Genomic DNA, 72089 nt, shown 5'->3' with positions numbered 1-72089 from the left:
CCAGACTAAAGCTTTTAAGCTTCGATATAAACAAGAGAGACACCCTGGGAGAGACAGGTCTATCCCTCACTGCAGTAAAGGGCCGCTCTCCAAAGAAGTTCTTTGTGGTTCTGATTCTCCACCTGTTCTTCATTGCAGAAAGCTGGTAACATACATGACCCAGTACATTAGAGGTTAAGTCATAATTCAAGACATTAGTATTGTGTTTATCTCTATTGTAATATCACTGCTGAAATACTTATTCTTGCACTGCTTCCTTTATTTAAACTCTATTTTGCAACTTGGATGGCCCAAATATTTTATTGATGAAAGGCCAGGGATTTCTTCTTGAGGGACATGTTCCTCTGATTGAACTCTTGTTGAGTATGTGGCACATGCCTTCCCTGACACGCTTTACTGAAATGCCACTAGAGACAGCATGTGAAGAATTGCAATTGATGTGCCATCTTCCGAGACGTTAGTGCTTTGAAGAACTGAATGGTGCTTCTAAATGACACAATCAACCTGGGCACTAGAAAAGACCCGTATGGCATCGGTAAAAAGCTGCAATTTGTTTTGGTCACACTCTTGATTTGATTACATAAATCCAACATTTTAAGAAACAACTCATACAGATTCAGGACAGACAAATCAGTGTTATAAACTGTTATTCAACTTTACAGAGCAGTGAAAAGTCCAGGCAGATCTTGTACTCTATAGGGCTCATTTCCAAATGGATATTGTAAAAATGGCCGTAGTCATTGCGCAAATTGACACCATTCATTTAAGGTGCTTTGCACATATTCTGCATTTGCACATATTGGAGCTAAGCGGCATTGGACCCAAAGGTGGCCATAGACGTAACAATTACGATTGTTCTTGGAAAAGATCTTTCCAAGAAACATTGTTCGTTTCAATATACACGTGTAGAGCTGAATCGTCAGATATACAGGTAGATATACAGTAAGAAACAATAGAATTCTACCTGTATCTGACGATTCAGCACTAACAATGGCCGATGTTTGGGTCCCTTCAAAGGCACCCGATCAACATTTTCCATCCAGCCCGATTGACGAGCCAACCGATATCCAAGTCTTCTGCCGATATCGGTCGGTTCTTTTTCCACCATACACACAACGAATATCGGACGAAAAATTGTTTCGTACGATATTATCTGTGCGTCTATGGCCACCTTAAGCGGCATTGGACCTACCGAATCTGCAAGGTGGAGCTTGCTCTAGGGTTCCCTCTGCAGGCTATGTCATTGCATGTAACTGAATTGCACCTAAAAATTATTTTGGTGCTGAGCATCGGAAATGACTTAATTCCTTCTCCAAACATATTCAGAACAGCTGCATCTTATTTAGCAAAGCGCCCACAATTTTGCCACATGCAACGCATTTTGCTGGAATTGTAGAAGAAATTCTACATTGTATTTAAAACAAACTGAATCACATTCGATATTGCACTATACACACCACACTTGGGGGCAGATTTAATAAGGTGCAACGTTGCTAACACTAGCGACAATTTGCCAGCGTAGGTGACCACAGGGACATCAGCAATTTACTAATGGGTGCAGGCACCAATTCACTAGCAAACAGGACTGTCGCTAGCAGTCATTTGCGACTTTTTGCTCTGGCCTAGGACCAGGTGAAGTGCTATAAAGCAGCTAGATCTTCCTCAATCTTCTGTCTCTTACATCATATCCTGTGAGCCAAAAATGTATCAAAGTTAAAAAAAACACTGGCGTCTTTTCCTTTTTTCAGCATGATTGCCGGCAAAAGTCCTAACAAACTTTTTTTGGGGAACTGTTTCTTTCCAGACATTTCCTTATATATGGAACATTAATTTTACAGTGGGCTCATGTGTAGGGCATTATATTAACTCTCTTGTCTTTATTAAGCTTCCCTGGACTTGTGTAATATAAACCGCTAACTTAAACCATTTGCAGCAACATTTATAATAAAGACGTCCATACAACTTTAAATTGACCTGAGCGCAAGATCACTAGGGAATTTTTGCCAGGCAGAAATGAACGCTAGCGCATCTTCGCTTTGAAATGCTCGCACTGCCGAAGTAACGCTAGAGAAAAGTCGCCAGTGTTCGGTGCCCAGGACGAAACTCTGCATATTAGTGAATTGGCGTAGTCTGAGCGAATTTGCGCCTGCCATAGTGTTGCGATGGGTATGAAACGTACGCTGGCGAAAATTCGCCGGTTAGTGAATCTGCCCCTTGAAGTTGTAAATGGCTGATACACTTTCACCGCAAAATTTGTGGTTTCTCAAGCAGCAAAAACTTTCGTAAATTTTGCAATGCATTCTGTTTTGTTGTGGAAAAACATGGGCTTTTGTGTTGGAAAAAATCACATAAACAAAACAAACACTTTAACAGTCATTTTGCCTTCCCATTGACTCCAATGTGATTTTCTAAAATGGTGAAACTTTGCCCCAGTGCAGTAAACCCTTAGGTGCAAATAACTACATTTACAATTTGCAATTAAAATATTTTTTATGTATCAGTTGATTCAGATCAATCAGTAAAAAATGTGGAAATTTTTTTCCTTGGAGAAAAAGTATCAAAAATCATTGGTTGATCAATAATGTCCTAAGAGCATCATGCTGTGAAATTGTCAGAATTACAAAATACTTATTTCAATTTGGGGATAGTGGATGCCTGCATGGGGAATCACACAATAAAAGAAATACATTGTCAATACAGTTTCTCTATGCTCCAATATTTATCATTTGGATTTGCAGTAAGTATTCCTTGAAGACCATATATCTGTGTTTGTCAATCTGACCCATTAATAAAGCAGTTAAATGATCTCCCTGGAAAATGGCTAAATCTCCCTGGAAAATTTTGAGAAATGTTGATCAATATCTTTTTGAATTAACAGAAAAATGCTTTGATCATTGTCCTTAACCTTCTACAGGATTCAACAACCTAAACCCTTTTAAAAATATCTTCTTGATCATTGCCCTTAGCCTTCTATAGGATTCAAAAACCTGAACTTCATTTTGAGGAGAAAACACTGGTGAAAAAATTATTAGAACAATTTTAATCAGCAGGAGAAATAATATTTTATAAAAAATATCTACAGGCTTGGACAAATTCGAATTTTGAGCTATTTTTTGTGTACTTCGACTAGAGAATAGTCCAAATTCGATTTGAATTCGAAAAAAATCCAAAAATGCGAAAATCGAAATTCATCGTGAAAAAAAAAAATTTGACTTCGACCATTCCCTATCCAAAACCTGCCGAATTGCTGTTTTAGCCTATGAGGGACCTCCTAGAACCCATTTGAAGTCAATTGGCGAACTTTGAAAAATGTAAGTCTTTTTTGGGAATGCGATAATCCTCCGATTCGTACGATTCAAATTCGGCCGAAAACAAACCTATTCGATCGAAAACTGACCTATTCGACCAAAAAAAATTTGACTTAATTTCGGTCGGTCTTTTTGAATCCAAATTTCGAAGTTGTTTTAAATCAAAATTCTACCCTTGGAAAAATATGCCCCTTAGGGGCAGATTTAGCAAAGGTTGAGGTGAATTTTCAAATGAAAAAAATTTGAATTTCGAGCTATTTTTTTGTGTACTTCGACCAGGGAATAGTCCAAATTCTATTCGAATTTGAAAAAAAATTGAAAATTCGATTATCAAACTGTTTCTTTAAAAATTGGACTTCGACCATTCACCATCTAAAACCTGACGAATTGCTGTTTTAGCCTATGGGGGGCCTCCTAGAACCTATTTGTAGTCAATTGGTGGACTTTGAAAAATCTACATTTTTTTGGGGAAAAACTTTGAATCAAATTCAATCGAATGCTCTTTTCCTTCGATTCACACAATTCGAATTCGATTGAAAACGAACCTATTCAACCAAAAAATACTTTGACTTCATTTCACTTGGTCTTTTTGAATTCGAATTTCTAAGTTTATTCAAATCGAAATTCCACCCTTGCTACATATGCCCCTTAATACTGATAAATACCTGTATTGACATTTATTAAATCAATCAAACTGGCATAGCAAATCAGTTCTCATGATCTTTTCCAATGAATATTCATTATCCCTTGTGCAGATATGGTCAAGTCCATGCAGAATGTTTGGCCTGTTGAATATCTCTTTTGATGTTCCTGAATTCCCATTTAGGGGAGAAAACACTGGTGAAAAAATGAATAGCTCAAAAAAAAAAATTGATCTGCAGGAGAAATAATATTCTTAATTAGAGACTGTCCTAAAGTTGCATTGCATTTTTCTGCTAGCAAACTGAGCCGGGAAAAAACTAATTTCTAAGTTTTATTAGGAAAGGAATTTAGGGTCATGTTTTTAAACAAAAGACCAGGTGGTTTGTTTGTACAACAAAGAAAAGATATCCGAACATAGCAGAACTGTATTAAATACAAGAGTGGACAAATGGAATGTCAAGTCAGATGAACCATCTTAATTTTTCAACAAAGTTTCTCCAAAGCAACTCCAATCATTTCTCAATATAAAAGAGCCAAAAAAACAGCTGCTTTCCCCAGTACAGATAAGTATATCCATTCCACAGGTGCACTTTAGGGTATCAGATTTTCCTTTGAGCCCTAGACAAAAAGAGTCATCAATTTTGGTAAAACAGGAGACCTGGAACTACAATTATGAGAGATCATCGAAGGGCCATCAGCCAACAAGCTTGGAGATCATCGCCTTTAAAAGGATCCAAAGAGCAAGTTGCATATTTACAAATCCAAAATCTATACACTTGTCCCCAAGCTAGAACCCCTTCTCAGAATATCTTCTTTTAAATAAAAGTCCAATTGCCTTGGCAACACAGTAATAGTAATGATAGCCACCGGGTATTATTGGTTGGAAGCTGTAGACACAGTAAAGGACAACCACTTTCAGTTGAAAGTATCAACAAAAACATTAGTTTGTAATGTAATTTCTTAGCAATAATCATCCATCTAGCATTTGTTTTGACTGTTACCGTGATTCAATTGTACTTTTCAGCACATTTGGTAATATGTAATCTGTTTCTTTCCATAATAATAGAAGTTTAGGCTTAACACTTGATACTCCCTGATGGTTTCTTGAAGATAAAATGCTTGAGGGTTTTTTTTTTGTTGTTGTTTATACCACATTCTAGCGCAATATGATGTAAAGGCTCTTTTTTCTCCTTGGTGCTTCAGCACTTCGCCCCAGGGAAACATAGATGACCCCTATGGGGTTATTTATCAAAATCTGAAAATATCTCATTATTTTCTGAAATATACTCCAACCAAATCCACATGGCTTATTCCCTTATTTAACAATACATTTTCCCGAAAATGTCCTGGGCGGGAAAAACACGGAAAAAAACTGAAAATTTCGAATCATACAAATTTTTTTGATTTTTTTGCAGTGGTGGAACTACCGAGGGAGCAGGGGTTGCAATTGGACCAGGGCCCCCTGGCAGATCGCGCACCGCTGTAGACGGCCGCAGTCGGCTGTTGCCGGTAAGAAAATCTCTACAGAGTGGGGTTGGGGAGTCCCGGCTGTACAACCCGGACTTTGGGCCCGCCCCCACCTAGTTATGTTACTGGATTTTTGCTCGATTTAAGGTGGCCATACACGGGCAGATTAAAGCTGCCAATATCTGCCCAATAGACCAATTCGGCAGTTTATCTCAACGGGTCCTCCCAATCGATATTATGCCAAAAATCGCCCAGATATCGATCGGTCAAGTTTGATTTTTTTTTCTAGTTGATGCAGTCCTGCGACCCGTCGGCGCCCACAACATTGTAATTCGATTGTTTGGCCCCAGGCCCTAACGTTTGGCTTCAACCGATATCGCCCAGCCGTTAGTGGCAACCTTGCCAAACGAGCGGATCTAATAGTGTATGGCCACCTCTATATACAGCCTCGGCAGATCTGAGATGGCGGATTTTCGGATTTTTCCATCCTTGGTGTATAATAAATCACAAAAAATTTGAGGTTTTTTTTTCACTAAAAAAATGCTACTTTGTTTCGAGAGACATATCCAAGTTTTTAATCAATGTACATTGGCAAGTTGCTTAGAATAACATTGGGCACATTTTTATTTTAAGGGTTTACGCCCTCTTTAAAGGAGAACTAAACCTTAAAAATAAATATGGGTAGAAATGCTATACTTTATATACTGGATTTACTGCACAAATTTAAAGGAATTGTTCAGTGTAAAAAAAAAAACTGGGTAAATAGGCTGTGCAAAATAAAAAATGTTTCTAATATAGTTAGTTAGCCAAAAATGTAATGTATAAAGGCTAGAGTGATTTCATGTATAACATGTCAGTCAGATCACTACTTCCTGCTTTTCAACTCTCTTGGTTTACACTGACTGGTTACCCTGGTTACCAGGCAGTAACCAATCAGAGACTTGAGGGGGGGCCACATGGGTCATATCTGTTGCTTTTGAATCTGAGCTGAATGCTGAGGATCAATTGCAAACTCACTGAACAGAAATGTACCATGTGGCCCCCCTTCAAGTCGCTGACTAGCTCAGAGTTTTAGAGCTGAAAAGCAGGAAGTTGGATTCTGGCTGTTTTATTAGACATCTGTTCACTCCAGCCTTTATACATTACATTTTTGGCTAACTAACTATATTAGAAACATTTTTTATTTTGCACAGCCTATCTATTTACACAGTTTTTATTTTCACACTGAACTATTCCTTTAAGGATTAGCACCTCTATAAGAGTAATGATCAAGGCCTTCAAAATTGTGCACAGGAGTTTCCCATCTTGGATTTTGTTAGGAGTGTCATGGGCACTGCACATGCTCAGCAGCTGTTACAAAAACTAAGCTTAAGGGTTGTCTCAAATGATCAAGCATAAAATGTGGTTTACCTGTCATATAAGCTGATGCTACAGGGATAATTATTAATTCAGATGCTGGTTACCAAACTGCTGTGAGGAATCACCCTAGTGGTCTAGCGGGCCGGCAGGGACGCCTACCGTTCCTATGGCGGAGACGCCCCCATCAGCGATCCTTCCTCTTCAGCTGACGATTTCTCTATGGCGTACGCGGCACACACTTTTATTTGTCACGAGCATCATGACGTCATTGCGTTTTGGAGTGAATTTTTAATATTTAAAGGGGCTTTATATCCAAACTCGTTGTTAGGTCTACTTGTTAGTATCCTGGGTGGGATTCTATGTGTATTGGTTCCTCGTTTTGATCCCTGCCTGCCTGACTATCCTGAACTTCGCTAATCCTGACCCCTGCCTGCCTGATGATTCTACCGGTATTGACACTTGCCTGTCCTTGAACTCTGCCCGCACTGACCCTGGCCTCCCTGACTCGGCTTTTTGGCCATGCCCTGAACTGGTGCCTTCTGTCCTAAACTTCAGTAACAGTAGCCAGTCCAGAACTCCTGCTTTGCTCCTCTTTTATTAAGACCTGGCGGCATCTAAGTAGCTGAAGGCTCCTCCCGAGGCCAAAGGCGGCTGCTACAGGCGGAAACAGAGCTGAGACCAGGGAGCCTAGCACCTGTTCTGGATTTTGGGAGCCGATTGTGACAGCTGTCGTGTACCAATATTTATTAATCATCCTCAGCCTTATATTGTGACATTTATATTATATATAGTCAGTATATTTTGCATCGGTCCCTAAGCTCAGGTAAGTGACAGCAGCCTAGAAGCATATGCTGGAAATCAATAGAAAAGAAAATGAGGAGTCCAGAACATAATGTGCAGTATTTCAACCCTACTTCTTTATTAAGCTTATGTAAAGTTGTTTTCTTGCCCCATCAGAACTATGGAACAGTTAGTGAGTGTGCCACGCTTCTGAATTATAACTTGGCCTTGTGATAAAAGCATTCATTACGATTACTCATTAATTGTGGTGTTGATAAATCATATGGAAGAATGCATGAGACAGCTGTGGGAGTAATGTGAAACACTGCCTGTTATGTGTCACTTACAAACATTAGTGTATCTTTTAAAAGTAAACCACCCCAGACATATTTAATACATGGTAAATATGCAGATTTAAATGAAAGTTAATGCAATTTTCTACCTAAATTGAAATATTTTGTTTGCAAAGTAACCCCTCTCCCAATCTAACTCAGGGGGAGAAGCAGAGAAATCCTTTTTGCTGTCTCAGCAAAAAGTTGGCCATGCACAAATAGATCCTCTCATTTCAGCAAATGAAGCTGATTTGGTTATTTAACCCCACAAGACAACGATTAGATCCTTAGACTGTGGCCAGGGCCGGATTTATAAACTGGGAACCCCTAGGCTGGCTCCGGGTCATCTGCCCCTCCCCGGTTCCCTCCCTGTCTCCTTCCCCGTCTGGATCTACCTCCATGTTGCTGAATGCGTCCCCTCCTTGTTGCCATTGAGATCCACCTCCCCTTCCTGCTGTGAATGGTTACGTGCATGTGCATATATGTGCACAGTCACGGGCCAAATTCTGCCGCCCTAGGCCCGGTCCTTTGTGGCCTTGCCACAAATCCGGGCCTGGCTATGGCCACACTGTGCTGATTCCCAGCCTGTGGATAAAAGCAGGACGAGAATCAGCCCCTATTCTCAAATCAGCAATATTCTGTGCCTGCACCTGAAACCCTTGAATTAACCCAGGTACAGGCACAAAGAACAAATTTTGCTTTGTGTGCCTGCATCCAGGTCCAGGTGCAGGTAAATAAGAATACTGATTTGAGCATATCTGCAGCCTGAAAATCAGCCCAGTGTGGACTTAGCCTCACGGGTCCCTTTACAGTATCCTGATGTGGCTCTTACCTGCCAAGAGTTTTACACCTGCCTATCACATTGATATTTGGCTAGATAGTGATGCAGGAGCATCCATACATAGAACAATAAGCTACCAGGTATGGGATCTGTTATTCGGAAACACGTTATCCAGAGAACTTCAAATTATGGGAAGGCTACCTCCCATAGACTACATTTTATCCAAATAATCGAAATTTTAAAAATGATTTCCTTTTCCTCTGTACTAATAAAACAGTAGCTTGTACTTGATCCCAAATAAGATATAATTAATCCTTATTGGAGGCAAAACCAGCCTATTGGGTTTATTTAATGTTTAAATGCTTTTCTAGTAGACTTAAGGTATAAAAATTCCAATTACGGAAAGATCTGTTATCTGGAAAACCCCAGGTCGCATGCATTCTGGATAACAGGTCCCATACCCGTAATTTACTTGTTACTAATATGGGCATTTACTAGGGATAACTTCAGAAGCGTTTGACTGTTACTGCCTTTGGCATCGTTGCTTTTGGTTCCAAACTGTAATAGATTCATGATCAATGACTGTCAACGGCAAAACTTCCGCTCGTGCTAATTCCATAATAAAACCACTTTGTTTTATTTTCGGTTCTTCCCGTGGGAGGCGAATGAATGGAGAACACAAATATCCCCGAGCCTCTCTTAGTTACTTACCCTAGAATTGAAGCCCCGGTGTCAATGTGAACTCTGTAATGGAGGCTGCATAGTCATTTAAGCATTTAGAATGAAGTGGTAATCAAACGGAATTGCTTATACAATAAGAACTTGCATAATTAAGGGAAAGATGTGGAACCACACTGCCCCCCAGTGACTCCAAGAAAACATTTTGTTTTGGATCTTATGAGGGCACTTTACAATAATAAAGTGTAGACTTCATTAGATTATAAGTGCAAAAGAGGGGCATGCTTGTAGACATTACAGTGGAAACTGACCTTGGTAAGGGTTTTGATTTCTCATTAAATGAGCATGTAGAAATTGATCCATTATGGAAATAATAAGCTTGATAAATTATGAAATACAGAACAGTTTGCCTGATTAAAGGCAAGGTTGATGATAAGGAAGAGGGTGTATCAACCTGATTGCATAGTGTTTGGTTTTATTATTCTGCTGAAGAGTGTTGTATGTAGACACACAATGACTGTAACATCCCAATCCTTTATTTCTATAATTGTGGGCAGGACCCATGATGGTATAATCTCCAAAACTTGCTCCATGCTTGCTCTCAGCAACATAGGATACAAAAAGGAAACAAGCCTGTTTACCAATAGCTTAGAGAGCTGAAAAGCCTTTAACCTAAACGTCTGCCCATATAAATATTTACTACGGCTTTGGAATTGCAGGCTTTGCCCCCCCCCCATACTGGGACTAAAGATTACTAGACTGCAAGAAGTCCAGCATTAAAGACACTTATAGAATCTTATTTATAGCCTGCTACTTGGACATTCCTAAGGTATATACAGTAATGAATATACAGCATAAATCAATACTTTAACAGTTAAATATGTTCCTTGCCAATTTATCTATGGTTTTCTGCCGTCCCCCCCCCACCAAGATGGTCCATTGATGATGGGGAGCCAGAGAAGATGCACTCGTTGCCCTAACCCAGGGGTCTCCAAACATTTTTACATGTGAGAGCTGAAAATCCTTTAACTTAAACGTCTGCCCATATAAATATTTACTACAGGCGGTTTTGGAATTGCAGGCTTCCCCCCCCCCCATACTGGGACTAAGGATTACTAGACTGCAAGAAGTCCAGCATTAAAGACACTTAATTTATCTATGGTTTTCTGCCGCCCCCCCCCCCCAAGATGGTCCATTGATGGTGGAGAGCCAGAGAAGATGCACTTGTTGCTCTAACCCAGGGGTCCCCAAACATTTTTACATGTGAGCCAGATTCAAATGTAAAAAAAGTTGGGGAGCAATACAAGCATGAATAAAGTCCCTGGCTAGAACCTATGTGGACTGACAGCCTACAGGAGGCTCTACTAAAGGAGAACTAAAACCTTGATTAAAAAAAAACCTACCCCCCCACCCTACATAGACCCCCATCCCTGCCCCTAGCTGTTACCCCTGGTAAATACCCCTAACTCTTTACTTACCCCTCGGTGCAGATTCAGGACATCGGAGTTCACGGGCGCCATCTTCTTCTCTTCGGTAATCTTCGGGTCTTCTTCCAGCGTTCGGCATTTTCCATCAATTTCGGCGCATGCGCAGTTTTCAAAGCCCTGAAAAACGCGCATGCGCCGATATGGCACTTACTTACCGAAGACGACCGAAGAGAATTAGATGGCACCCGTGAACTCTGATTCCCTGAATCTGCACTGAGGGGAAAGTTAAGAGTTAGGAGCATTTACCAGGGGTAACAGCTAGGCTGGGGGGGAGCAGCCTGGTTTTATGGAATCAAAACTTGCCTCCAAGCCTGGAATTCAAAAATAAGTACCTGCTTTGAGGCCACTGGGAACAACATACAAGGTGGTTAGTGAGCCACTGGTTGCCCTAACCTAAAACAGCCCTAGTTAAAGGTTCATTTTATTTTCTTCCTGTTTCTGTGTGCCATAGGGATATTAAAGACAAGGTTCACAAACTGGAAGCTCAAACAAGGAGCTCAAAATAATGAGTAAAGAAGCTCAGCCTGTGGCCCAGTTTGGTATGTCTTCTTGGTTCCTGTCCTAGATACTCCCTAAAACTACAATTAAAGTGACGGTTACAATAATATTGTCTACACTATCATAGGCTAAGGTGTCAAATGAGGATGAGCCTACACCAGAGTTATCCAACCTTCAGCTCAGCATATCCAGAATTGTTTTCTGCCCCTAATTAGGGATGGGCGAATTCGACCGGTTTCGCCTCGCCAAAAATTCGCCACCGGCGAAATGTCGCCGACGCCCATTAAAGTCTATGGGCGTCGAAAAATTTTTGTCGCGCGTCTTTTTATTTTGATGCACAACGCCATACAAATCTACGGGCGTCATTTTTTCAGCGAAACAAGGCGAAAAAATTCGCCCATCCCTACCCCTGATAACTACAGTACAGGTAACTTGAAATATTAATTAAAAACTCAAAGGTATATAAATACAGCATGTTATCAGGTCAAATATATTGTTCCAAGGCTGAGTTGGGCTCAGTATATACCTCCACCCATTGCATTGATATTTATTTATAAAGAAAACACAAAACTACAGAGAAAACATAGGATTTCCAAAAATCACTGATCCAGCCCAGTCTTCAGGACTGTCTAATTGTGCTGCATTATTGTGTTTTCTTATACTTACCCTTATAACGAATGACATAATATTTTGACAGAGCTGCTCCTGATTTCTAAGCACATAATCAAGCTGTTCATCATTTAGCTTATCAAGATGATACATTTGGTTGCATGTGTATCAGATATATCTGCCATGTATACTTAGTATTTTTATCTCTATTGAAGCTTAGGTTTGGGTTGTGTTGCATAGAGCCTTATGTTTCTAAGCGTCTAAGTTTAAAGCAGAGATTCCCAAGCTGTGAGACTGCTCTAACAAAGCAGAGGGGTAAGGGTAAAGACACACGTGAAGATTCGGGGAGATTTAGTCGTACGGTGACAAATCACCTCTTCTTCGACTAACCCCCCCAAACTGCCTTACCGCTGGCTAAAATCAAAATCACCGGCGGTATTCGTTTTCTGAAGTTGACTCACGAGGAAACTTCCGGTGACTTCGGAAATTAATTGCTCCGAGTTCCATCTCGTCGGCGATTTATATTCTAGCCGGCGGGAAGGCATTGCAGGGTGATTAGTCGCCCGAAGAAGAAGCGATTTGTTGCTGGGCGACTAATCTCCCCGAACCACCACATGTGTCTCTGTCCTAAGAGCAAATGCCAGAAGGGTGATATTTGGAGTTAAATGCTTAGTGGGGGGCTGATAAAACAGTGCAGAGTAAAGGGGGGATAAAATCCAAAGGTGTAAAAGGTTTTGGTATAAAGGCTATAATAAATAACATCCCCACACCTGCAGTCTAAGTGGAAATGGGTGTCCACAGAAAATTTTCCAGGGGGGAGGGCAAGTAAGCGTTTTATCACATAGATGAAACTATTCAAGACAATGCAGAAGATAACCTAGTTAAGGCTTACCTTGGGGTTGGATGTTTATGTTGTTGGGAATTAAATTTACAAACAATTTCTTGGAACTAGCTGGAGAAGTCAGGGTGGGGCAACTGCCCCCTCTTGACCCCTTCTGTGGACACCCATGTAAGTAACCATCCTGTGGGAGCACATCATTCCATGTCAATTTGTAAATCATTTCTATAGGACTAGAACTCTTCACACTTTACTGGCTCTGTCAATGTTTAATTGTGTTACTTACCAACTGTATTGCATGTCTTCAAATAGCTATTTCATTAATAGGTTGCATATTAACCCACCAAGAGGTTCATCTCACATCACCTCCATCTCAGAAGAAACTCCTATTGAAGTCAACAAAGCGCAACACAGGAACTTGTCCTGAGGGTGAAGGTACAGGAATGGGATCTGTTATCTGCAAACGTGTTATCTAGAACTCTCCGAATTACAGGAAGGCTGTCTCCCATAGACTCCATTTTAATCAAATAATAAAAGTTTTTAAAAAGGATTTCCTTTTTCTCTGTAATAATAAAACAGTAGCTTGTACTTGATCATAACTAAGATATAATTAATCCTTATTGGAGGCAATACAATCAGATTTTAGGCATATTTAAGGTACTGAGATCCAAATTATGGAAAGACCCCTTAAAGTAGACCTGTCACCCAGACATAAAAAGCAGTATAATAAAAGTCCTTTTCATATTAAACATGAAATCCAATTTTTTTTTAATTAAAACATTCGAAGCATGTTGTAAACTCATTTAAAAATATCAGCTGTCAATCAAATGTTGCCTGCCCCTCCTCTATGCCTTAGGGCAGGCAATTACTTTCACTTTCCATTCAGCACTTACTAGATGTCACTGCTTTCCCCACATTCCCCCTCTCTCTTTACCATTTAATTATGTAGCCAGGGCATGGGGATGGAAATTAGGTTCCCCATTCTGGTGCACAAACAAGATTCTGAGATGATACAAGGTTTGCCTTAATAACAGTGTCCACAAAATGGCTCCTGCCTGCTTGCTATAATTTTGAATTCCCAGACTGAAGGAAACAAGATTCAAATAATTTATATAGTGTAAGTAAAGTTTATTTTGCTTGACTAATGTAATAAAATAGGATTTAGTCCCCTTTAACAAAATAATAAAAGTTTTTAAAAATCATTTCCTTTTTCTCTGTAATAATAAAACAGTACCTTGTATTTGATCATAACTAAGATATACTTAATCCTCATTAGAGGCAAAACAATCGGATTGGGTTTAAAAGATTTTTAATTAGACTTTGGGGCACATTTACTTAGCTCGAGTGAAGGAATAGAATAAAATATACTTTGAATTTCAAATGTTTTTATTGGCTACTTCGACCATCGAATTGGCTACTTCAACCTTCGACTACAACTTCAACTTTTCGAACTAAAAATCGTTCGACTATTCGACCATTCGAAAGTCGAAGTACTGTCTCTTTAAAAAAAACACTACTACTACTTCGCCACCTAAAACCTACCGAGCATCAATGTTAGCCTATGGGGAAGGTCCCCATAGGCTTTGTAACAAATTTCTGATCGAAGGAAAATCGTTTGATCGATGGTTAATCGTTCGATCTAAAGTTTTTTCTACGATCGTTCAAACAAACAAATAGCGGTAAATCCTTTGACTTCGATATTCGAAGTCGAAGGATTTTACTTAGATGGTCGAATATTGAGGGTTAATTAACCCTCGATATTCGACCCATAGTAAATGTGCCCCTTAAGGTACTGAGATCCAGATTATCCCTTATCCGGAAAACCCCAAGCCCCGAGCATTCTAGATAACAAGTCCCATACCTGTATATGTATCCTAGAGAAATGATTGGCTCTGAAGGATCTCTGAGACAAAGACCTTGGCACAGAGACTGAAAATGATACAGTCCTAAAAGCAGCAGCTAGAAGCAAAATGCATGCAGACATTCGGGGCTATTTAGGGGTGATATGCTTCCACTTTAATACACCTTTAAGTTGAAATCTTTCAACAATAGAAGAATAGACACCTAATTAAGGCTAAGATGAGTTAGATCTCCAGAGAAAAAGGTTTAGAATCTCTCCTCTAAATCAGGTCAGATTTTGCAAAAAAAAACAAAAAACAATCAGGCATTTCTTTAGAGCCAGCAGCATATTTTTAATTCACATCAAAATGGTTCAATTTATTTGTCCTTAAGGAACAATGTTTAATGGCTTTAACTGCTCAAATGGCTTTAACTGGTCAAACGTGCAGATACCGCTCAGCAGTTTTGGCTTTACTGCTTGACCAACACAACATTATAAGTAGATTCATCAGATCACCTGATTGGCCAGAAAATCCTACCTAAAAATGTATCTCATAAGCCTGTCAGTTGACAGGACATAATAGGTGTCCCTTTCATTCAAATCTACTGAATGGATCATGCTACAAATTGATCTATAGGTGTCCATATACAGTAGATGGTCAGATTGGACAATGCATTATTGCTCAATGGCAAATTAGTCAGATAATCATATATACGACTGCCTTTTCTCTGCTACCCCTTTGTATAACCAACCAATTCCTTTATTAGTAGGACATTCATCAAAGATCTTATACCTGTTTGAGTTTTCAATTGAATATATAACATACAGGATGGACAGCTTCTTCAACAGCCAGACTCCCTAAAGACTTTGTAGTCATCTAAAAAAGAAGTCCTCTACTTAGAGGAACCACCCCAGCTGGATTCCGTGAACACTGTTCTGCCTCCAGATTTCAACTTGATAAATGTATGGTTTTTAAAGAAGACCCTTTTCAAGAGTAAACCAGACATCTAAGCATCTTTTTTGGGCAGTTCATGTTTGATACTGCTAACCAACTTGTAAATGTTCTTGGATAGACTCAGAGAGCAATTTAATTTAGAAATATTATAAAATGAGGGAAAGAATCAAGTATACAAAGGTTTATTCGAGAAAAGGCAGACATACATTGGTTTGTCTGACTAATTTGGCAATGATCAGTAACATATTGTCCAATTTGACCCTCTACATCTATATGGACAAATAGCTTGGGTCCATTCATTTGGGTCATAGCACAACAAAGCACATTTGAATGGAAGAGTGAGAAGTAATAGTTTATCGTGTGTCCAGAATATTAATCGTTTACATATTTGCTACCAAATATATTATTATTATGCATTATTGTTCTTCCAATGGTCATACAATACATAAAAGAAAGTTCTGAATTGTTCTGTTGATGGCAATGGATTATGCATCATACAAGGCAAGCAATTTGATGGCTCCCACTTAGGTGTAAATAAAAATATACATTGCATGGTTCACACAATAAAGCAGCCCACAAACTGTCTACACAGATAAAATATAAGCGGTAAATGTTATGAAGAGGCGACGAGCTATAAACAACATATTCCTTCCCTCCAACTCGGTTGAAAGGGAGGCCGATGTTACTTCTTGCGGATGATTCACACGCAGTGAACGTTCTAGAACTCTTCACAAACAACTCAAATTTAACAGAGGAAACTTGAAGAAATTGTTACTTAGCTCTGAAGTGGCTTCCCATAGATAGAATCCGCTCTAAATAAATCACAATGGGATCAGCGCCCGGTGAATGATTAATTAAAGGTCAGGCCGATCATTTGCCAAGTATTCTTAGTCTGTTTATTTCTGGGGGAGAAAAAGAGAAGAGTAAAGGCAATATTTCCCATCATGCTGCGGCTCTTCGCAACTGCCAAGAAAGCCACATTTAAACTGACATTTAAAAATGAAAATTAGTGAATTTACGGAGGACTAACTAAAAGTTAGTGAATGGATAACCTTTTTGTAATTCAATTACAGAAGAATTATGTAAGAGTTTCTGCTTCCCTCCCCTTATCATTTGCTGTAATCTGGCTGCAGCTAAAAACAACAATGGGTTCAAGTTGAAGCGAAAATGTAATTTTATGGTTTATCACAAATTGTAGACTTGATTTCATTTTGCTAGAGAAAAAACGTTTCTCCTAATTTCTCCTAATTCAGATCCATCTTTTTCCCCCCCAAAGACTTCAATAGTTTTCATGTGATAAACAGTGAGCACAGAGGTGTTTTTCTCGTTCAATTGCATTGGGCTCTATGGGAAAATCTGGAATTCAATTAGCAGGTAAGCTTTTCTTATCAAATTGAATCAGTTACAATGCAGAGACCTGCAGTAATTTATTTAACTGGAAGGCAGGGTGCAGTACATTACATAGTAACATAGCAAGTAAGGTTGAAAAAAGACACACGTCCATCAAGTTCAACCTTTTAACTCTATTTTAACCTGCCTAACTGCTATTTGATCCAGAGGAAGGCAAAAAACCCATCTGAAGCCTCTCCAATTTGCCTCAGAGGGGGAATAATTCCTTCCTGACTCCAAAATGGCAATCAGACCAGTCCATGTAAACTTGTACTATGAGCTATCTTCCATAACCCTGTATTCCCTCACTTGCTAAACACCATCCAACCCTTCTTAAAGCTATCTAATGTATCAGCCTGTACCACTGATTCAGGGAGAGAATTCCACATCTTCACAGCTCTCACTGTAACAAACCCCTTCCCAATATTTAAGTGGAACCTCTTTTCTTCTAATCGGAATGGGTGACCTCGTGTCAGCTGGAAAGACCTACTGATAAATAAAGCATTAGAGAGATTATTATATGATCCCCTTATATATTTATACACAGTTATAATATCTCCCCTTACAGGAGAAGGAAACACCCTGGGCGCATGCGCTGAATGTCACAAAGTGAAATCGGAAAACTTCGTGACATTCGGCACATGCGCAGTAGATCCGTACCTGTAAATGTTCCTACTGCGCATGCGCCAGAAGACGCCGGTCAAAGCAGGAAGAAGAACGCGTGGGAGAAGATGGCGCCTGTGAACTCCGTGGACAGGACCTGCGCAGAGTGGTGAGTAACAAGTTAGGGGAATTTGCCCAGGGGGACAGGTAGGCCAGGGGGGAGGAGGGAGGGGGGGCAACACAGGGGAGGGGTTTTGAGCCCAGGGGGTTTCCTTCTCCTTTAATCGCCTCTTCTTTAGTGTGAACATTCCAAATTTGGCCAGTCTTTCCTCATAGCTAAGATTTTCCATCCTTTTTACCAGCTTAGTTGCCCTTCTCTGTACCCTCTCTAATACAATAATGTCCTGTTTGAGTGATGGAGACCAAAACTGTACGGCATATTCTAGATGGGCCTTACAAGTGCTCTATACAGTGGAAGAATGACCCCCTCCTCCCGTGACTCTATGCCCCTTTTAATACAGCTCAAGACCTTATTTGCCCTTGATGCTGCTGACTGGCATTGCTTGCTACAGCCAAGTTTATCATCTACAAGGACTCCAAGGCCCTTTTCCATAATGGATTTCCCTAGTGCAGTCCCATTAAGGGTATAAGTGGCTTGGGTATTTTTACATCCCAGATGCGTGACTTTATATTTATCAACATTGAATCTCATTTGCCACTTAGCTGCCCAGATTGCCAGTTTGTCAAGATCGTGTTGCAAGGATGCCACATCTTGGATGGAATTAATTGGAAGATTTTGCCTTTTTTCTGCATACTGTGTCGGACAAGGAAAAAACCTGGTGGTTACGCTGGTGCAAACCTGCTCCCTGCCGGAAACTGCAGTCGTTCCTTCCAAACCCCACGTGATTGCAGTGATAAGTAAAAGGTACGACTGAGGGGAAGGGAGGCCCCAAGTCCGAGTGTTAGTTAGGATTTGCACTGCAATAGATGGGAAGTGTTTTGGAGTGATTTCCAGTATTTTATTACAGGCAGGGTCGGACTGGACCGGCGAGACACCAGGAAAAAAAACGGTGAGCCCCGGCACTCATGGGCTCCCACCGGCCCAGACCTGATCCCCCAATTTGCAAGTCAGGAGGGGGTCCCAGGACTACTAGGAGGGTCCTTGGTTTTGCAGCCCCGGTGGGCCCCAATGCTCCAGTCCAACCCTGATTACAGGAGATCTCTCAGAACGGTTCTTGATAAGCAGGAATCATTTTTCCATAGTTCTCAAACTTTCAAACAGCGACCAATAAACACAATGTAAAAAGATAAAGGACCTTCATTTAATCCTGTTGAATTCACAGTGACAAGAAGTTCTTGGCAAACCTGTGATTCTCATTTGTGTGATAATTATGGGGCCCAGAAGTGTTTGCTGCCATCGTTTGAGCCATGCATGCCCGAACACGTATCTCATTTGTTTGTCTTCTTTTACTGGAGGCCTTTGTTAGAAAAAAAAACTGTAAACCATTTATTTTCTAACAGGAACAAATGGACTTAAAAGTTGATACTTTAACCCTTTTAAGGAATATTGATGTGCCGGACTCATTAATGGGTTAATGGCAAACTGAACATAACTACTTTGTTGGGACAGGCAGGTATCATATTAAGGCATAAGGTTAAATATCAATTCAACATTTACGGATGTGATTAAGACTTTGTGACATGCTGAGGGTGCAGAACTGGAGACATGGGACCATAGTAGGAAGTTAATAAATAATAAGGAGGCACCAAATCCACTATTTGTGATTCGCCAAATTCCTGAATCCTTCATGAAAGATTCGGTCTAATATTGAACCAAATCCAAATTTGCATATCACAAATTAGGGATGGGAAGGGTAAAAAAAAACATTTTTGACAAAAAGTTATGTGATTTTCCTTCGCATTCCTAATTTGTGTATGCAAATTAGGATTTGGATTGGCCAGGCACAAGAATTCGGCCAAATCTAAATCCTGCTGAAAAAGGTTGAACCCTGGCCGAATCCTGAACTCAGCGCATCCCAACAACTATAGGGAAAATCAGAAGCATTGAAAATTAAGGCTTGCTAGATAGACCAGGGGCTAGATAATGGGCATATAGTTGCCACCTTTTAAACGTATGAAATCTGGGCAGGGGGTGGCTGTGATGTCACAGGGGTGTGGGCAGTGATGTCACAGGATGGAACATGACATCAGGGGCAGAGTTGTGACACAGCTGATCGTCACATCAATCTGAGAAAGTCATGTCTGAATTTCTTTATTTGGAAAACCGGGCAGAAAGTTTTGATCTGAACAATCCTTCCAAAAAGCAGGCAAAAACCAGAATTTGTGGCAGATTTACAGTATAGTTAATGGAAAATAAATAGAACAATATACAGGTTACTAGAAGCCTCTTTACTCATGTCTCCTAATAACTTGTATAGTGTGCCATTTATTAAGGGCCCTATCAATAGCAGAGAAGGCCCATGGGCCTTAGGGCAATGAACCCCATCCAGAGGCTTATGAGAAACATGTTGCTCACCAACCCCTTGGATGTTGCTTCCAGTGGCCTAAATTAGGTGCTTATTTTTGAACTCCAGATTTGGTTGCATAAAAACCAGACATATTGCCAAACAGAGCCTCCTGTAGGCTATAGACAATCCACATAGGGGCTACCAAATAGCCAATCACAGCCTGTATATGGCACATCCAGGGCTGCTCCCCAATTCTTTTTACATTTGAACATGAGTAAAAAAAGATTGGGGACCCCCACTTTAGGGTCTTATTAGCTTATTATTAGTAAATACATCAGTGACTGCAGAAGAAGATACTTTAACATAAGGTGATTCAGAATATACACAGAGAGATACTGCATAAAATTTGAGTACTTGCTGGCAGTTATAACAGATAGAAAAGTTAGCGCTAAGCGCTTCTTGGCCCTATTGTACTTGCAATCCTACAGGATTATCTTACTTTTTCTGGCTTTATCAAATATTCTTATTTATGAATAGGTTGTTGCAAACGAGCCCGATGTTTGGATGTACCTATAAGTGCATATTTATTGCAAATCTTTATCCTGAATACTGTGTTTATAAGGAGTTTAGTTAGCAAGCAGCTATACAAATAATGCTGCCAGTTCCCTTTTATTTTCTACTATAACGTGGGCATCAGGACAGGACACAAAAGGGTCTGGACTGCTTGGTTGGTTTGGTTTTGGATTATACTAGAGCAGTGTTTTGTGAGCAACATGTTGCCAATCCCTTTTATGTTGTTCTCAGTGGTCTTAAAGCAGGTGCTTATTTTTGAATTCCTGTCTCGGAGGCAAGTTTTGGTTGAATAAAAAAAAGATGTACTGCCAAACAGAATCTCATGTAGGCTGCCAGTCCACATAGGGGCCACCAAATAGCCAATCCCAATACATATTTTGTACCTCCCCTTGAACTTTTTTCATGCTTGTGTTGCTCCCCAACTCAATTCTACATTTGTGGCTGTGAAAGGTTGGGGACCTTAGCACTAGAGTGTTCAGCCTCATCAATAGACGCCAATGAGGATTTCCCACTAGTTGTCTTACAAAATCACTTCAGCCACAATGTACCAATGTAAATTGGTATCAGATTTTTTTTATTCCTTAAAGCAGAAGGAAAGGCATGTTATACTTGGGGGTGCCAAAATGTAGGCACCCCCAAATGATTGAATCGACTTACCTGTTATCCCAGGCTGGTGCTCCTATCAGCAGAAAACTGCACCGGCCCGGGGTTATTCCAGCGAGCACCACAAAGCTATCCTCTTCCGGCTTCTTCTTTCATCTTGCACATGTGCAGTAGAGCGATAGGAGTGTAGGGACCCATAAGGGTTAAATCACCCCTATGCCTTTAAATCCCTACCCTTCGTCCTTTCCCTCTAGTCACTAGGCAAAAGCCTAAGTATATAGTTAGTAATTTGCATAACCAGTGACCAAGAGGTTTAATTACCACTTCCTGCCACACTTCAATATAGTGTGTGGAAAGGGGTGGATCTTCGTCTTTGGTTGCTGGTGTCCTGATCGATTGGTTGTTCCCATTGAGGCCAAGTTAAGCCACCGCCCTAAAGGAACAGCACCTTTAGTTGGGAACCAGGGAACCCCATGAATGAGGTTTAGCTAGAACAGGATAGTTTTGTTATAGACTCTCTAGGAGAGTAAGATAGAGAGCTTAACTAGCAAGAGCAGCTTTGTGCTCCATCAAGGATCTGTAGCAGGGAGTAGCTTCCCAAGGCTCCTAGTTTGCCTTTAGTGCAGGGACCACAGTGGATAGGAATCTGTAATAACTTACCCCGGTAGGGGTGGTGGGGGACCGCGGGGACGCCCCCTGCACTCCAAGCAGGGACGCCCGCAAGGATCTTCTGCGCCTAGGGCGCGCGCGCCGCGTTTTAAAGGCGCATGCGCGCTGACGTAAGACATCAGCGTGCAATGGCACGAATTTTAAATGTATTTAAAGGGACAGTTTTACTTTGATCATTGCCCGTGATAGGACTTGTTTTCCTGGTGCCTTTGAGACTTTTGTGCATCTGTTCCTGTTTGATATTGATCTCCTGTTGTGACCTTGCCTGTTTTGACCATCCTGTTATCCGTACTCCGACCCAGCCTGTATCTTGACTACTCCTTCTGCCTGATCCTATTCTGATTGATTACCCGGTTTGACTCTTTGCCTTCCTGATGATCCTAGTTATCTGCCTGCCTAGACCCAGCCTGCCTGACTACAATTCTGCCTTATCCTGTTGTACCGAGACCTTCGGCCTAACTGACTTTAACTACTGTTGTGCGCCTTTGCTTGCCAGAACTCCTCGCCTTGCTCCTCTCGACAAGTCCAGGTGGCATCTGAGTACTTGTCGAGTACTACACATTTATGGGAATCTTCCACATAGCGAACGCCCTGATCCTGAAGTGTGAGTCGCAGTGTAACCCATGCTCATATCACTAGCTGGACACTTAACTACTTGTGGTCTGGATAGCCCAAGTTAGCGTTACAGGAGCACCAGCCCTGGGCGTCAGGTAAGTATATATAATCACTAACTTTTGGCACCCAAGTAAAAACACCTTTCCTTCTCCTTTAATACACAAAAAACATAAATAACCTGTAAAATATATTCATATCAGGGACTCAACCTATGGATCACCAGGTTTTCTTTTTTAGTGTGCGACTTCATGAGTTCTTTAAAACAGGGAAATGTCTACTCAAAATATACCTTATTCATTCTGAACCAATTCTTGAGTCATGTAGCGGACTCCCATAATGAAGCTAAATCCCCTAAGATAAATGGTACAGAAAGGTACACACTGAGCTATATAAATGGTGCTTAATGATACCATCAATTATAATCTGTGCTTTAGTGATGCCACATGATTCGTGCATTATAATAATGTATTCCTTACAAAGTCACCTCTAAATTCCATGTGATCCATAAGATGTTATCTGTGCGTGTATGGCCAACTTTACATTTGAAATTCTGTACAGAGAAAGCAAAACTGTAAAGGCCAGTGGTGAAATCAAGTCGTGTTCATGGGACCCACAGCAAAAACATTTTTATTCCATAAACCTTGGTAGAAAGACATTGGATATGTCTCCTTGGCTGTAATGCGAGTGTAGTACAAAAATATTCAGCATTTATTGTCAGCATTAGGGATAGAATGTAAGTAAAAATATGCATACATACCTATTGACATTCTACTATGTGTTACATACAGATCAATAGTGTATGTAGATATCACCATCAATGTAAGAATATATGAATATACAGCAGGATCAATATATGATGCAAACTGGCTAAGCATTTGAAAATATCACTTTTTGTTTAATCAGTTCCTCCGGGAGTCCATACACTGATACAATTGGGCAGTTTAGGCCAATTTCCCATTAAAGGAGTGGTTCACCTTAAAGTTAACTTTTAGTATGTTATAGAATGACCAATTCTAATCAACTTTTCCATTGGTTTAATTATTTATTTTTTATAATAATTTGCCTTTTTCTTCTGACTCTTTCAAATGGGGGTCATTGACCCCATCTAAAAACAAATGTTCTCTGAAGCAACATTTTTTTTGTTATTGGTACTTTTTAATTACTCATCTTTCTATTCAGGCTTCTCCTATTCATATTCCAGTCCCTTGTTCAAATGAATGCATGGTTGCTAAGGTAATTTGGACCCTAGCAACCAGATTGATGTAATTGCAAACTAGAGAGCTGCTGAATAAAAAGCTAAATAACTCAAAAAATACAAATAATAAGAAATGAAAACCAATTGCAAATTGTCTCAGAATATCACTCTCTACATCATACTAAAAGTTAACTCAAAGGTGAACAACCAGTTTAAAGGGATTGTTCACTTTTAAGTTAACTTTTAGTATGATGTAGAGAGTGATATTCTGAGACAATTTGCAATTGGTTTTCATGTTTTATTATTTGTGGTTTATGAGCTATTTATCTTTTTATTCAGCATCTCTCCAGTTTGAGCAATCTGGTTACTAGGGTCCAAATGACCATAGCAACCATGCATTAATATGAATAAGAGACTGGAATATGAATAGGAGAGGCCTGAATAGAAAACATTAATTAAAAAGTAGCAATAACAATACATTTGTAACCTTACAGAGCATTAATTTTTTAGTTGGGGTCAGTGACCCCCAGTTCCAAGCTGGAAAGAGTCACAAGACAAATGATTAAAAAACTTTAAAAATAAATAAGGTATGCCAACTTAAAGAGGTTGTTCACGTTTAAATGATCTTTTAGTATGATGTAGAGAGTGATATTCTGAGACAATTTGCAATTGGTTTTCATTTTTTATTATTAGTGTTCTTTTTAAATTGTTTAGCTTTTTATTCAGCAGCGCTTCAGTTGGCAGTTTCAGCAATCTGGTTGCTCAGGTCCAAATGACCCTAGCAACCATGGATTGATTTGAATAAGAGACTGTAATATGAATAGGAGAGGCCTGAATAGCAAGATGAGTAATAAAAAGTAAAAAAATATATATGTTTTGTAGTTTTACGATGCATTTGTTTTTTTAGATGGGGTCAGTGACCCCCATTTGAGTCAAAAGAAAAAGGCAAATAGTTCAACAACTATAAAAGAGAAAAAATGAAGACCAATTGACAAGTTGTTTAGAATCAGCCATTCTAGAACATAATAAACGTTAACTTATAGATGAACCACCCATTTAAGACCTTCAGTGCTGTAATAAATAATAAGGTATAAAACTAAAATATGTTCTGAAGTCGCTGGATCCTGCTGTCTCTCAACCCTCGCAATAACATTCTTCCAGTACAGAAAGAGTTAATTTTCAACATTTAGGCGGTACACTGATACACGCTCAGCCAATAAGAGACGAGATCGAGTGCCCCGCGGCGACATACAAGCGGTCTGACCAATGAAATGCAACATTTGAAACTACGGCAAGTCGGCAGCTACAGGGAATACGCTCGCGTTCCGTAGTCGCCGCAAGAACCCGGTACGATGTCAGGGAAGTGTTACGGGCTGTTCCTTCTCGGTTGCTCGCTGCTGCTGCTTGTGCGGGCTCAGGCGGGGGATGGAGCCGGGAAATACTCCAGGGACGTGAATGAAAACCGCTCAGAGCGGGACTCCGCAGTGGAATTCAGGATAATGAGGCTGAACCAGATTTGGGAGAAAGCTCAGAGGGTGAGTGTGCGGGTCACGTGTCTGGCGTTGCGCAATCGGACCCAGTGGGTTTAGAACTGCAAACCCCAGAATCCCGCTAGCAGTTTATTAAGCAGAAGCATCATGGGAATTGTAGTTTTAAATCACTTGCAGCGCTATGGCCTTTTCACAATGGGATACGAGTGGCTAGCGGGGCCAATAGCTAAATAGCAATACTTGTTTCACTTCTCTGCTTTATGTACATTCAACTCTCCCCAGTCTTTCTGCACTGCCAGCCACGACTCTAGTTATAGCTCCTGTGCATCCAGGTGACATGGACCCCAATCTTTTGTCTCCCCTGCCCAGTGAATATAACGCAACTTCTCATTTTCATTGTCTGCTACAAGCTGATTGGTTGCTAAGTGCCAGCGACATAGTGATGTTTATGAGCCCAGACAGGAGGGACTGGGCAGAGTTTCCAGCCAAATTGGGCTACTAATTTAAAGCCCAGGCTGGATTTGAAAGTACCAACTAGCAATGGTGCGGATTTGGCCAAAGATTTTTCTTGCCCTAATGTGCCAATCCTGCGTCTCCCGGTGCATGTTGGGTAATGGCAGTCGGCAAATTGTTAAACAAAAACTCCAAGTTTAATGTAAGACTACAATACCCAGCATGCAATGGGACTGACTTGTGTAGCAGTCAGGAGTTACCAGATTTGGGGCTCTGAACCCCAGTCTCCCGTCACTCTTAAACAGTCTCGCGTTTTCTAGTGACTTTCCTCAATTTCAGCAAATTTTGGGGCAAAAATCTGCTGGCCATCAAAATGTCTAGAGGTTGAGCTGTTTTGCCAATATTTATTGAAACTGTATATGTATTAGGCCTTATAGGGTCCCTATACCTCCTGGGCCCCCCTCTGTAGTTACGCCTCTGGTGACTGGCAAATCCGTCTCATTTTGCTTCATGGAAACATTTGCAAAACAGTGAAAATGTGAAAAATTTGCTCAGAATATCCCTCATGTCCCGACAGTAAAGCTCCCCATAGACGCGACGATTCTTCTTGCCAAACGACCGATTTTAGGGAAGTCCGACCAATCCTTCGAAATTATTGTGCGGTTAGTGGGATTCGAACGATCGTACATTTTACGATTTTTCGGCCGACATCTGTCAGGAAATTGATCGGCCAGGTCAAAAAATCTTTGTTGTCCCAGTGCAATGTATCTATGTTTGCAGGGCCAAGCAGCTCCCCTTTGTTTTCCTGGCAAATTGGTCTTTTTAGTTGATAACAACTAAAAACGACAATTCGTACGATCGTTCTGAGAAGATCGTGGTCTCACAATGAGGATCTGATCTTTTAAAAATCTCAACATCTATGGCCAGTTTATGTGCGGCCCACAGATAATCTCTAGCTGCCGGTGGAGAGTTGTCGGTGGCCATTTGGGAGGTGGGAAAATGCCGATTTAAGGTGTCCTGGCAAAAAAATTGGTGCTGCATGATGTTACTTTCTGGTTATTACACTTGGGGGGGGGGGGTAGTGCCAAGATAAAGAAAAGAGTCTGGTGTGGGGCAGGTTGATGAGCCTGAGTAAGTGCCCCAATAGGCATGAAACGCGTTAGGCCTCCATCCATTATGTCCTAATAAACATTTTTGTATTTTTTTTATTACTTTTGGTTAGGAAAGCCCTCGAATCCACTATTTTGGATTCGGACAAATACCGAACCAAATTAGGGGTGGGAAGGTGAAAACATTTTTTACTTCCTTGGTTTGTGACAAAAAGTCACAAGATTTTCCTCCCGCCGCTAATTTGCATATGCAAATTAGGGTTCGGCCGGGCAGAAGGATTCGGCCGAATCCTGCTGAAAAAGACAGAATCCCTAACCAAATCCTGGATTCGATGCATCCCTACTTTTGATTGACTTTTTTTGAAGGGACTCGCATTTATTGGTTTCCCCAGGTGGAGAGTAATCAGGTTTTGATTGGGTGCAGGTCTCCAAAAACATACCCATGCAGGTCTCTTCTATCTGGGTCTGGTCATCACTTTGCAATTTTTAACCCCTTGCAATCCAAGAGCTTCCTGAAGGCCAAATCTTTGGACCAGACTGATTTGGTCCAGCTCTTGAGTGGTTACTCATATATCAGTCCAAAGATTTGGCCTTCAAGCAGCTCTTGGATTAAACGGAGAGCCATGAAAATTTGCCATCCAACTTGGCAGATATCTGAAAGATAAATAATATCTGAAAGAAAATTGAAATGTTTTTGGCCCATCCAGGAGCCGGCAGATTCCCGAATCTGTCAGCTTGTTTAAAACAAAAAAATGTTTATATTAATTCCCTTTGTGTTTTCTTTGTTCCCCAGTTACGAGACAACTTGTCAAGTTGTATCTCTCGCTACCTGGGAAATGGGATTGCCGTATAAACTCACCTGTATCCATTATTCAGGGATCCCCCCCCCTCGTTTAACTCATCACGGAGAGGTTTAAGGGGCAGTACAGGGACTTTTATGTCTGAAACAAAAGCTGCTTTGTGTTGCCTTCCTTGTTGAGGAAATTCCTCTGAGTCTGAATGATGCTTTGTTCTAAAATCTAAAGTATTTGCTTTCAAGTAGCCACACAGCGATTCTAACTTTTTTTTAATGATAATTTGATGATAATTTGATGATAATTTGATGATAATTTGACCTTTCAGGATACTGTTTTTAATTTAAGATTCCACACTTGCATTGGTTCATTTTAATAACAACAACACAGGCATTATTGCCCTGATCTGCTCACTTATCATTATCAGTTGCTATGGGTGCTCAGTGGAAAGGATATATTTTCAATATGAAATTTGGCTAAGTACTTTTTTTGCACAGGGATTAAGGTACCTGTACTGGATAGGACTACAAGCTTCATTCTATGTCAGGCCAAAATCCTATTAAAGGCGAAGTTGTATGGAATTAACTGATGTATGATGTAGGCAATGATACTGTATTCTAAGTCTTGTCTTTTCCCCACCAATATCCAACACTGATAATTTAAGTCTGGTTGCAGGGGTCAGGGTACTGAACTCTGAAGCTTCATTTTTTCCATCTTTTTTCAGCCACCACATTTCTTAATGTGACTTGTTATTTAGTGGCTAAAATGATTGGGTAATGTGGCAGTGATTTAATATTGCTCTGCATCGCTTTTCCTGCTTGCACAGAGAACTGTATTTCTTTTCATCATCCTTGAAAAAGGTCCCAATGGGCACCGAAACATTGGGCATTGATACTATGCAACAATAAAAAGATAACGCTTTTTCACAAAAGGGAGTGCTGGTCTGGAAACTATTGGTGTATACATAATTACTACTAAAATTGGCTTTGGGGGACACACACACACACACACACACACACACACACACACACACACACACACACACACACCCCCCCCCCCCCCCCCGCTCTATATGATTTCAGTTGCTTCCAGTCTGCTACAGGTATAGGTCTAGTAGACTTAAGATATGAAGATCCAATTTACGGAAAGATGCGTTATCCGGAATGCACCAGGTCCCGAGCATTTTAGATAACAGGTCTCATACCTGTATGACTTTCTCAATTCTGATGTGATCTACAAACATGAAGTGGTCCGGAAATACAACCTGACCCATTACTATTTTGCTGAAAATTATAGTGCACCATTTCATATTGTGTAAAATGTTTCATCTTGCAGTTATCTTGTAGAGTGGTATATTCAATAGCATTATAGTATTATAGAATAAATGCATCAATAAAACTCCATTTTTGCTTTTGCAGTTTTCAAGTTTGGAATTGAAATATCTATCTGATTGGTGGATTCATTGTCCTTAATAACTATGCTTTGTTTGAATGAGTGAAAAATCAGATTTCTAAATGGAAGGATATGAAATGATAATAACCGTGTAATAATTCTTATTGTCATTTCCGATAAGTCATAGCGACCAAACACATACCAGTAAATGCTGCCTTCTGTGTGGCCTTTTCTTATATTGGTGAGGTTGGTCACTGATGATGAGGATCAAGCCTGACTCATTCAGTTCAGTTGGGTTTAAAGGAGAAGGAAAGCTACGGAGGCATTTTATTACTGCAACAGTGCAAGCTAGAATGCTATATTCTGTAAAATGTTTACCATACTTGAGTAAACTGCTCTAGAAACTCTCGGTTTGTTTAGGATAGCAGGTGCCATATTAGCTTGGTGTGACATCACTTCCTGCCTGAGTCTCTCCCTGCTCACTTATAACTCTGGGCTCAGATTACAGCAGAGAAGGGAGGGAGGGGCGAAGAGGAGCAAACTGAGCATGCTCACGCCTGGGGCAAGGAGGTCTAAGCTGAAGGCAGGAAGTCTGATACAGAAGCCCATGAGTACACAATAGAAGAAAAAGAAATGCTGTGTTTCTGAGGACTCAGAGCAGCATTAGTTTAAGGGTTAACTGGTATATTTAGGTGGACCTTTCTGATAACGCTTACTTAGTTTTAACCTTTCCTTCTCCTTTAAGTCAAGGCTTTGTGCAGTCCAGTCATGTTCTTTAACTCCCAACTTCACAAACCTATTCTGTGTGGACCTTGTTTTGTATATGGGGTTATTATTCTACAGGACCTTCCCTAAATTGTTGCCACAAAGTAGGAAACACTGAATTGTCAAGAATGCTCCGTACACTGTTTGCGTTCAGTGGAACTAGGGGTCGTAACCTTAAGAATGTCAAATGGGCTCAGATTATTATATCTCCTCCACCAAACATTTCCGTTGGTATTATACATTCTGGCTGGTGGTGTTCTCCTAACATCTGCTAAACCCAGGCTTTGTCACCCGACGACCAGATACTGAAATGCAATTTATCTGTCCAGAATCCATCGGCAGTGACCTTCACAGCACTTCAGCTGACACTTGGCATTGCAAGTGATGGAATTGGGTTTGTTTGATCACCCAAAAGAATCCAGCACTCCATGCAAATAGTTTTTGCACTTACATATCTATCTTATCTTACTATCTAAGACAATTTGGTGAGTGTTCTAACATAGGGTTTTTTCATTTAGACAACAGCTGGATACTTTTGGCCATTTATCTGTAGTATATTCTGAAGGAAAAGGTGCTCTAGCTGGGATCTGCTGGGATGTCATGGCCTGGATCAAGAGATGATCTCAGAATTGTCTAATTATTAATTAACTAGCAGTTATTCTGTAATCATAATGTGTAATTAATGGAACTGCACTCTGTTATGTATTGGTTCACTGGTGAATAAAAGTTTAGTCTTCTGCTGAAAAAAGACCCAAAACTAAGCTTAACTGGACATTTTATACCCAGAAAATAGTATTGGGGAAATAATTGTGTAGCTTTTGTGTACCCTTACAATCTTCAGCTTCCTTTTCATCCTGCCCCTTTACAAAGGCTAGATTGCTGGATTTATGTGACGGCATGACATTACAATGGACACTTTTTGGGATCTGTTTATGCCCTATGTTATGTGCTGGGGGTGTTAGTTCTCCTCTGCTGATTGGTTCCTGTGTGTTGTTAAGAGTGAGATATACTCGCGTATAAGCCGAGTTTTTCAGCACCCAAAATGTGCTGAAAAACTCTACCTCGGCTTATACGCGGGTCAGCTAAGAGGAAAAATAGACACCCCCTTCCTCAGCGGAACCCCAGTTCTCATATGTGCCCTAAATCCCTGCGTAACCAGCCAGTCCCTCACCGGCCGCAGATACGAGGCTCCTTCCGCGGCCCCAACACTCCTCCCTCTCCCATAGCGCATCAGGAGAAGACTGAGTATGACGTAGCGTAGCGCAGCTCCTCCTGTCTGGTGACGGTGAGGTTGTCGCTAGAGGTGTCATGGCTGCTCAAAAGATCAATGAGGCGCTGGAGCACCTAGCAAAAGCAGAAAAAAGGTACCGGTAATATTAAGGCACCGCGAAGGAAATTAAGAGATCAGTTGCCTTAAGAGATGCGTTGCCTTTTATCGTCGTTGGGGTTCAGTGTGACTTTTCCCGACGAGAAATGTCCATACGATTGCCATGGGTTATAGTCTACTGTTGTTCCGCAGACATTACCCTAATGGCGTCAACATTGAGCTAATACTTATTTCCCTCAAATGAGAGCCCTAGTCTTCCTGCAATCACTGGCTTCCCTTGATCTCATCATACTCTGGCCTAGATCAATAAAAGAAGTACACTAAGAGCAGACACACTAAGAGCAGGCCTACCTTTCATTTTTATTCAGTGGGTGCAGGTACAGATTGATTTTCAAAATGAGTCAGTTAATAGTGCTGCACTGAAATCCATGTCTCAAAAGAGCAAACAGATTTTTTTACCAGTATATTCAATTTTGAAATCTGACATGGGGCCCCTAGGCTTATACACGAGTCAATAAATTTTTCCAGTTTTCTTAGGTAAATTAGGTAACTCGGCTTATACACGGGTCGGCTTATACACGAGTATATACGGCAGGCTACCAATAAACCTGTGAAGTAATGAATTAGTGGAAGAAATGCCCTGCTGATTGATATCAAACCATGTCCAGTTACTAGGGATGCACGGAATCCTAATTTGTATATGCAAATGAGGGGCAGGAAGGGAAATCGCATGACTTTATGTCACAAAACAAGGAAGTAAAAAATGTTTTCCCCTTCCAACCCCTAATTTGCATATGCAAATTAGGATTCCAATTTGATTCAGCATTCGGCTGGGTTCGGGTGAATCCATATTAGTGAATTTGATGCATCCCTACCCGTTACAGAGAAGGTGGTTCCGGTAGACACGAAACGCGTCAGGCCTTGGTTTTTTATTTTAAACTTTTACAATCTGACTCCGGCTTTACTACTTTGTGGGTCCAGGCTTGTGCCATCCTTTTTTGATGTTTCCTGAGGTTCTATGTAGCAGTGTTTGCTTTTAATATGGCTAGTCCTAAAGGCTTTTATCTTCATGGCTGCTGGAGCAGGTTTTGTTAAGATTTTAAATCTGAACCATTTCAAACAGGCCATTACTGCAGGAACTTTATTTCAGACTTTGCTTTTAGTAAGACACACACAATTACAAGGACTAAGCTCTCTTTCTACCCTCACTCACCCTCCCAGTGGCCCTTCAGAGGTGTTGGGTATTTTTTATGCTTAAGCACCTGAATGAAGCAAGTGGGCAAGCAAGATCATCAAAGAAACTGAAGATAACTAGGAGATTGCGTGGGAATTAAATATTAGTTGATTTCATGTTACTTTGACATGGGCTGTTGACTGTGCTAAGCATTTTAAATCTACTTTACATATAGTCTTGATGCCTCACACCATTGTAATGCATAGAATACCGCATCTGTATTTATTTTCGGTTGCTTGCACCAAAGAAAAGGGTTTTTTGTCCCTGGTGACTAATGTATTCTTTAAAAGCAATCAAGATAAAGACAAAAGCTGTTGAAAGTGTAATTGTTTGTGCCTGTAACTGCTCGAGTCTCGGATTCACAGCTTAACCCAAAGTAACCTTCGCCCACTGCAGCATCGTCTTCGTTGTTCCTGTAAAAGTTGTAAATGTCTTTTTCATACTTATTCCTTGTTACCTAAAGGAAAATCCCAAAAAGTATTTGAAGGGCAAGAACTTTGATTGGATATAGTACAGTACCAAAGTATTCACCATAATGGTTTTTAGGTATGGCTGATGCACACCGAGCCATGACAAGTGGACCTTCATGCAAAGGGGCCTTTGTGTTTAGAGGTCCATCTATACTTGCTCCATGTGTGCCAAACGCAATGTTTTCCATTGAATAAATGTAGGAGCAGTGACAGCCAGACAGGGGTGTTTAGACCATTGCTGTTTTACATCAGCAGTGGTCAAAATTCCCTATGTGCCAACATTACCCATCATTTTTTAACATGTGCCACTTTTTTGGAAAAAAAATATCAGGCTTCTTGTCGTTATCTCTAAGTAACATTGGTAGCAAGTAGAATGTATACTGGCTATGACTGTAAACTGCCAGCTGGCAATCCTAGATATTCTCAATTAATTATGTTTAATAACTAAGGGTACAGTGAAGTCATATTTTTGTATTATTTGGATATCAAAGAACGTTTGTGCAAATCTTGAACTGAATTGTAATTTGCAGTGTGACATTGAGCTTGGTTATTGCAAATATGAAAATCAGATGCAACTGTTTTTCAAATTATTTTCTTTTAACAATTGAGGTTATGTTGTGCTAATGGCAGTTGGTTAGTCATGGTCATAACAGGATCTGAGACGCTTTCATACCAAACGCAAGGTTCTTTTTAACCTTGAATTGTCACGTGACTTCAAAACCGGTGGGTCTGACAGCTCTCAAACACATGATAAAGCATCAGGACGCATTAAAGGAAATTTGTGCCCTTTTATAATTTATTGCTATGTATTGATATGTTGTCTAGAAATATATTAACATGCTTTGAAAACCAGTAATGTCATTCCTCTGCGTTCTTCCTAACTGAATGGTTCATTACTAGGATGCAAATTTCAAGAGCTTTGATTGAATTTTATATACATATTTTATTTATCCGCTTGGTATCCAGCTTCAGCTTTCGTCAGTCCAACTAACTGAACTGCACAGTGATCTAAAAATCCAGGAAAAAGATGAACTGAACTGGAAGAAACTCAAGGTAGACGGACTGGATGATGATGGTGAAAAAGAGGCCAAGCTCAGACGGTCTCTGAATGGTCAGTGTTTATTGGTTTTACTCTTATGTAAGGTTTAGGCTTCACTTGAACCCAACGTATTGTAAAGACTGGTGGCAGTTCTCTTTATGACATTCAGAAATGTTGTTTTCCCCCAAAAATAGTCATTTTAACAAAGTATGGACTTGATGGCAAAAAGAAAACTCAGACTGAAGACAGCAACTTCATTAAAGACAGCAAAGAAAATGATATCTTAAATGATCCACGTCTGGAAAAGTTATGGAACAAGGTGAGTTTTACAGCATTGATGTACCGACCTCAACTTATCAGCCATGTCTGGTGTTGGAAACATTAAAACATGATTTGATTTACGCAAATTTCTTGCCTGAGAAATTTTTCAGATTGTTAACTTGTTAACTCTTCATGGTATAGTGCCTTCCAAAGTGACTTGGGAGAACGTTCTGGGCATCACCAAGTTATTAAGGGGTGCAAAAGTATTACTCCATATGGAATGCTAACTCACTGCTTTTGTTACGGACACCTAGTTATGTAGTATGGAACCCACTGACCTGCAACCCAACCCAGACCAGCCTACCAACTTTGTGCCTTCTTTAGACCTGCTTGATACCTGACCCTTCTTGCGAGGGATTTATTTTCTTCCAAACAAGGAACTGTGTAAACCTGAAATGACGTTACTCTTTGAGGCAGCTGAATCAAGTCAGGGGAAAATCTTTTTCCTCAGATATATTTTACCCAGGAACTCCGGCAGGACTTTCTTCCCAAAACCCAAACACTTTGCAGTTATTCTGCAAGTGCCCAACCTGATGCAGGTGTCTACTGTATACTCGCCTCATTTAGTTTAAATTTGGTTCTGGCATGGAAGACCATAAAACTAGCAATGGTATGTATAGGCAACTTCAATGATCTTTTGCATCAGTGATCATTATAAGGGCACTTATCTGGCCAGTATAAGTACATTTACTTCAGAATTTAGCAAATGATTATTTTTTTTTGCAGGCCAAGACATCGGCAACGTTTTCTGAAGAGGAACTGGAAAGCTTATGGCGTGAGTTTGTCCATCATAAGGAGAAAATCAGTGAATACAATATACTTTTAGACACTGTAAGCAGGACAGAAGGTAGGTACTCCAATCCATTTGTTTTAATAACTATTTATCTTATTTGTAGTGCATGAGAAATGAAATTCAGCAGATTTATAACAAACTTGGAAATGGGAATTTAGACATAATTGAAGAGGGACTGTGGAAGTAGAATAGTGGCCTGCCTGTGACACGGGCAAAAAGTAAATAAAAATGGTGTCTGTATTTGAAATTATTACCAAGTGGGGTGCTTTCTTGGTCATGTGTAGCTGAATGCTTGCCATCTTTAAATTATTTTTCAGTGTAACTTTTAAAACAAACACTTTTATGTTTGAGACATTTGTATAGTTGGAACAATAACACTTTTTTTCTGAAGAACAGTAACTGATTGTTGTGGAAGCATAAATTTCTGGGTTATTGGCATAGTGCTCTACCATTTTGAGTAGTCCATCCGGTGTCCATAGCTTTTCACTGACTTTTGAGAATCAATTGTTTGTTTATTTTCCATGTTTGCAACTTTAAAGTAGGCAGTGCACCCCCTTGTTCAATATGAGTGCAATGAATAGGGCTTGTGCTGGACATTCCCTTTTGTTATAGTTCTGAAAAATCTGTGGTCTTTATTTCTTGAGCTAAACCAAGAACATTACATTACACCATGTTTGGCCCTTGCAAAGTAGACCATTAGGGGGGTTATTTATCAAAATCTGAGTTTTTCTCATGTTTTAAATTATAAAAAGTCAGACCAAATTAGAATCCATAATTTACCCTTATCTATCAATAAAAAACCGCAAAGAAATCGAATCAGGAAAAAATGAACCTTTTTGATTCTGAGACCCAAAAAGTCAGAATTTTTAGTGCAATCGCCAGAAAAGCCTGAAATGTTCGGATTGTCGCTCGAAACCCAGCGCAGAACATATCTTCAAATAGGTCAACTGCCATTGACTTCTACAGGACCTAGACAGATTGAAGATGGAGTATTTTCGGATTCAGACATTTTTGCATCCTCTGTAATAAATCGTGAAAAATTTTGAGGATTTTTTTTTCTAAAAATTCAGATTTTATAGTAAAAAAAACCTTGAGTTTTTACCATTCAGAGTTTAATAAATAACCCTCTTAGACAATAAGTGTACTCCCCCTACCTTCACCCTTTGTTGTGACTATTTTATTAGCAGGTCCATTGTGCCATCACCCTTTGTGGTGAAGGTTTTGTTAGCAGCAGTCCATTCTGGTGGAGGCTTATCTGTGCACATGAAATTTAAATATCTACCTCGCAAAGATCAAACAAGGAGTCGGTTTATTTCCACTGTTAAGCTCAAGAAACAGCAGAAACCATAGTTTTTAGATAATGAAAACAATAGGCAAAAAGTGAGTTCATCGCAAGCCCTATGCATTTAATCCATGTTGAACAAGGGGTATTGTGCCCCTTTGTGGTGGGCAAGTTTAGAACGAAACTGTTGCCAATCAGCATATTCAAAAATCGTTTGCCAGCTCCAATACGGTCAACAACAAAGTGCTTCAGTAACTTTAGTGTGTTTATTTCTAAACAGCGTCACTGTAATTAAAACCGATTTTAACCAAAAGTTTTCTTTTAATGTTCTGCCTCAAGGATTTGTTTTTTTATCTTTGTACTATCGTCTTGTTGTAAACAAGCTGAAATTCATCCAATAAGGAAATCGAATTGTAAAACTCCTGCTGTGTTTTGCAGATTAAAAGCCTACTCGCTCAAAATTCCACTGAAATGAAATGCTTACCGTACTATCTTCTTTAAGCTTGCCTTAGAGAAACTATATGGCATATTCCATCTTGTTGTCTTGCTCATTAGCTGCCTTATGTTTTTAATGTACTGTTGTTCCCACTGTTTCTGGGGGGCTGTTCTTGTGGGGGACAGCACAGCTTTTAAGGAACCATAGAAGTGCAGCCTAAGTGCATATAAGGGGGATTGCGTGTGTGGTTATAGACTGCACAAGTAGCGTCTCGTATTTTCAGCCTTCAAAAAAGCACCAAATTCCTTTCTCTCAGCATATTTCTTGCGGTTAAATTCAGCAAAATTGTAAAAAGGAAGCCTAAAATATAATTTGTAACCTGTAGTATTGCTCAGTACTTGCTATAGACATGGTATGTATCCCACGATTCCCACCTAAGACTCTGGCAGTGGATCAACAGGATCAGTGAAGGAGGCACCAGTGAAAGGTTGATTTAAGCTATAAGTAAAATGTATTGTCTCCAGATCCAGAATGTTCTGGCCGGTGCAAGGATCTGAATCGGTGAGAAGATTTTGCTAGCGAGGGAAGGTGCGGAATTACTGAAATTTAAATAAATACAGTGAATGACATTGACACTGAAAATTGAAACGTTTATCGGGGTGAAACTTCAAACTTGGAAAGAGTATGGAAAGGAATGCCACTCCCACTTTATTTCTCTTGCAAAATTGTCTGGGGGGCCTATTGGCTCCCAGCAGGAGGAGGAAGCTTAGGGTTAGGGTTAAAGTCCAAGTTCGCAGTACAAAAGGGATCAATAAAGACAGTCAGGATTCAGGAAATAGTTCAATAGGCTGGCGGCAATAACCAAAGTCCAGAGTTCAGACAAGGGTCAAAAGTCCAAGAATCTGCAATTTCAGGAAATTAGGAACACCCAGGAATGAAAAAAACTAATCCTACAATTGGGCATCAAACCCGTGTCCTTTTATTTTCAAAGCCGGTCGCGTGAAGTCATCACGCCGGCGTCGGCCTATATGGATCATGGGTGCCGCCATTTTGGAAAGGACGCAGCGGAGATGGGAGCGCCAACGGGTGCTCCTGACAAAAATATAATAAAGCCGAACAAGATTGAAAAAGCTGGGCACACATTTGTGGCCGCACCCATGGCATGCCTAGATTACATTCTTGGGTATAGATAAATGTCAATGAATATAGCTCAATTCAATCTCTATATCTATAATATCTGAACACTATTAATAATCAAATCTCATTTCTAAATGCTCAATTCAAAATGATAAATTTTAGATTTTTTTTAAGTAGCGATAATCTCCTTAATCCCATGATTTGCTCACCCTTTATTCATTTTGACCTGGGTGTAAATAGCCCAGGTCCCACACTTACGGGTTCGCAAACAGCATGAATCTTAAAAGAGAAAACAGACTCACCAACTGCCAGGGTTGGCATCCTAAATCCAGAACCGATGCCAAGCACCCTGGTCTCGGCTTGTGCTTCTGCCTTTAGCAGCCGCCTTTGGCCTCGGGAGGAGCCCAAGATGCCTTATAACGAGAGGTGCAAGGCGAGGGGTTCTGGACAAGCAGAGGGGCACAACGGTAAAGCAGAGTCTTTGGGCAGAAGGTCGTGGTACAAGGCGTAGTCAGATCGGGTCGGGGCAGGCAGAGTACAGACGAAGTCAGACAGGCAAGGGTCAAACCAGGAAGTCAATCAGAAGGGTTAAAGCAGAATCGAAGTCGGTTTTTCAGGCAAGGGTCAGGATTCAGAAGTCAGGATCGTCAAATAGCCAGGGGGGGGGGGGTCAACACAGGAATCAGAATAAAAGGTTGGCACAATGCTCAAAAGCTCCTATAACGGGCAGTGAGGGTAGTGTGCTGTGGCTTTAAATATGTTTGAATTTCGCTGCAATGCGCGCTGGCGTCAAGCGCCTGCGACCATAAATAACGTGGAGGTGCGCCGCGTGGGCCCTAAGGAGCCGCAGACTTGGAAGAAGAGGCGCCTCGTGGCGGGCTTCCCCTCTGAGGGGGAGACAGGCGTCCCTGTCGCCCCCCTCCCGCTAGACCACCAGGGTGAGTTGTCACACCAAGTAAGACGAGTAGAGGTGAAGAGCAGTCGAAGAAGAAAATTGGCAAGCACTCCGTATGTCACTCAAATAAAAAGGTCAGCATTATTTCAGCAGTTTAAAAACAACTTCCTGGCGCGTTTTGTATCCAAAGATACGTAGTCATAGGCGTAATACACCAATGGATTTTTAAATGTCAATTCAGGAAATGACATCATTAATTAACATCGGTCAAATTATTAACCCTTAGACACAATATAATTTTTTTTTCTCTCTATTCATTTCAGTTCATTCTACAACAAAAACTTTCATATAGTATCCGCGTTTCACAACAATGCATCTCAAAATTAAAAAATCATTCATATACTCCCTAACTTGTTACATATCATTTAATAACATTGATAATCCCTATAATGAGAGTTTACACTGCAGGCAATGTTGAAGCCTAAGCTGTATTTTATGAGTTAATTTGTCACAAATGAAGCTGTGCTGCTTTTTATAAAATGTTAATTAATGATGTAATTTCCTGAATTGAGTTTTAAAAAGCCATTTGACATGATGGTATATTATGCCTATGACTACGTATGTTTTGATACAAAGCGCGTCAGGACGTTGATATTTGTAAACTGCTGAAATAAAGTTGACCTTTTATATTCAACACATAACATACTGAGTGCTTGCCAATTTATCAATTTTATCGTATAGATAAAGTCCAGGCGCATTAACAGGTCTCTCTTAAAGGACCAGTAACATCAAAAAATGAAATTGTTTTTAAGTAATAACAATATAATGCAGTGTTGCCCTGCACTAGTAAAACTGCTGTAAAACTGCTTCACCTTTAAGTAAATTTTTACCATGTTATCGAATGTCCTATCCTAAACAACTGGTCTTCAATTTTTATAGTTTTTCAATTATTTTCTTTTGCCTCTTTCCAGCATTCAGACGGGGGTCCCTGACCTGGGCAGCCAAAAAACTGTTGCTCTGTGAGGATACAATTTTATGGTTATTGTTCGCTTTTTATCACTTATAACAAAAATATAAATAATAAAAAACCCACAAAAAATGAAGAAAACCAGATGAGTATAGTCTTAAAATATATAGTGAATAAAGTACCCCCTCTTGTAAAATATAAGGATATTATAAGTTACCGAGGCATTACATGACCATATACAGGTCATGGAACTCCGAGGTGACTTCTAATATCCTCATATTTTGCAACTGGGGGTACTTTATTATAATACACAAGTTTCAGTGAGTCATGTGACAGAAATGACATCAGGACTCACCGTTTATAAGGATATAATTTACAAGATATTCATAGCTTTTGTGTATTATAAATGTATACAGCATATCTATCAAAAGTAAAATTAAGGATGAACCACCCCTTCAATAGAATGTATCTATGTTCGGGTTAGTATAAATACTTAAAATCCCCTCTGCTTTTGTGGGGCTATGTGGGTCTCACTGTGCTCCTTTTAGAACTGTTTATACATCTTTATTGGTTAAATGTGTAGGTGCTAACACTGCAGTAAAATGTGCCCAAATTAGAAAATGTTACTGTTTTAATGGGGATCATCGTGACCCACTCTAACCAACAGGGAGAGCCATTTTTGGGTACTGACCCGTAGGTTAAGAATCATTGGTTTTAGCGTAAGGCTGCAATAACAAACGCCTATGCGCAGTTGTTTTTAAATTTAGCCCAAGTAATCCTGTTTTTTCAGGCATATCCTAAATCCGTAACCGGCATACACATTTAAAAAAGAAATTCATAAGCTTTATAGCAGGTGCCACGCAATCGTATGTCAGCCGTCCTGTTTATTTTAAGAGGTGCGACTGTGGCAGACAGGACGAGGTGGTGTGAAAAGGACAACTGTCAACCCGCTGATGGAAATTCAAGAGCAAATCTATTATACACATCACATTCTCGCATCTCACAGCTTTATGGTTTTAAAGCCGTCACATATTCTACAAACTGCATTCTCTCAACAGCCTGATTTGCACACTGAATTTTATGTTTCTCCAGTAAAATTAGGAAGACTCGGAAGCCGGAGTAGCTAAACCGCAGTTATGTCTTCAAGGAGAAAATCTGCGTTTTTGCTCTCCACATTTTTGCTCTCCACAATTACCTTCAGTCTTTAAGGGAAAGTGTTGAAAATGTTTTGTTAAACAATGAGTCATTTTAACACCCTCTTAATATGGGCTTCAAATATGATTGTGTTGGTTAGAAAGATCTTAATATAAATCAAGTCTCATTCAAGATATGAGGTCAATGGGTTTTAAAATAAAGTGTGCAAAAATGCTCAAAATGTAAGTTTCTGTTAATATGTTGCTGTTTACAGTGAATCCGAATTTTTGTAATCCATGAAAATGGAATTCTAATTAGTAATCATATGGTAGAGTTGGTGGAAGGGAGGTATAAGGGCAGAGACACCGTCAGATTTGGGGGGATTAGTTGCCCTGCAACAAATCTCCTCTTGTTCGGGGCGACTAATCTCTCCAATCTGTCTTTCTGCCGGCTAGAATGTAAATCGCTGGCGGGGTGGCACACTGAACACTTAGTTTTCCAAAGTTGCCTCATGAGTATACTTCGGTCGACTTTGGAAAATGAAGCGCTCCAACTTCCATCCCGCGGGCGATTTATATTCTAGCTGGTGTGAAGGCAGTTCGGGGAGATTAGTTGCCCCGAAGAAGAGATTTGTCACAGGCGACTAATCACCCCGAATTTGGTTGTGTGTCTATGCCCTAAAACAGCCAGTTAACCAGTTCTCACTAGGTGGGACATGGTGTGGCTGTAGCTTCTTCCTAAAATCGTTATCTTTGTTAATCAGTGGACACTGTGCAAACAGTGGAATTACTTGGTTTAGGATGGGCAGACGTACCTTTACCATCTGTTTTATGATAGCATTGAGGGACATTAACTTCTGGTCTCCGCCAAAGGGCAGTGGTGTATTCTCCAGGTACCAGCTAGACACCCAACATCCGTATGCTTGGGGTCAGCACCGTAGGGTCTTCACCCTACCCAGATGTGCTCTTGAATGGATTGTTGGACATGAACCCTCTCCATTTTTATGTAAGGTTATTCTTTACTATAAACGAAAATGTATACGATCTAAGTAAGAAAGGTATTTCATTTGCTTGGGGCGGTTCGTTGAATGATTGATTAGAGGGCTAGGTTTGCCTTCTGTCCTGTCTTTCTAAGTTCTGAAAACCAAGCTTGAAAATCTGTCACTTGGATATGGGCATCACCCCACCTATTGCCATCTCCACAACCCCTTGACATCACCACCCAGTTGTATAAACCTGGATAAGTTGAAGCTCAATTTAGGGCTGTTATCTCTGATGTCTGGAACCTTTGCAACAGTGCCATTTTCCAAGGAATTGTTGGTTGTTGTTATTGCTCAAAATCAAGTTCATGGATTTTCACAAATTAATACTTTTTTATGTTTCCAAGAAATTCACAAAAATGTTATCAGCCCTGATGAACATGAGATTAAGGAGGACATTTTACATGCCAAGCACACTGACCTCAAAGAGAGGCTTAGAAGCATCAACCAAGGATACGAACGCCTGCGCAAACTTAGTCACGAGGGTTACATAACTGCAAGAGGTATGTGTGCTTCGATACCTCAAGGATATTGCCCTAGTTAACCCCTTAAAGGGGAAGGAAACCTCATCGGCGCTAACCCCCCTCCCGTGTATTGCCCCCCCTCCCTCCTCCCCCCTGGCCTACCCCTCCCGCTGGGCAAATGCCCCTAACTTGTTACTTACCCTTCTGCGCAGGTCCAGTCCAGGGAGTTCACAGGCGACATCTTCTTCCACGCGATCTTCTTCCTCCTTTGACCGGCGTTTTGGCGCATGCGCAGTAGGAGCATTTCGCCGGTACGGATGTACTGCGCATGCGCCAAAAGTCACGCGCATGCGCAGTAGATCGTACCGGCGAAACGATCCTACTGCGCATGCGCCGGTCAAAGGAGGAAGAAGATCGCGTGGAAGAAGATGTCGCCTGTGAACTCCCTGGACTGGACCTGCGCAGAAGGGTAAGTAACAAGTTAGGGGCATTTGCCCAGCGGGAGGGGTAGGCCAGGAGGGAGGGGGGGGCAATACACGGGAGGGGGGGAGGGGGGTTAGCGCCGACGAGGTTTCCTTCCCCTTTAACTCACACTGGTTTGCACCCAAGTCAAGTCTGCCTGAGTGGGCTTAAAGTTTTAACAGTGTAATACAGTGTAGAAAGTTACTAATGGATTAACTACATTTTATCCTAGAATTCAACGAACCCAGAGTGAATGACCTATGGGATATGGCAAAGGATGCAAACTTCTCAGATTCTGAACTAGAATCCTTTAAGGTAAGGAAAAGTCTACATGCAATTCCATCTGGTTATGTTTCATTGTTGGTATGGCATAGACTACTTCTTGCAATATTTCTCTTTATTCACCATCAGAAATGCATTTCGCTGTTTAGAAAGTATTGCCAAAGTATTTTCAGAATATTTGTTGTACGACCCACATATTCGTGTTTTTAGGATAGTAGTGCTCATGAGCTAGGGGCTGTAGGTTTGGAAGTTAGTAATGTACCAGTTCTGCTTAGAAAATCTATGGGGCTTGTTTACAAAGAGTGAAATTAGATGTTGCCACAGTTTACCAGTGGATCTTTTGCAGATACACCATGGGGGAATTCACAAAAGTGTAGAGAGTTCATTTTTGGATTAAAAGTGGTGGTAAACTGGAGTAAAATACTTTCTCCATATGCACAAACAGAAATCCGCCTAAATTCCGACTTAACTGCCACTTTTCATATAACATTGTAAGTTAGGTTGAAAAAGACACACGTCCATCAAGTTCAACCTTTTTCCTTTTTTTAACCTGCCTATCTGCCATTTAGTGACGGTTTTAAGACACTTTCATGAATTTGTCTTTCAAACGACATAAAAACTTCACTTTAAACAATGTTTTTTCCTAATTTTTTTGCTTGGTGTATTTTACTTTATGTATCTTATTTGTGGGAGTCCTTTTGTGGATATTCTCGAATTGTAATCTGAGTATTTGTATTTATTGATTTTTTTTGTTTTACATTGATCTCTCACCTATATTAGTATGAACTTTTTAAGGCCTGCTCAGGTCCTTCATCTTTCCTCCTAGAGGGAAGTGTACATTAAGAGGCAGATTTATTAAGGTTCGATTAGTAATTTTTCGAACTTTTTTTGGTGTCAAAATTCACACATTCTAATTTTAATCCCCCCAATTCGAATTTATATTAAAATGTGAGATTTATCACATCTCGACAATGGAAACCGTTCTAATTTTTGCCAACTAAAACTAGCCAAATTCATTTACAAGTCTATGGCAGAGGTCAATTGACCCAACTGAAAATGTTTATAGGCTTCCTGACATTCGAGAGTTTTTCGGAGGAAATTTTGATTGTAATTTCATTCGTGAACGAATACGAATCAAATTTTTTCATAAATCACCTCCCAGTCGAATTGGTAGTACAGGTATGGGATCTGTTATCCAGAATGCTCTGGACCTGGGGTCTTCCGGATAACGGATTTTTCCGTAATTTGGGTCTTCATGCCTTATGTCTACTAGAAAGTCATTTAAACATTAAATAAACCCAATAGGTTGGTTTTGCTTAATTCTATCTTGGGATCAAGTACAATTTACTGTTTTATTATTACAAAGAAAAAGGAGTCTTCTGGATATCGGGTTTCCTGATCCTATACCTGTATATTCAAATTTATTAGCGTAAAAAAAATTCACATACATTCGACCTTTGATAAATCTGCCCATAAATCTATTGTGCTTCCTCAGTTATAATTGGACTTATCAGTGAGTAAATATGAATCCCCCTTTGTTACCTTGTAAACCTAATGCAGCTGGAACACAAATCCTAGACATGATTGATATGGGTAATCGATAGGCGAAGGTTTTTATTGTTCAAATTTAGCTGTTTTCGATCGAATTAAAATCGTTCGATAGTAGAAATCGTCTATCAATCGATCGAACGATTTTCCAAAAACTTTGACTTCTAAAAACTAAGCTAAATGTTGGCTATAGGTTCTAGTAGGTCCCCATAGGCTAACATAGCAATTCGGCAGGTTTAAGGTGCCGAATTGTCGAAGTCGAAGTTTTTTATAGAGGCAGTACTTCGGTTTTCGAATGGTCGAATATTCGAAGTATTGTCGAAGTCGAAGTTTTTTAAAGAGGCAGTACTTCGGTTTTCGAATGGTCGAATATTCGAAGAATTTTTAATTCTAATTGAAGTCGAATTTGGCCTATTCGATGGTCGAAGTACTCAAAAATTACTTCGAAATTTGAAAATTCACTTCAACCCTAAGTAAATGTGCCCCCAAAAGTGTTCATTAGCTTCTGGTTGGCAAAGGCGAATTTCAGTATAAAATAGCTTTTCTTTTCACAAGCTGCCAAGTGCTCATGGCAGGTGAAGATTTGCTACACCAGGAAATGTTCTAATTGACTCGAGGGTCTGAATTAAGTACTCTCAGATACCGGTAGTGTGTTTTATAAGGCAGGAAAATATGAAGTTACATAAAAAACTGGGGCATTTAAAAACAAGGGTTCTTCCTGGTATTGTATATTAAAGCTAGGGGAATACCAAAGTTTGCTTACTAAGGGTAGAACTCCAAGGATTATTTTACCAGCATTACCTTCTGTTCCAACGTGATGAGACTAATCTCAGGCGTCACGTCGGATGCACCAAATCGAATGTAAGTAATACAAATGCACGTAGAAGCTGATTGAATATGCAGCGTTGCGTTGCAACGGATGTTATCTCCGGTAAAATTGCCCGTGGAGCTCTACCCTTATAGGAATCCAGTTATTTGCTATGTCTCTAGGGGAGCTCTCTTAAAGGACATGTCAACTCCTACAACAAAAATATTATAAGCGATATGCCTCGTTACATGTTTTACATACCTAGTATTGCAGCCCTTGAAAAGTGATCCGTTAAGCAGCTCTGTTGATTTTGGCAGCCTGCTGCTGTCCTGCACTATCTGCCTCTCTCCCCCCTCCCTTCGGAATGCGAGCTGTAGTTTGGCGAGACGCACATGCGCACTTGTCTAAACTAATCTAGCACATGCGCAGTTTAGATCAGCCTCGGCAAAGCCATCCAGCCGCATCATGAGTGACCTCTGTGTCTTCATTCCGCCAATCAAAAAATAGCATTGGCGGTTGCTATAGTGACTGTATTCTGCCAAGCTTTAGCTCTCTGCTCCCCCCCCCCCCCCGCTTCTAGCACATATTTCTTCGTGCAGAGCAAGAGAGCCGGAGACATTAACTATTACACTGCCAACCAGGATAACTACTGTATGTAAGTTACTAGCAAGTTAGCAAGGATGGGAGTATTGGCGCATGCGCATTGCTAATAGGAAGAGCGCAAGCATGAAAAAATGGCCACTGGGTTAATGAAGGCGCAGGGAGGCAAACAATGCATCTGTGCAGGGAAGGTAGAGCGTTTTTCCAAGTGAAAATAATGCGGTTCGATTGGGGCTAAAGTAGGCTACACAGGCATGGTAAAAGTCAAAAACGGCTTGACATTTCCTTTAAGAGGAGTTTACAGTTAAGATAGGTGTACATAATTTGGCATACAAGTAAAATCCAGACTAGTCCGATGTACCAAAATAAACCAAGCAGCTTTCCGACTGCATACAAAAATCAAAACATAAGCATGATAAAACCTCCAAAATCCCTTAATTTCTTCGGTGTCCAATTAAGTGGCTATTAAAGAAACTTACAATATTGTGATATCTGTAAATATTGCCCTTTTCTCTTGAGCCACCATTTTGTGATGGTCTGTGTGCTGCCTCAGAGATCATCTGACCAGAAATACTGCAGCTCTAACTGTAACAGGAAGAAGTGTGGGAGTAAAACACAGAATTTTGTCATTTAATTGGCCATATGACCTAACATGTATGTGTGCCATTGGTTTGGTTGTGTGCCCCATGAATCATATGGTCCCAGGGGGCGGCCTATAGTTCTTAAAGTGGCAATTTCCTATTTAGGATTACCCAATGGCACATACTACTAAAAAGTATATTATTATGAAAATGGTTTATTTATATGAAGCAGGGTTTTACATATGAGCTGTTTTATGCAATATCTTTTTTATAGAGACCTACATTGTTAGGGGTATAGTTTTGAATATTTATTGGCTGCACTAAATACTCATCGAGGATATGTAATAAAAGTCGGTAACAGAAAAACTATTCGCAACACGAAAAGTTATGCCTTGAACAAATTTTGCTTTGCGCGAATTTAATATGGCTTTTGCAAACCCGGAAACTGTTCAGCGACCACTTCCGACAGGGGAAGAAGGTTTGCGAATTTTATAGTTGGCGCCAGTGCGCAGTAAATGCAAAAAAACTTCTTACTGAAACAGTTATGTTTGCTCCAAAAGATTACGACACCTTCAAGGACTTCTTAAGAGTGCGCAATTAAAATTCGAAATGCGCAATTAACAGTTGTTTAAGAAACAATATTACATTGCGAGATGGGGATTTTTATTCTTTGAATTGTTTTTCTCTTAGCGGCTTTAATTCCATTCCCCACTATGTCTGTAACCTTGACCCAGTGTCGGATCACGAAAGTTAAAAATAATAAAACTGCTGTAAGATGTTTGAATTGCTTTGTTCTAAGAAACAGTTGGTTGATAGCGCCCACAATTACTTTGTTTTGTCTAGCCACAACTATGTGGCTAGATATTATTGTGGCCTTATTATTGTGAAAATTGAGCATATGGTCTAGAGCTGGCCATAGATGCAAAGATACGATCGTTCGAATCCTCGAAAGATCGGACTTTCCCCATCTCCCGACCTGCCACTAACCATTCCGATCAAATAAAGTATTAAAAGAACAGATGAGCTGATGTTCTGCCCCTGACAGCAATCGTATGATGGCTATGTTATGTCTGACAAAGCTGGTGACAGTCTCCCTCTGAAAATCATACGATCGGCAATACAAGCCGAGATATTATCGGCAGACGACAGAATTCTTTTATCCTGGGCAAGCGACTGATCTCCGTGGGACCAAAAAAAAAAAACTCTCCACACACAGTCCGAAAATTGTACGAATCGAGGATTTGTACGATTGGATCTTTGCGTCTATGGCCAGCTTAGGTCTAAACAAACCTATAAGTTTCCCTTATTGTTGGATGGCTCTTTATAATACCGTTTTCTCCAGCAAAGAGTAGAGGGCTATAAGGTTGTCGTTGTAGACAAGCCCCCATTACACAAGTAAGTGTCTTCGCTGACACTCATTATAACTGTAGGCTGGTAGCCATCTTGTAATTATAACATCATTTTACTTCCTGAAGGAGGAACTGAAACATTTTGAAACAAAAATTGAGAAGCACCAGCATTATCAGAAACAGCTTGAAATTTCACATGAGAAACTGAAACACATTGCAGACACAGGAGACAAAGAGCATTTAATGAGGAGCAAAGAGAAGCACAGCATGCTCACAGAGAAGATTAAAGAACTGGGATACAAGGTTTGTTGCATTGTTTACCAAATAAAGAGGTGTAAAGGTGTAAGAGATAAAGCTTCTTTTGAATCACTTCGCCATCTTCTGCTAAAAGGAGAAATAAACCTTTAAAAAAACCTTACCCCTCTACCCTACATAGACCTCCCTCCTTCCTCCCCCCCCCCAGCCTAACGGCCCCCGGGCAAATGTCCCTAACTCTTTACTTACCCCTCCGTGCAGATTCTGTCCAGCGAAGTTCACGGGCGCCATCTTCAGCCACTTCGGTAATCTTCGGAATAAGACTGGAGCGTCGGCAATTTTCGTGAGTTTCGGCGCATGCGCAGTTGTCGCGAAACAGAAAATTGCTCCAACTGCACATGCGCTGCTTTGCCGGTCTCATACCGAAGAGGATGTCGTCCGTGAACTATGCTGGACAAAATCTGCACGTAGGGGTAAGTAAAGAGTTACGGGCATTTGCCCCAGTTGGGGCAGCTAGGCTGGGGGGGGGGAGGAGAGAAGGGGGTCTATGTAGGGTAGGGGGTAGGTTTTTTTTATTAAGGGTTTGTTTCTCCTTTAAAGAGCAAACCTCCACGACTCTTGGGGACAGATTTATCAAGGTTCGAGGTGAATTTTGAAATCCGGATTTTTACTACCGAATAGTTAAAATCGAGTTTTTTAAAAAAATTTATTGTACACCAGCTCCCTGGCTTTGACATTAGAAGATGGACCTATATTTTGGCATTGCTTAGTTTGATGGTGCTGTCAGCCAGTAATACTACAAAATCATTCATACGTGACTTTAAAGCTAAATATTTGTTGTGTGTGTACATTTCAGGTGAAAAAACATCTTCAAGACTTAACAAGCAGAGCATCTCGAGGTGGCCTTCAACATAACGAACTCTGAGGAAGTGTTTTCCATCACTACAAATGTAAAATGAAGGCAAAGAATCTGGCCTTCTGCTTGCCAAAGTCCTAGTGAAAGGCTGTAGACATGTCATGAATCCTAAAAAGGATTGATCATCATCCTATAGAGACTCCATTCTTCTCTAGCATCTTCATTCCTTGGGGGGGGGGGACCAAATCATTTTGATAATATTGCTTGTGCCTTTCATAGGTTTTACATTTCATTGATCAGAAAGCAGACCTTTAGATCATTAACCCAATCCCACTAACGTTTTCTCACTGTTTTGCTGTTTTGGGACATTGTCTGTATGATCTTTAAAGGGGACCCGTCACTTAAAAAAAATGATTCAAAATCCTATTTTATCACATTAGTCAAGCAAAATGAACTTTAATTACACCATATACATTATATGAATCGTGTTTCCTTCAGTCTGGGAATTCATAATTATTACAAGCAGGCAGGAGCCATTTTGTGGACACTGTTATTAAGACAAGTCTTGTATCATCTCAGAATCTTGTTTGTGCACCAGAATGGGGGGCCTGATGTCCATCCCCATGTCCTGGCTACACAATTAAATGGTGAAGAGAACGGGGTAATGTGGGGAGAGCAGTGACATGTAGGAAGTGCTGAATGGAAAATGAAAGTAATTGACTGCCCCGCCTCTATGACCATAGAGGAGGGGCAGACAATATTTGATTGACAGCTGAGATTTTTAGATGAGTTTACAACAGCTATGAATGCTTTAATAAAAAAGAGAAATTGGATTTCATGTTTAATTTGTAAAGGACTTTTATTATACAGCTTTTTAAGTCTGGGTGACGGGTCCCCTTTAATTTGTACACTGCAAAATCTGTTATTTATGTTTTACTACAGAGTTGAAATTGTCCTGCAAATAATTTTGTGGTTATTTTGAAGAGCCTCTCACAAGCTTCTAAGCAACTCTGTCTTCAGCCTTGTTTATTATTTAGCTCACACTGAACAAAAAATTGTAATAAATATTTTATATGAAAGTATTTCTTTTTGAAGGTTGTCCTTGTGTTGAGTATAAGAACTAGAAAGCATCGATGCGATCATTGGTTTTATGGGTAACCTCACCTTTGACTTCCACTGTGTCACGGACATAAGCCGTATTGATTGTTCTACTGCTGGTTGAATAATGAAAGCAAATCTCAGGTTGCAATGGATTTCTGTCCTGTGTTCATATCAGACTCCGTAGCCCCCAACCGTTACTATTATTGATAGGTTTGTGTGTCATTTTGTGGGAAATATATTGAACTTTCTTGAAGTTTTAAGGTTGACATTAAGGGGCAGATTTATCAAGGGTCGAAGTGAATTTGAGGGAATTTTCGAAGTAAAAAAAATTCAAAGTAATTTTTTGGATACTTCCACCATCAAATAGGATACTACGATTTCCAATTTACTTTGATTCGAAGTAAAAATCGTTTGAATATTCGACCATTCGATAACCGAAGTACTGTCTCTTTAAAAAAAAAAAAAAAAAACCTTCGACTTATATACTTCGCTATGTTAGCCAATGGGGACCTTCTAGACCATTTTTCTAAGTCTTCACACGTCGAAGTAAAATCGTTCAATTGTACGCTAAAATCGTTCGATTGAACGATTTTACTTTGATCATTCGATGGCCAAAAATACTTCGATATTCGAAGTATTTCAATTCGAGGGTCGAATTTCGAAGTATTTATCACTTCGAAATTCAACCCTTGATAAATCTGCCCCCAATTGACATTTAAGCACCCAAACTCAGAGAAAAACTTCCTCCATTAAATTGAAGAACAATTTAAAGAATTTCATTAAAGGGCACCAATCATGACCAAAATCATTTCCTAAGTAAATACACTATGTGAAAATTCAAGAAATCCGATTTTTAAAACAGTTAGAATTGTTTGTATAATGTAAATGATCAGCTCACTATTCCTTCTGCAAGATCTCCCCTATCTCCACTGCAGTTCTAGCTGAGGCAGCCATCTTGGATTTCACTGGCTCCTCCTACCTATATCTTCCCAGCCAACTGTAGCTCTGAAATCTCGCACATGCTCAGTTCAAATTCCTTGTTTGCTTATCAACCTTTCTAAGCTATTTTCAAATCAGCCAAACCTGTGTGTTAGCTGCTGTTCAGTAGTGCTGCCACCTGCTGGAAGTTAGCAGGTGGCAGCACTTCTAGTGGATACTTCTAGTGGAGGAGTTTACTAAAACAAGGCATTCTGGGTAGAATACTCAAAGCAAGTGGGGAATAAAAATTGCTTTTTATTTATTTTTGGTTACTTATTTGTTTTCATACAATTTTCATAATTTTCAGGCTTTTGTAGTGTGGGGATAAGTCCCTTTCATTTTCTTTTCTTGATTTATATGCTGTTAATTTAGTGGACACCCCAACACTACAAGCCTGTTATTATCTGACTAAGCCTTACCTGAGTTGTTTTTCATATATACTCAAAGCAGTGTTACAATCTGAGCATGCTCCTGAAATTTGCACGTTAGAGTCTCAATATGGCCTCCCTCAGTGAAAGAACCCATTTGACAAAGTAAGGGATTTTTTTAAAACCTGCAGTTTTTTCAAAAAACTATACATGTAGTTTGATTAAACGTGTTTAGCTTGTACTGGTCAGATTGTTAATATGTGTTTGATTTTGGCTGTGATAGGTGCCCTTTAAAGGTGTCCGGTGTCCTACACCCACAAAATGTAGGGGTTTTCTTTTTGCATAGGGAATGAAAATGTATTTGTAAGCAACTTTCCAATTCATTAAAAAGTTCAAATGGGTTTATATTTCAGAACAACTTTAATTGCAGGATTTCATTTTCTCTCACATAAAATTAAACAGTTTGTTTTGGGGTTTTTTTTGGTAGTGTTGTCATTGGATAACCAAAAAGCACTTGTTTTAGCTTTTGATCTGTCCTTATTAAAATGTATCCAATTAAGTCGATTAAGAACTAATCAACCCTTCAAGGGGTGGTTCACCTTTAGGGCAGAGACACACAGGCAGATTCAGGGAGATTAGTCGCCCGTCTTCGGCGCGACTAAAGAATGAAAATCGGCAGCGGTGTGGCACTCGTATCGCTTCGTTTTCCAAGGACAATCGAAGTTTTCTCGAGAGGCGACTTCGGAAAACTAAGTTTCCAAGCGACATCCCCCCAGCGATTTTCATTCTAGCCGACGGGAAGGCAGTTCGGGGTGATTAGTCGCCCCAAAGAAGAAGAGATTTGTCGCCGGACGACTAATCTCCCCGAATCTGCCCGTGTGTCTCTGCCCTTAAGTTAACTTTTAGTATGTTATAGAATTGCTAATACTAAGCAACTTTTCCATTGGTCTTTATTATTTATTTTGTACAGTTTTTTTAATTATTTGCCTTCTTGCTCTGACCCCATCCAAACCACAAATGCTCCGTAAGGCTACACATTTATTGTTATTACTACTTTGTATTACTCATCTTTCGATTCATCTTTCCAGTCTCTTATTCAAATCAGTGTGTGGTTGCTAGGGTCATTTAGGGTAATTTGGTTTAGTAACCAGAAGGTTGAAATTGCAAACTGTAGAGCTGCTGAATAAAAAGCTAAATAATTCAAAAACCACAAATAATACAAAATGAAAACCAATCGCTAATTGTCTCAGAATATCTCATTCCACATCAAACTTAAAGTTAGTTTAAAGTGAACAACCCCTTTCAGTGCTGATATAGGGATTAAAATGGCTAAATCGATTATAGAAGTTAAAATACAATACAAATTCACACTGGTAACATGGATCACTGACAAACTTTGATTTATTAAGGTTTTATACAAAGCATCAAATATATAAACCAGAACTGATTTACTTTATGCAACTATTTTTAACATTGTGTTGATAAAATAATAGATACACCTGTTCTCCAGAATTCTCAGGACCAGGGGTCTTCCAGATAAAGGAACTCTCCATGTCTACTAAAGTATAATTTAAAATGATGGTGAAGATTTATCAAAGGTCGAGGTGAATTTTCAAATAAATTTTTTTTTTCTTTAATTTCGAGCCATTTTTTGTGTACTTCGACTAGGGAATAGTCCAAATTCGATTTGAATATCAAAATTTATCATGTACTGTCTCTTTAAAAATTTCACTGACCATTCGCCATCTAAAACCTGCTGAATTGCTGTTTTATCCTATGGGGACCTCCTAGAACCTATTTGGAGTTAATTGGTGGACTTCGAATCCGATCGAATTCGCTATTACAGGTATGGGACCTGTTATCCAGAATGCTCGGGACCTGGGGTTTAATGGATCTTTCTGTAATTTCGGTCTTCATGCCTTAAGTCTATTACAAATTCATGTAAACATTAAATAAACCCAATAGGCTGATTTTGCTTCCAATAAGGATTAATTATATCTTAGTTGGGATCAAGTACAAGCTACTATTTGATTATTACAGAGAAAAAGGAAATCATTTTCAAAAATTTGGATAAAATGGAGTCTATGGAATTTCTCAGGAAATTCACAAATTTTTCAGCGAAATTGGAGAAATTCGGGCTTCACTATTGCTGACGAATTTGCGCATTTCCCCGCCGGCAAAGAAATTTGCGGAATTCCAGGCGTGTTAAAATCGCCGTGTGTCAACACTATTCGCCCATTGACTTCAACACCGTCATCAAAATTGACACGAGCGAATTTAGCAGGAAATTCACAAATTTTTCAGCGAAATTGGAGAAATTCACCCATCGCTACTGCTGACAACACCAAGGATCTGATAATTCTTTTATCCTTATTATTATTCTGATATTTCTCATCCCCTTTGTGTACCTTTTTCTAAACTTTTTGACTTTGTCAAATAAACCCTGAAGTCTTGAACTCATGGACATCACCAGATTCTGGGTTTCCTCCTTTTTAATGCTCTGCCAGGCCTTTACTGCAGCCGCTTTCAGTTTCTGTTTGTTTGTGGGACTTTCTGTCCCAAGTTTAGGGGGTTATTTATCAAAGTCCAAATTTATCTCAATATTTTCTTCTACAAACTCCGATCATATGTGCTCGGGTTTTTTTGCGCTTATTTATGATTACATTTTCCAGAAACTTTGCTTTGCGGGAAAAAAATCCGATTTTTCACCCGAAAACTCAGATTTTTGCCGAAAACTTCAGGGTTTTGCACAAAAAACCCCAGCGCAGATCAAAAAAATCATTGGGACTTCTCCCATTGACATATATGCAACCTCGACAGGTCTGAGATGGCAGATTTTCTGATTTCGACTTCTGTCATCGGGGTTTAATAAATTCTATAAAAATTTAGTTTTTTTTTTAAAAGTCTAATTTCATTAAAAAAAGATTTTTTTTGCATTTGGAGTTTAGTAAATAACCCCCTTAGTCTTCAATAAGTGAAATGCAGCTCAATTGGGTTTAGATCAGGTGACTGACTTGGCCATTCAAGAATATTCCACTTATTTATTTATGGACGGACGGACACACACACACACACAAAAAAATGGATATTGTGTTACATGTTTGAGTCTATTCCTGTAACAATTCCTAACATTATCGTACAATGCAATAATACTGATATACTATACATTTCTATACACTAACGATTAAAATATAAACCAAAGTCAAACCTCGTGAAAATCAGAAAAATCATATTTGTTGTTGTTCGATTTCTTTTTACATTATATCAAGACACATTAAAATATGTGCCACCTATTCTAGGGTAATTTCTATTCAGTCTGTTCACACTACTTAGTCCAACACCAGTCAATACAAAGTTAGCTTATTGTTCTTTAACATAATATAAATAACATATTACAGTATATGATGCATTTGCAGCATAATCAAACCCTACTCATTAAATTCAGTTATTTGCTAGAACCAATGATGGATGATTTCATATTTTTCAATTAGTTCCTCTATAAATTAGTAAAAAGATAAGTGTTGACTACAGTAAAACATGTTTACATTGTGACATCACTTGCTTAAAAGAAATGTGGCCTCATCTGAAAAGCAAATAGATTTTTAAGGCCTTGGTGTTCAACAGGGTTAATAAACCCTCGAATTTAAATCCTTTGAAAATAGAATTCGAAGGATTTAGCGCAAATCCTTCGATCGTTCGAAGTAAAAATTGTTCGATCGAACGATTTTAAGCGATCGATTGAAGGATTGTTCTACGATCAAAAAAAGGTTGAGGGAAGTGCTGGGGAAGGTCCCCATAGGCTAACATTGTACCTTGGTAGGTTTAAACTGCCGAAGTAGGTAGTCAAAGTATTTTTTGAAAGAGACAGTACTTTTGACTTTGACTATCGAATAGTTGAACGTTTTGCGTTTGAATCGAAGTCGAAGGTCATAATAGCCTATTCAAGAGTCGAAGTACCAAAAAAATACTTTGAAATTCGAACTTTTTTTCATTCAAATCCTTCACCCGAGCTTAGTAAATGTGCCCCGTAGTGTTCACTTTAACATCTACTGCTTGTGAGAATCTTTTGGTAACTCTAGGAAGAAACTGACAGCAGACTAATAATCCAACTGACGGTGAACTAAATATCCCTTAGGGCATTGTCATCCATTTTTGATTAATTGAAAAAAGGTCAATGGCAAATGAGAAAAAAATCACACTGCTTCATTTTTCACCATTTCTGTAAAATCACAAATGTAATAGAAAACGGCAAACTTATCCGAATGCTAAAAATTTACTTACCATTGACTTCTACAGAAGTTCAGCAGGTTTTCGTTGCCTGTGTTTTTTTATTCAGATTTTTGAGATTTTGAAAAACATAATTATTGTTAACATTTTATTTTTGTCATGAGCTTGAGTCGCTGCAATACTGAAATCTCAGTTTTTTAATAAATCGTTTCTAATGGAAAAAAATGTTGGCAGGTATTCATTAAAGGGGCAGAAGGGCGAAATGGCTAAAGCTAGCGACTTTTTGCCAGCGTTACCATCTGCAGGGACGTCGCCAATTCACTAACAGGCGGCAATTTGCTAGCGAACTGGACCATCACTAGCATTCATTCGCTCTCTATCGCCAGGCGACTTCACTCTGGCGAATGTTCGTTACTCCGCAAATTTACTAAAGTGCGGATTTTTTTTTTTGCCAGAATTGACTTCACCACCTCAGACCAGGCGAGGCCTTTTGTGGCAGAAGATGCCTGGGGTTACAAAGGATGATTCGCTATATAGTTAGGTCCATAAATATTTGGACAGAACTTTTTTTTTCTAATTTTGGTTCTGTACATGACCACAATGAACTTTAAATGAAACAACTCAGATGCAGTCGAACTGCAGACTTTCAGCAGTGGGTTGAACAAAAAGATTGCATGAAAATGTGAGGAACTTAAGCCTTTTTTTAAAACAATCACTAAGGGGGTTAGTTTTCAAGGTCCGAATTTCTCAATATCGGCTGCTACAAACTCCGATCTAACCCGCTCGGGTTTTTAACCCTTATTTATTACATTTTCCTGAAAATTTGCTTTGTGGGAAAAGCTCAGATTTTCTGAGTTTTTATTTTTCGTGAATTTTCCCCGAAAGCTCCTAAAACATTGTGAAATTACCCGAAACCCCTGACACAACCAAAAATCAATGGGACTGTTCCCATTGACTATTATGCAACCTCGACAGGCTTGAGATGCCAGTTTTTTTTTTTATATTTGGGCTTTTTATCCCTCAGGGTTTAATAAATTTTGAAAAATCTGTGATATTTTTTTTATTTTATTTTTTTTTAAAGTCTGATTTTATATAAAAAAAAAAAAAAACACAAATTTTTCGGATTTCGGGTATTTGGAGCTTAGTAAATAACCCCCTTAATCTCAGGGGCTCAAAAGTAATTGGACCAGGGTTTCAAAAGCAATTGGATAATTGACTCATAGGCTATTTCATGGGCAGGTGTGGGCAATTCCTTTGTTATGTCTATCAATGAAGCAGATAAAAGCCCTGGAGTTGATTTGAGGGGGGTTCTTGTATGTGGAAGATTTTGTTGTGAACAGACAACATGTGGTCAAAGGAGCTCTTCATGCAGGTGAAACAAGCCATCCTTAAAAAGCATGTAAAGGCAAAAAAAAAACCCCATTTTTACTTTCTTTAATGAAAAAGAAACCTATCTCCAATATACTTTAATTAAAAAATGTGTACTGTTTTATTAGAAACCTGACTGTATGCAGTGAAATTCTCCCTTCATTTACTGCTGTGGATAGGAATTGTCAGACGGTCCCTAACTGCTGAGCAGGGAAACAATCATACTTATGAACAGCAGGGGGAGCCCCCGCCTTACTTCCCAGCCATGCAGAACTCAAGCAGCTTTGTTTATGACGATCCCTAAGCAGCCCAGACCACACTGAGCATGTGCACAGTCTTAGTCTTGCAAAGATGTATAACAAAGTTACAAGATGGTGACCCCCTGTAGCCAACTTTGAAAGTATAAATTATTTGTTTGATTAGGCTTGTGGTGCAGTAAGTTCATGTTTATATTTAGTATACAAAATACAGCATTTCTAGCCTTATTCTATTTTACACTTTACATGCCCTTTAAGCTGCAAAAACAGAAAAAATCCATCAGAGAAATTGCTACAATATTAGGAGTGGCAAAATCTACAGTTTGGTACATCCTGAGAAAGAAAGAAAACACTGGTGAACTGAGCAACGCAAAAAGACCTGGATGCCCACGGAAGACAACAGTGGTGGATGATCTCAGAATCATTTCCATGGTGAAGAGAAACCCCTTCACAACAGCCAAACAAGTGAACAACACTCTCCAGGAGGTCGGTGTATCCATATCCAAGTCTACCATAAAGAGAAGACTGCATGAAAGTAAATACAGAAGGTGCACTGCAAGGTGTAAGCCACTCATAAGCATCAAGAATACAAAGGCCAGCACAGTTCTGGAAAAACATTCTTTGGACGGATGAAACCAATATCAACCTCTACCAGGATGATGGCAAGAAAAAAGTACGGAGAAGGTGTGGAACAGCTCATGATACAAAGCATAGCACATGATGTATAAAACATTTGGGAGGCAGTGTGATGGCTTGGGCTGCATGGCTGCCAGTGGCACTGGGACACTAGTGTTTATCCATCATGTGACACAGGACAGAAGCACAAGAATGAATTGTGAGGTGTTCAGAGACACTGTCTGCTCAAATCCAGCTAAATGCAGTCACATTGATTGGGAGATGTTTCATAATACAAATGGACAATGGCCCAAAACATACAACCAAAGCTACCCAGGAGTTTATTGAAGCAAAGAAGTGGAATATTGTTGAATGGCCAAGTCAGTCACCTGATCTGAACCCAATTGAGCAGCATTTCACTTGTTGAAGACTAAACTTCAGACAGAAAGGCCACAAACAAACAGCAACTGAAAGCCGCTGCAGTAAAGGCCTGGCAGAGCATTAAATGGAGGAAACCCAGAATCTGGTGATGTCCATGAGTTCAAGACTTCAGGCTGTCATTGGCAGCAAAGGGTTTTCAACCAAGTATTAGAAATGAACATTTTATTTTCAGTTTTTTAATTTGTCCAATTACTTTTGAGCCCCTGAAATAAAGTGATTGTGTTAAAAAAGGCTTTAGTTCCTCACATTTTTATGCAATCTTTTTGTTCTACCCACTGAATTAAAGCTGAAAGTCTACAGTTCAACTGCATCTGAGTTGTGTCATTTAAATTTCATTGTGGTCATGTACAGAACCAAAATTAGAATATAAAGTTGTCTGTGTCCAACTATTATCTGGTTGAAATCCCTTGGAGTGTTGTCGCTGCTGCATTTTTTATTTTACCCTGTTCTGACTAGCACCCAGGCTAGACAGATATAGTATAGTCCATGGACCTTATTTGTATGATATATGTGTGTGTGTGTATATATATATATATATATATATATATATATATATATATATATATATATAATATATATATATATATATATATATATATATATATATATATATATATATATACGTGGTGTGAAAAACTATTTGCCCCCTTCCTGATTTCTTATTCTTTTGCATGTTTGTCACACTTAAATGTTTCTGCTCATCAAAAACCGTTAACTATTAGTCAAAGATAACATAATTGAACACAAAATGCAGTTTTTAAATGAAGGTTTACGTTATTAAAGGAGAAAAAAAACTCCAAATCTACATGGGCCTGTGTGAAAAAGTGATTGCCCCCCTTGTTAAAAAATAACTTAACTGTGGTTTATCACACCTGAGTTCAATTTCTGTACTCACCCCCAGGCCTGATTACTGCCACACCTGTTTCAATCAAGAAATCGCTTAAATAGGAGCTACCTGACACAGAGAAGTAGACCAAAAGCACCTCAAAAGCTAGACATCATGCCAAGATCCAAAGAAATTCAGGAACAAATGAGAACAAAAGTAATTGAGATCTATCAGTCTGGTAAAGGTTATAAAGCCATTTCTAAAGCTTTGGGACTCCAGCGAACCACAGTGAGAGCCATTATCCACAAATGGCAAAAACATGGAACAGTGGTGAACCTTCCCAGGAGTGGCCGGCCGACCAAAATGACCCCAAGAGTGCAGAGACAACTCATGCGAGAGGCCACAAAAGACCCCAGGACAACATCTAAAGAACTGCAGGCCTCACTTGCCTCAATTAAGGTCAGTATTCACGACTCCACCATAAGAAAGAGACTGGGCAAAAACGGCCTGCATGGCACATTTCCAAGGCGCAAACCACTTTTAAGCAAAAAGAACATTAAGGCTCGTCTCAATTTTGCTAAAAAACATCTCAATGATTGGCAAGACTTTTGGGAAAATACCTTGTGGACCGACGAGAAAAAAGTTGAACTTTTTGGAAGGTGCGCGTCCCGTTACATCTGGCGTAAAAGTAACACAGCATTTCAAGAAAAAGAACATCATACCAACAGTAAAATATGGTGGTGGTAGTGTGATGGTCTGGGGTTGTTTTGCTGCTTCAGGACCTGGAAGACTTGCTGTGATAGATGGAACCATGAATTCTACTGTCTACCAAAAAATCCTGAAGGAGAATGTCCGGCCATCTGTTCGTCAACTCAAGCTGAAGCGATCTTGGGTGCTGCAGCAGGACAATGACCCAAAACACACCAGCAAATCCACCTCTGAATGGCTGAAGAAAAACAAAATGAAGACTTTGGAGTGGCCTAGTCAAAGTCCTGACCTGAATCCTATTGAGATGTTGTGGCATGACCTTAAAAAGGCGGTTCGTGCTAGAAAACCCTCAAATAAAGCTGAATTACAACAATTCTGCAAAGATGAGTGGGCCAAAATTCCTCCAGAGCGCTGTAAAAGACTCGTTGCAAGTTATCGCAAACGCTTGATTGCAGTTATTGCTGCTAAGGGTGGCCCAACCAGTTATTAGGTTCAGGGGGCAATTACTTTTTCACACAGGTTTGGATTTCTTTTCTCCCTAAATAATAAAAACCCTCATTTAAAAACTGCATTTTGTGTTTACTTGTGTTATCTTTGACTAATAGTTAAATGTGTTTGATGATCAGAAACATTTTGTGTGACAAACATGCAAAAGAATAAGAAATCAGGAAGGGGGCAAATAGTTTTTCACACCAGTGTGTGTGTGTATATATATATATATATATATATATATATATATATATATATATATATATATATATATATATATATATATATATATAGTCCAGAAATAAAAGGATGCACTCACGTCATAAAGGTTGTTAGAAGTCCTTTACTGAATCATACAGACATCTATGCGTTTCGGTACCTCAAGGGACTATCATCAGGATGTGTATTATATATATGTGTGTGCGTATATATATATATATATATATATATATATATATATATATATATATATATATATATATATATATATATATATATATATATATACACGCATTGGGGTTAGAATGGACCATGCAAATAAATAGACAAAGTCAGCCTAAATTTGGTGCATAAACAGGAGTGATAGAAATTTTTGATTTTCAGGGCGTATAGGACAATATATAAAATGCATTTTAGATATTCCTGTTCACACGGCATTGTCAAAGGTAATACTACATATACATGGTAAGGATTGTTGTCATTGTTACATCTGATTAAAAACCAAATAGTTTAGAAAAAGGTACACAAAGGGGGTGAGAAAGAATATCAGAATAAAAAGAATAATAAAAATAATCAGATCCTTAGGTGCACATTTACAAAGCTCGAGTGAAGGATTCGAATTAAAAAAACTTCGAATTTCGAAGTGTTTTTTGGCTACTTCGACCATCGAATGGGCTACTTCGACCTTCGACTACTACTTCGACTTCGAATCGAACGATTCGAACTAAAAATCGTTCGACTATTCGACCATTCGATAATCGAAGTACTGTCTCTTTAAGAAAAACTTCGACCCCCTAGTTCGGCAGCTAAAAGCTACCGAAGTCAATGTTAGCCTATAGGGAAGGTCCCCATAGGCTTGCCAGCGTTTTTTTGATCGAAGGATATTCCTTAGATCGTTGTATTAAAATCCTTCGAATCGTTCGATTCTAAGGATTTAATCGTTCGATCGAACGAATAATCCTTCGATCGTAGGATTAGCGCTAAATCGTTCGACTTCGATATTCGAAGTCGAACGATTTTAGTTCCTAGTCGAATATCGAGGGTTAATTAACCCTCGATATTCGACCCTTAGTAAATCTGCCCCTTAGTGTTGTCAGCAATAGTGTGATAGTTGTCGCCGAAAAATGTGTGAAAAGTCGCTCATGTCGATTTTGATGACGGTGTTGAAGTCAATGGGCGTCAAAATAAAGCGCACAGCGATTTTGACACTGTATATTTCTAACTGCTAATTATATTTCTACTACAAGAGTTATTCCAAGAAACTTCTATATAACCTGACTGCGTGGCTTACAACAGTGCTGACCAGTTAGGAGTAGAAATAGCTGTGCAAGAGAGTTCTATTACCTCCAGGCTGCCCAGTATCTGTACATTTCTTTGTATGACCAGTGCGGTATATCTAATAACTTGACCACTTTACAGGATAAAGCATTGATCTAGAAAATATAAAAGCAGCAGGGTATACTGCTTAATGAAAGAATGTAACGAGAGAAAATACTATCTCATAACACCTGCTAAAAGTCTAAACGTTCCTGTGATTCTATACTGGGTGGCTCTGCCTCTTGTAGAACACTTTAAGAATTAAAAATACAGAATTCCCAGATGCTGGATAAAGTGACATTAAAAAGCTTACTTTGTCCTGTATACTGTTATGTCTTGCTTTTAGTCTTCTAAAAATGTACAGGATTTAACAGGAGAGGATTGCAGATATGAAGTTTTACGTTTCTAGATATTTCACTGAGCGCCTAATGTCATTTACATTTTAGCTCTTTATCTTTTTTAGATATTTTACTATGATGCCTAATGGCTCTTTAAAAGAAGTAAACGGTGCTAGAACAAACCTGTATCCATTGTGAGCAGTAAAGCCTTTATAGAACTATTTATAGACAGGGAGGCCAATTATTTGAAATCATTTTTTTTTTTTCTCATTAAAAAAAAAACTCATCTTTTATTTTTAAAAAAGTTAAAATTCAAAAACTCAGTTGTGTAAAAAATAACTCAAATGCAGTAAGATCACATTCGACCCATCATTTTTAATGAGCCAGATTTCAAATTAGTCTCAAAAACTCAAATTGAAAAAATAGTTTGAATTTTGCCAATACAACTCCCTTTGATGTGGACTTACCGGCATTTAAAAACTGACTTTTTATATTGGAGGTTTCCAGATTTTTGCATTCAATAAATCTTGAAAACTTGAGCTCCGGAAATGAGAATTTGATTTTTGCCATAAATGAAACCTCAAATTGTGGTACAGGTATGGGACCTGTTATCCAGAACGCTAGGGACCTGGGGGTTTCCGGATAACAGATCTTTCCGTAATTTGGGTCTTCATGCCTTAATCGACTGGAAATTTAAATAAACCCAATAGGCTGGTTTTGCTTCCAATAAGGATTAATTATATCTTAGTTGGGATCAAGTGCAAGGTACTGTTTTATTATTACACAGAAAAACATGGGGATTATTTGGATAAATGGGAGTCTATGGATAACAGATTTTCCCATAATTTGGATCTTCATACCTTAAGTCTACTAGAAAATCATGTAAACATTAAATAAACCCAATAGGCTGGTTTTGCTTCCAATAAGGATTAATTATATCTTAGTTGGGGTCAAGTACAAGCTACTGTTTTATTATTACAGAGAAAAAGGAAATCCTTTTTTTTAAAAATATCTGGATTATTTGGACAAAATGCAGTTTATGGGAGACAGCCATTCCGTAATTCGGAGCTTTCTGGATATTGGGTTTCCGGATAAGGGATCCTTTACAAAGTTAAATTTGAATGTTGATAAATTTACCCCAATGAATGTGTTGCAATGTTCACGAGTTAATAGAACTAACTGTAGCACATCAGCAAAATATATAAAATATGATCTAAAATGAATCCAAGCTACGGCCACGTTTTTAGTAGTATAAAAGCAAAAAACAGAAGTAGAATAGAAAGATAATTCTAATTTAATGTTACACAGTACTGTATGCAATTTGAGATTAATACATTTATTCAGTATTGCAGAAATGGGAAAATAACTGTTCAGATGTTTGTTTTTATTACTCACAATTCCAAAAAAAACAAAAAAAAACCTGACTAAGTGAGAGAGAATTCTTGTTTAGTTCAAGAAATGTTTTGGTTTGCTGACCTATATAGTAGAATTGTTTTTGAATTAATACATTTGTCTTACCAGTTCTAGGGCCACAATATTATTTTTTGTTTATTTTTTTGAGTAATCACTGCAGACTTTCCTCTACTAATGTGGTGTTGATTTTTTTGGGATATTCATAAATTCAGTCTTTCATTGTTCATTATAATTGTGTATAAATCTATTGTTACTATTGTCCAAAAAACTACACCGAGAATTCCATGTTTATGTTCTTGAATTGTACATATTAGAATTAAATTAAAATATATTATCTTGTAAAAAGAAACATTAGATGCATTCCTTAGCAAATTACAGATAAAAGCACCGTTTGTATAATTCTCATAAGAATTTTGATTATTATAGTGTGGAATTGGAGAACAAATACTTTAAGGGGCAGATTTATCAAGGGTCGAATTTCGAAGTACAAAAAACTTCAAAATTCGACCATCGAATTAAAAGATTTCAAAATCGAATTTGAAGTTTTTTCAGCAAATTTGGCAATCCTGCGATCGAATAAAAATCATTCGAACGAACTATTGAATCGTTAGAATCTAAAGATTGAATCGTTAGAATCGAACGATTGAATCGTTCGGATCGGACGATTCAAACAATTTCATCTATCGATTGAAGGATTTTTATTCGATGTGTGAAGACTTTAAAAAAGTTTGTAGAAGGTCCCCATAGGCTAACGTAGCACTTTGGCAGGTTTAATTTGACGAAGTATTGAAGTCGAAGTTTTTTTAAAGAGACAGTACTTCGATTATCGAATGGTCGAATATTCAAACCATTTTTACTTTGAATCGAAGTCGAAGTAAATTCGAAGTCGTAGTATTCTATTCGATGGTCGAAGTATCAAAAAAAAAATACTTTGAATTTCGAATTTTTTTACTTTGAAAATTCCCTCGAATTCACTTTGATCCTTAGTAAATCTGCCCCTAACAGTTAGTATAAATTGTTTCCTGATTTTTTTAAAAAAAATCAATCAAATGTTTCTATTTTTACATTTGAATTCACATACTCTGCTGTAATTATACACCGGGTGCCAATATATCGAAACTCACATTTTTGAGTAATTTATATGCTGTAAAATAACATTGTACCCATCATTTTTAATTTTCAAATGAACACAAAAAACTTAAATTGAAAAACAGCATGAATTTTGCTAATACAACTCCCATTGACCTCTGCATGAACTTGGCAGCTTTTAGATGGCAAATTTTTATATTAGATTTTTTTTGTGCTTAAAGAGATACTGACACCAAAAATTAAACAGTTTTTTACATCTATCATAATATTGCCTTTGAAAGCAACTTATAACTTTGCCATAAAAAGTATTTGCACAATGTTTTTACATTACCTGTCTGATGCCCCATGTTCCTGTATGAGGGGGCGGCCATATTTGTGCAGCAGGAGTCCGTTAGTATTAGAATATCTAACTGACAGGCTGAGATGTGACAGTCAGGTTGGCAAAAGAGTCAGATTTAGAAACATCAACTAACAATAACTTAGATAAACAAACCTCTCAGCAAAAAACGATCAACATGACCTATAGGTAACTTTTTATGTACATTCATATTTTAAAAAGTAGTTTTTTAGTGTCCGTATCAATTTAATAAATATTGAAAATTCGAATTTCACAAAAATTCAAATTGAGATAGGGTGTTATTTATCAAAATCCGATTTTTTTTTTTTTTTTCAAAGGAAAAAAGGCCAACTGAACTAGAATCCACAATGTGACCATATTTATTTTTTTTAAAAAAAAGCACAATTTAATTTAATTTAATCGTGGAGAAACTCGATAAAAATCCAAATCGTAAATTTTTTAGAGTTTTTTCCCAAATCAAACGATATTTGGGTGTTTTTTTCCCAAAAGGCACACATTTTTTGGATTTTTGCCCTAAAAGTCTGAAATAGTCAGATTTGCGGGCTAATTCCAGCCCAGACCACAGAAACTTCCAAATAGGATAGGGACCTCTCCCATTGACTTCTATACAACCTCAGCAGGTCTGAGATGCCGGCTTTTCGGATAGTAAAAAAAAAACCCATCCAGACCTTAATAAATAACCCCCAAAAAGTTTGAATGTTCATAAATCTACTCCTTAATATCAGCAATTTCATTTGAAGGTGTGTGACTTCAATAACAACAGCTGTTTCTAACCTTTTTTTTTTAAAATCATCTATATAAATTCTATCATATGAAGTTCAATACTGTTTACAAATAGTGTCACCAGCAGTTGTGTTGCATTTTACATAAATAACACATGCAAAATCAAAAGTTTTTGGCACTTTCTTCCTGGGTTTGAAAATGAAAGAAATATTCCCAATACAGAATTATAATTAAGAAAAAGTTAATTAAATTCCAATAATGTACATAAATGCCCCGGAACATGTAATTATCATATACAGTAACAAGGAGAACATTCTACAAAAAACATTGTGTGTAAGACCATTAAAACTCAGGAGGTATGTTGCAGAAAACCATTAATTATAAAAAGTATATGCAAATGACATTAAATATTGATTGACACAAAAATAAATAGTATGTTATAGAAGTCCCTACAAAATAGTACTGCCACATTGAAGGACATATGGATTTTAAATTCAAATACTCATTTTAAATATAATTTAAATACAATATTCTAGACAACTTTCGGCATTGCCTTCAACCATATATGATAATTTTTGTAAAATATTCCAGAAAACCTAAGGCATTGACTGAAATATTCCAGAAAATAAAGTGATTATTTTATAGAAATATTCTAGAAAACCTTCAACTTTTCCTCCAACAATACATCATTAAAATGGAATACTTAAAAAAAAGAGAGAAAACTTTGGGCACGGCCTTCAACAAAATAGGATCGTTTCTGTGGAATAATCCAGAATACCTTGGATATTGCCTTAAACCAGATAATTCTACATGATTTCCAGTGTGGAATATGAGTTCTGGAATGACCCCCTGTATTAATATGCTACATGTTCTTGCAAATGAAGTGTGAGCTGTTCTGAGACAACACGTAGCCTGTCCGTTAATGGAACGTTAGGCCTTGAGAGTTTGCAGCACATTTGGCCCACATACCACAGATATGGCCACCAATGCACCTATGTTTGGAAAAAACAGTGGTTTCTTCAGCAATTACAATAGTTCAGTGCCCCGTCGACTTGGATGCACACTGCCCTTTCTTCAATCTGGTCACTGTTGTGCTCCTTTTCTTTTCTGTTCAAGCTCCTGAAGACGCTCCTCTCTTGACTGTGCATGCTGCGATCCTACTTTATGGGCCGTCTCTGTTGCAGCAATGTCTATTTGAGCATACTTGGTAGAACCTCCTCCTGAGAAGCAAAGAAGATACGGTGTCATTGCCTGAGTTGGGCCCAGATTTGTTACATTTTAAAAATGTATTTACCAAATGTTTCGCAAAAACAGATAAAATGTATTCGTTTGTGTAAAGGTGAAATTAACAAAAATTAATTAATAGAAAATTGTTTAGAATGTTCTTTAAAGGGATACTGTCATGGGAAAAAACATTTTTTTCCAAATGAATCGGTTAATAGTGCTGCTCCAGCAGAATTCTGCGCTGAAATCCATTTCTGAACAGAGCAAACAGATTTTTTTTTATTCAATTTTGAAATCTAACATGGGGCTAGACATATTGTCAATTTCCCAGCTGCCCCAAGTCATGTGACTTGTGCTCTAATAAACTTCAATCACTCTTTACTGCTGTACTGCAAGTTGGAGTGATATCATCTCCTCCCTTTTCCCCCCCAGCAGCCAAACAACAGAACAATGGGAAGGTAACCAGATTGCAGCTCCCTAACACAAGATAACAGCTGCCTGGTAGATCTAAGAACAACACTCAATAGTAAAAACCCATGTCCCACTGAGACACATTCAGTTACATTGAGAAGGAAAAACAGCAGCCTGCCAGAAAGCATTTCTCTCCTAAAGTGCAGGCACAAGTCAAATGACCAGGATCCCTTTAAGTACTTTTTTTGGTTTCATTATTTCTGTTTTACACTGCTAATATATATTTGCAACAACACTACCCCTTGTTGTTCTGTCCAGGTGGCTGGCTGCCAGAGGGTTCATTTACTAAAAATGACTGAAAAGTGCCCCCTGAGATTTCTCTGCTCAGTTTACGGTTATCAGCACTTTTAATTTAATAATATAGCAATGAGGAGTAGTACTGAGTGGAGAAGCATCAGGAACCACTTTCTGAATCAGTAACTAATGCATTTAGCAAAAGTACTATGAATAATTTGATCTGAATTTGTTTGGAGGTGTTTCCCTGAAGCCTACATTCTAATATAAGTAGCAATAATTAACCAACGTTCCCTTGCACAAAACATCTTCCAAAGAGCCCACAAACAAAAATTATATTTACTTTTTCAACCCCTATGTGGTTGTGTCCGTATGTACTAAATTACCTAATTACATACCCGGAAGTGTAGGACGCACGCAAACGAGGCACCCAGATAGTGATTGATTAGGGTATATATACCTCCACTAAACCTGGTAAACATCAGAATCCCCTTGACAAAGGCCTTGGTGCCGAAACGTTGGGGCCATTCACATTTTCCTGGTAGGTGTATCCGCTCCTTGCTTGTTTCTTGCTTACTATGTATTACTAATGAGTGGGTTATATTCTATACGATTTTTTTAATATTGTACAAATTGTGCCATGTATTGTATGGCGTTGTTTATGTAAAATGCCTTTCTCTGCATAAAAGTAAAAGTAAAAATTAATTTTTCAAACCACTCTCTCTCTGAATTGCATTTTGTGTTGAGTGTGCGAACATACAGACGTTTAATGTTGTTATATAATTCCATGGTTATGGTTTGTGTGTCTTCAGTGAATCGGCTTTCCTGTAGAAATCTGCCGCGATGAGGGTTATGTATGTCCGCAATAAGTTTACTTTCCTATCGATATCTATCATTATACAAGAGTTGTGTTTATAATAAATACTTCTAGTTTCTTGTAGCTACATAGGGGCAGATTTACTAAGGGTTGAATTTTGAAGTACAAAATTCTATCTCTTCTATCTCTTATCTTATTTTTGTTGCATGCGACAATTCACATGCGTTTTGTCGCAGCCCGTCGGATCGCGACAAAATCGCTCGTGTAGTCCTACCCTTAGGGAATGGAGTAAGTCGAAAATGAGTAGCTTTGCTGTTATTGATTACTTTGTTTACTTTTCTGGTTTTTCTTCTCTACAACCTGACATTTTAAGGGGATGTCCTACTGATATGGTAACGTTTGTTAAAATAATTATTTTTCTAAATAACTTAATCAGCAAAAATGCAAAATATGCCATCCCCGTGAACACCCTTAAATAGCTGACTCCTGCACCTAGAGCACCAGGCTCTGCAAAGGGTAGGAGCAAGGGCATTCAGCTCAAAATACATGGTGATTTGCTCATACATTTGACCCCTACCTTATCTAAAAGAGTTCATATATTATGCATTCACTGTTCAGGGTTGTCCCTTTGAGTTGTTCTTGTCCAACTTTTCCAGTTTTGACGTTGTTATTAAATAATAAAGGGCATTATTTATGCAGCCTGTATTTTAATGGCACTCAAGATAGATTATATTGTCGGTTATTATCATTTTAGCAGGCTGGAAGAGTTGTTATTGCCTTTCTTCATTTGTTGTTCCTGGGCTGAGACATCACTAGATTTTGTAGGGCATAGCTGGCACTGAAGGGCACAAGAGAAATTCTATTCGCCAGCAGGCACATTCTACATCATGCAGTTTATCAGAAGTTATTCTACTCGTAGAAAGCTAGCACCACCAACATTATTACTGTAAAGTCGTTTTGTTTTTTAATTTGTGCGTCCTTTTAGAATATTTTATAGCTGAGGTTTCCCAATAACACAGTAACCAGCTGATTCCAAACTGTTCCCTTTTTCAGAATTTTTCTCCCTTTTATATGTTCATTAATTTAAGATAACTATTATTACTGCTTTTCCTAAATGCCTTCATGTGATGCATATGAATAATATATGGAAATCCTGGAGCTTCCCTGTATATACAGTACAGTATTTATTGGTTGGTCAGAGAATGATAATTGCCTTAATTCATTTATGCAGATGGCAATTTGCTCTATCATAGTAACCCATAGACACTAGCTACGATCAGTCTATAGAGATTAGATCTATTATTATTTTATATACAAAAAGGAAAGGTTGTGGGAGCACTCCATGGCTTAATAAAAATGTAGTAAAATACAATGGAAGTGCTACTGATCTGGCCAAATTAATTCACTAAGCGCCGAACGCTAGCATCAATTCACTAGCGTTGGGCATTTTCGTTACTTCGCAAATTCACTAACGAACGCTGGCGTAGATTCGCTAGTGTTACTTCGCACCCTTACGCCTGGCGAATTTTCGCTACGGACGTAACTACGCAAATTCACTAACGCGCGCAGTGTACTGAACGCCACCTTTTACGCTAGACTTCCTTTGCCACCTCAGACCAGGCGAAGCGAAATAGGGTAGATAGGGATTGCTTCCAAAAAAGTTCAAATTTTTTTCTAAGTCCTGAAAAATGCTGGCGTGTTTTCTATATTATGGGTGGTAGGCTGAAACAGATCGAGAATTTTTTTGGGGCTCCCCTCCTTCCCCCCTACATTTCCTAACTCATGGCAACTTACCTAGACAGTGGGCACATGTGTAGGGCAAAAAAAAAATTTTATTTGATGTTTTGAAGGTTTTCTAGGCATTTGTAGTGATTCTACGTATTCCTCCATTGAAATTTGAATTTGGCGCCGTATGCAAATTAACCTTCGCTAGCATAACTTCGCTTCACTTAGCGAATCAACGCTAGCGCAACTTCGCAACCTTACGATACCCCTGTGCGCAACTTCGGAGTTTAGTGAATTTGAGGAGCGCTGGCGAAACTACGCCTGGCGAAGCGCGGTGAAGTTGCACCTGGCGCAACTACGAATCTTAGTGAATTTGCCCCATAGAGAAAAATAAGAGAAATTGATCAATGCACATTCCCTGGTCCCCTGTCATATCGGTAATCTATACAGATGCATGTATTTACAAAGACTGGGGTTTTTAAGTTACAGAATTATGATAATAAGATCGATAAGCCACCATACCATGTCAAGGTAAAACCAAATGGCGGTCCCTAAGTATTTACCTCTGGTCATAATATTAAATGCTAAAGCCTCCAAGAGCATTACCTGAAATAAAGGTCTCCCGACCTGGGCATTGGCTTCAATCATACGGCTTAGAACTCTTATTTTATATGCGCTTAATAAAATGCTAATCTACAATTTTTGGCCTCATGAAAAAGATAAAATAAGAGTTAATTATCAGAATGAAAACTTAAATGCAACAATATACTGCACATATAGGCATTGGTAACTAGATACCCAAGTCCCTACGCCTGCCAGGTCCCTTTTGGTAGTTAACTGGAAATGACTGAGCCTCCCAGGAAAAGAAAGTGATAAGTCATGAAAAGGTCAGTTGGACAGTCACTGGCAATTTATTTAGTTGGGTTTAACTAGTATCTGATCTAATATGAACATTGGTCCATGGCCCCAACTACCATGCATTATGATTCGATTATAACATGGATTTCCCACAAATACAGGGGTTTTCATTTTGTTGTTGGCTCAAGGGCTGGCATCCTAAATTAAATTGCAATAAGCCCATGAACAGTGATTCTTTTCAACACTCCCCCATAATGCCAATGTACCAACTGCCACCCAGGTTAGTAACACATGTAATTCTAAACACCACTCAAAAATGAATATATTGAATGTGAGTACATATTTGTTCATCATTGTATGACTGCTTTGTATGAATATGAAGAATTATATCATAAAAAAAAAAATGTTACGGCACACCATGGCTGTGACCAAGGAGACCACTGAGTCATCGGATGATACCAAGATCTTTCAGTGAATTACTGACCAACTTATTCACCCTAAAAGCAAACTGAACAACAACGATTATTTGTTGTTTTTACTGTAATTATTATTAAAGGAGAAGGAAAGGCTCCGTGCACTTGGTGGTGCCAAATGTTAGGCACTCCCAAGTGATTGTATTGACTTAACTGAAACCCTATGCCGGTGCTCCTATCAGCAGAAAACCGCACTGGCCCGGGTTTATACCAGTGAGCACCACGGATCGATCCTCTTCCGGCTTCATCTTTCTTCAAATTTCCTGGGGCAGACGCATGCGCAGTTGGACGAAATAGCTGACTTTTTTAGTTAAAGTTCGGCTTTTCCTTCTACTTTGCATGCACAGCCGCCCGAAGAAAGAGGAAGATGGAAGAGAATCGCTCCATGGTGCAAACTGGTATAACCCCGGCCGGTGCAGTTGATAGGAGCACCGGCCCAGGGTTTCAGGTAAGTCAATACAATCGCTTGGGGGTGCCTAAC

The 72089-nt window shown here is 39.1% G+C and overlaps 2 protein-coding genes across 3 annotated transcripts in view; one reads left to right on the top strand and one right to left on the bottom strand.

The window, feature by feature from the left end:
• The first annotated feature begins 24939 nt into the window (after window positions 1–24939).
• Window positions 24940–49781, top strand: lrpap1.L (LDL receptor related protein associated protein 1 L homeolog). The gene is made up of 8 exons (XM_018228406.2): window positions 24940–25224; window positions 33690–33834; window positions 33957–34081; window positions 34810–34930; window positions 42114–42269; window positions 42925–43007; window positions 47987–48163; window positions 48972–49781. Exons 1-8 carry the CDS (start codon window positions 25042–25044, stop codon window positions 49038–49040), a joined length of 1059 nt encoding a protein of 352 aa, XP_018083895.1. The 5' UTR covers window positions 24940–25041; the 3' UTR covers window positions 49041–49781.
• A 15917-nt stretch (window positions 49782–65698) lies between these two features.
• dok7.L (docking protein 7 L homeolog) overlaps window positions 65699–72089 on the bottom strand; it is an 83404-nt gene continuing 77013 nt past the window's right edge. For both annotated transcript variants that reach the window (XM_018228393.2, XM_018228397.2), the window contains one exon: window positions 65699–67026. In XM_018228393.2, the coding sequence (XP_018083882.1) occupies window positions 66890–67026 (137 nt within the window). In that variant the 3' untranslated portion in view covers window positions 65699–66889. The remainder of the gene's footprint in view (window positions 67027–72089) is intronic.

Source organism: Xenopus laevis, chromosome 1L, assembly GCF_017654675.1.
Source record: "Xenopus laevis strain J_2021 chromosome 1L, Xenopus_laevis_v10.1, whole genome shotgun sequence".
Taxonomy (NCBI): Eukaryota; Metazoa; Chordata; class Amphibia; order Anura; family Pipidae; genus Xenopus; species Xenopus laevis.
The sequence above is the reverse complement of the archived record's forward strand: the minus strand, read 5'-3'. Positions and strand labels throughout refer to the sequence as shown.

Bases quoted from the DNA above. Each gene is read 5' to 3' on its own strand.
- lrpap1.L (XM_018228406.2), top strand. From the start codon at position 25,042: ATGTCAGGGAAGTGTTACGGGCTGTTCCTTCTCGGTTGCTCGCTGCTG. The intron at 34,082-34,809 runs GTGAGTTTTACA...TTTTTTTTGCAG, and splicing joins TGGAAAAGTTATGGAACAAG to GCCAAGACATCGGCAACGTT. The intron at 42,270-42,924 runs GTATGTGTGCTT...ATTTTATCCTAG, and splicing joins GGGTTACATAACTGCAAGAG to AATTCAACGAACCCAGAGTG.